Consider the following 67,300-nt stretch of genomic DNA (forward strand, 5'->3'; position numbering starts at 1 on the left):
TTAAAAATTACATGTCTCATAAAAGTGATACTACTTACATCGACTACTTCTTGTTCTTCCTCCGCAGTTACCACTTTTGATGACTTTGGGGTATCGAAACTACTGTTATTAACACTCAAGCTGGAGGTATTGTTATTTGGAAGTTCAGTAAAACATGCGGGACAGTTGTATTCAATATTTACTTGCCCTTGGAAGTCACTATTATTTTCCAAATACTCATCACTCCTTTTTTTGTGTTCAAATTTATTTAAGTCTTCCACTACATCGTTCTGAAAAATGTAGTTTTCTATTTGCTTTCGGGAATCACAATTGATTTCACTAAAATTCTCGGTATAAATTTCTCTGTCACACTCCAAATAATTTTCATCACTCATAAATTTTTTTTCCTCTATCTCGATTTTATTTTGTTCATTTGTAACTCCTATATACTCCTCCCAAGGGTCGGTAAAGTTATAATAATGCTCTTGTGGAGGTTCGCAATTTAAAGTTTCATTTACAGGAATATCGTAAAAAGAAGGAATATCATTAAAATGGTAAATGGTTGAGGATTGATGGGAGTAACAGCTACTGAGGCGACTTTCTATCTGTGTAAAAAGCAAAAAAAAAAAGTAAAACAAAACTGTGCTAGTTAATTGTGTAATTAGAATATCTTGAAAAAATAAACAGTGTTATTTAAACGTATAAAGAAGTCACTTATAGCGCATGCAAAAGCAATGTGACCAAAACAAGTGAAAGACAGAAGCCCCAGCAGCAGTTCTAAGGATGAGTGTATGTAGTCATAAAAACACAATAACCATGCATTAAAAACATAATAGCGTTAAATCACTTTACATACCATTGTGGCGATGAAATCTGACTTTTTTGCACTTGCACTTCAGGTAGCACAGCTTTAGGAAAAAATGTTAGTTAAAGCAAAATGTTGTTATGTTTACAATGAACGCGCTGTATTTTTTTGACCCAACATGAATTTTTTTGAACCTGTAATGATTGGTATCACATACCATTTGTGTTGAAAGCACAGGATGAACATGCTTACAAAACAAATCCCACCAAAACTGCAAAAGAGCTTGAAGTCCGGAACCTCCTGAAGTTGATGTAACAATTCTACTTCCGACATCAAATTTTTGAAGCCATGGTTTACTGGAGGCAATGAAATGAACAATTTTCATGTTTTGACCGAATCTGAAAAAATTAATTTAATATTTATTAACAGTAATAATTATAGCTAAAATTATTTAACTTACTGTTTTAATGCAGGCAAATAAGAGTACGTAGATGACCAAACAACGTTGTAAGTAAATGATAAATGTTTTGAGATATCTTTGTGAGCCCAGTCTTTGAAAAATAAATTTAACAATCCTTGATCGCCACCTAAAAAATAAAATAAAATATGATATAAAATAAAAAATATAATGTCCAGGAAATCAAAGAGATTACAGAATCTGATGTTTTACATATTGTAAATTTTATACAAGGTGAATTAAAGATATTGATCCACTTCAAAAATATAATTAATATTATAATATAACTAATAATTTTTTGATCATAAGCATATCTTATGATGAAGTAAATAATTATTCATTAATAAAATTTTATCAGTTCAACCCCGAGATATGTAGTTATATAGTTATCCCAAAACATACAAAATTCAGAAATTACAATTAATATTGGTCATTGTTGCTGCAATTAAACTTTTACTGGTTATCGCAGTTCTGTATATATTTAAAATAATAGCATTTTTATTTCAACGAAGAAAATAATGTACATTGTTACAAATCAGTTGCACAGCCAAAATATCTTAACGGATCTTATCTACAGTTATAATAGTCTGCTATAGACACATATTAAATTCATTTTTATAAAATTAATAACAATAATTATAAAAGTAATTTATTATGAAATATTATTCATATTTTTTTTTTTGTATTAATACATATATTGTATTATTATTTAAACTTGTAAAATAATACAATTTATTAAATTTTTAAAACTTAAGATTATTTAAGATATGAGTACCTATTTACCATCAAATGATCCTTTGGATTTAGCAAAATCTAGTAATTGTTTGAAAGTATCTAAAGAAGGTTTAAATACAAATACACCAGAATTAAAACAATCTGGCCAACCCGGATCAGGAGCTGCTGATAATTCTTCTCTGTCAAAAAGTTCATCACAATTTTGCAGAACCTTAACAAAAGTAAAAAAAATTATGTTAATAATGAATTACAATATTATTTATTGTTAAAAACATAATTATGTTCATAACATTTCCTTTATATATCATCAATGGTTATTAATTATGTACTCAAATAATAATAAGATATCCTTATATTATTAACTATTTTAATTTTGTTACTCAATCATATTTTAATGAAATCAAGTAGATGTTAGTGAAAATAATAACAAATGTCTCAATATAACATTATTTAATATTATAAATTATTTAATAAATATGTTTCTTAATTTTTTTGACTACTTGAAATAAATAATGTTTAAAAATTATAAAATAATATATCCCAAGACTAATAAAAAGTGAAGAGAATATTTAATAATAGCGTATTTATGGTACAGCACTATTAAGAATCAAGAATAGATTTTAAATGGAATAATTGATTTCGAGTATTTTAAATAATAATGCTATGCAACCGGTACAATGTTTGAATGCATTAAGAAATCTAAAATTTTCCGAAATGTTTGGAATACGTCCAGAATGAATACGTCTAATGCGGTCTAACTTTGCAACAAGTCTAAAAATATAAATAAAAACTGCGTTGTGTAGATATAATAGTATATTTTCTTATAACTACGCAAAATAATTGGGACAAGTTACTAAGTACATAAGCGAGTTTAGTGGATCAACTAAAATAAATTATAGACCAACATATTTTTGACATTTTCTCAAAGTAAGTTATTCAATATTAAACATCGAACATTTTTGAAAAAAGGAAAGTTTAGCCAGCAAAAATAAACAAGTTCCTAGATATTTTTAAAATTGTTAATATATATTTGTAAAACATTATTTTTTTGAACATTCCATTTTTGAACATAATAAGTCAGTAAATACTTGTTAAATACTTCCCATCACTAAAAAAATGGTTTTGTCCCTGATTACCAAAAGAGAAGATTAAATATATTTTTGTAGATTTTTTACTGATTTTTAGTTTTATTATTATTTGAAACAGAGAACACAACGAAATTATTCTTTAAGACAGCAAAGTTCACTAAGCCGTCTGATGTCATTTTAGGGGAATATGTTAACTTCCAGCTATATTTTTCGCGGTACCTAAATTAGGTACCTTCAAGACTGCCTTTAGCTCTATCAGCTCGTGCTACAAGAAATATTTTGACGCTCTATAGAAAAAATGGTCTTCGACTGATGACATACACAAGACAAAATTATTCTTACTAGTACGCAATTCTAATTTTGGCATCCTTTACTTTCGCAAGTGTTTATGATATCTAGAGCCACCTTCATCGAACTTATAAAATATCTGTCTTATTTTTATTTCCCTAATTATATGTGAAAATATTTTAAAATACAAAAAAACTAGAGCTTACCAATGTATCTGCATCAAGAAAAACACATTTTTCATAGTTAATTAACGTCCAACAATGCAATTTAGTAAAAGTTATACCCAGTTCTGGACGACTCATCAAAGCCAAATGAGCTTCGTCCTTTGAATCAAGGACATCAACAACTTTAACATCATTAAATACCTTGTGTATTTGTTCTCTATTTTAAAATAGATACATAATATTAAATATCAGAGAATATAATATTAACTTTGAATAGAATTACTTCATAGAAGCTGTAACACCAGGTGTAATTAATATTGTTAACTGATGCTTAGTGCCGACATTTTTTAATGAATGCGCCAAAACCAATGCACCCAAAGCATATGAATCATTTGTAGCTAATGTCACCCATGATTTAACTGTAAACAAAAATGTTAACATTTAATAACTAATGAAATGCATTTAGAACAAAAAAAAATTATAAACACCTATTTTACATAAAAAAAAACAATTGTAAGAACTAACAAAGTTATTTGCTAAAAATAATTTTTTTTCTTTATCTGCTGTTGGAAATTTCAAACAAACTTTAATTTGAAATTTCATATAGGCGTCGGATGGAGCAAACTTTGGTTACTATTCATATTAAGGAGTTGTATAATATTAAAGCCGATGGCTAAAAATAAAAAAACATAAATATTGTTTTAAAAGGTAAATTAGATTTGATCCCTCCACTTAAAAAAATTGAAAACCCTGGGCTTATACATTTATAAATATTAGGATTCGTCAACGATATCAAATCGAAATATCGATATCGCTTACTTTTTCCATATTTCCCATGATATCGATTATTTTAGAAATATCGCTATTATCGAAAAACATATTTTATAAAAAAACTGTTTAAATTTTGGTTACTTTATTATAAGATACATAGTGTTCAGTAAATAAGAAAACATATGAAAACATTAGAAACCCGATTCCTTACTTACTGAACATCTCATATATATATACATAATTATTTTTAATTATTTGAATAGATTTTGATCAGATTTAAAATAATAAACAGTAATTTTTTCTAAAATTTTATTCGTTATAATTCAAGAGAATAAGATGGAATAAATTCTAACAATTAAAAAAAACCATTATAAGCCAACACTATGTAATCTATAAAATGTAAATTTTGATAAAAATAATAAATCTCCTCGCATTCTATATTCATAAAAATATTATTATTTGCGTGTTTCATAACAACGCAGTTGTTTTAATTTTTTTCTTGTTTCCTCAATTTTTATAGCACATTTTAAAATAAAATTTAATACAAATTACTTCACATAAAAAATAATTATACATAAATATGGCAGATATTACTAATTTGATTACAATTGTTTTAACTATTATTTTACCAGCTTTTGCTACGTTCGAAGCTATATCTCATAACGATATAAATGAGCGGTCAAGATTGTTAATTTATTGGTCTGTATACGGTTTTTATACAATCATAGAATACTTCACAGATTGGTATGTTTTTAATTAATATTTATTTCAATCATTTAACTTCTGACTACGATTAAGTTGAATAAATTATGAATAAAAAGCATAATAATTCAATTTTTTAAAGATATAAGTTGTAAATAATAAAATTTGGAGATTTGATTAATTTTCAGTGTTTTTCAAAATGTAACACAATACTATTAATTATTATAAAAACTATTATTTCTACTATAAATATTATGTTATATATTATCTATATAAATATGCTTTTAAATTTTAAAGGAAATAATTGGTTCATTGTTTTCAGTTTAATAAAACGATTGCCATTTTTCTATGAGATAAAACTTGGAGTTTGCCTATGGATATACTACTTACTAGGATCAGAGTATCTTTATGCTATTGTTTTAAAACCAGTATTCAAAGAAAATTGTGAATTTCTTGATAAACTATCATTTTTATCAGATATATTGTTCACATATTTTGGAAAAATTGTTAAAAAATCCCAAAACATAATATTTAAATAAAAAAATGTTGACTTGAATAATATTTTAAAATTTAAAATATAAAATATAAATTTTAAAGTTTAAACAGAATTAATTTATATAATGATGAATTTGAAACAGGATTAATCATATATTTCTATCCATTTTCTGAAACAAATTTTCATCGAAAATCATTTTTTACACTGATTAATTATTTTTTTGATGAACTAACTTTTCAAGAGTTTATTTGAATTTTAGACAACCATAATAACGATTATGGATAACTCTTTTACAAGTGCAATAATATTACACCATTACTACTCATATATTAAAAACGATAAAAAATAACAGGTACTAAATAACTAAAATTGACAAATTGTTTTATAAATTAAATTTTACTACTAGTTTTTTATACAAAACGAATGAAATAGATAAATAACAAAATGTAGTTTTCTTTTTTATGAAAAAGATGAATCTAATTTTATTTGAGTACTGCAACATTAAAAACAAACGCCGTGGACATTTCAAATAAAGTTTTTAATATTATATGTAATTTTTAACAAAATTAATAATAAGTAAGTCGATAAATCATCATAATTACCAACCTTGACAACATGTCTTTATAATATTTTTTCATTTTATTATGGATGTTTTGATTTAAAAGGGTCACTTTTGATGTAAGTTTTACCTCTAACAGGGCAAAGTTTATCATTAATCCGATATGAAATGCGCAGCTAAAAATATTTTTAAAAGTATAGGATGAAATACTTGTATGAACTCAACTATCCATAAAATCTGAGCATTTAATATAACTTAATGATATAAAATACAATATAAAAACATTATTTATTTTTATTATTTTTTAAATGTTATTAAAACATTTTTAATGTTAATGTTATGTATTTAAATTATATTTACTGAATAGTTATAAATTTAAGGTTAAGAAAACTATTAATAAAACCTAAAGAGTCAAATTTTGTTTTAAATTAATTTCTTAATTTAACTAGTTAATTTTTTAATTAAACTATTAAGAAGAAGTTTAAAAATTAAACTGTTTAAATTAAAATGTTGATTTTAAAGCCGATATATATATATACATATATTAAATGACTTAGATTAATTTTAATAAAATAAAATTAATAATACCCTCATATTAATAATAACTCAAATATATCACCATAAAATACACAAATATTTTAAATCGGTTAAGTTTATATATTAAATTTCAATTAATTTGAAATTATAAAAATAAATAATTTTGTCAATAACTATAAAATTCTAAATAGATAATTTGTTACTTAATCTAGTCAGTAAAAAAATGTTAATTAGCATCTCTAATCGTCATATTTTGATATTTGATATATTTTAATTACTACAAAAAATAAACATTTTATTCATATATAAATAACTACATTTAAAAGCTCAACAACAACCCGGTATAAAATTAAAAACTAAATTTAGATTGAGAAATAATTTATCTAATCTATTAGAAAAACCATAAAATTGAAATTGTGTTCAAATAAATGTTATCGACAACTATATTAAATACATTCTTTCAACAATTAAATTTTTCATATAAAAATGTTTTATATAGAAATTAAATTTTATATTAAAACTTTTAAAATATCCGCAACTATTTTTTAAATTTTTAAGGATAAAATCTTTGATGAAATATTTGAAATTGAATCCAGTAGCTGTCAAATGATTTTGGAAGGGAATAAAAAATCTTATATCAAATACTATATCTGTATCATATATATACTTATATACAAAAAAAAAATTTTTTGAAGATGGTTTAAATGTGATTTCTTTTTTATTTAATTTTAACATAATAAAATATGGTTTTAAATTTTTATGCTAGTTAGAATGATTGAGTTTTAAAACTTAATTATTCAATTATAATTATAATGAAAAAAAAAAAAATTAATAAAATAAATGACATATATTACATGAAAAATAGACTTAATTTAATGAAACACCCTATGATCCAGTTAAAAGGGAATAAATTAAAAAATGTGCAATTTAGCAACCTTTTAAACAATTTTATCAACCATTTTTCTTCTATTCAAAAGTAGATATTTCGACATTTTTTACTAATTTTGTCCAGCTAAAATAGTGTTTTATAATACTATGTTATGGCCTCAATACATCCCCTCCCTTATGCCCACATAGCCTATTTAATTGTATTATTATATCAAAATGTGTTTATAGTCTATTTGATATTCGCCATTAGATTTTTCAAAGGGTATTACAAATATTTCATTTATTTTAGAATAGAATCCTGTTGAATTGAAATAAATAAAAACCATGATTTTAAATTTAATCTCGTAGGATTATCAATTTTTCATATTAATTACACTCAATAACTTTATATCATACATAAAGTTTCCAAAATATAACACTCAATATGTTTTATATTTATAAGATAATTAAGAAAACAATATATAATTATTAAAACAGTTTGAAAAAGTGAGAACTAAAATATTTTTTACTGGTTGCATGCGTATATTTAATATTTAAAATTGGTATGAATAATTTTTAAAAAAGTATTTAAATCACTCTCATAAAAAACGCTTCGTTTTGCAAAACTATAAATTTTATTTTATTTTTAGTAGAGATCATTAAATTATGCCAAAACAGCATAAATTCAAATTTAACAGAATCAAGTTAGTGTGTCAGAAAAATTTATGTAAATGTCAAGCCCAATTGCCTTGAGGAGAGGAAAGGAAATAATAAAGTGAAAAAAATTTAATATAAAGAGAAAAGTAAAGAAGGCAAACGTAATTTTTTTTTATGAGTAGATTTAAGTATAAGCTGTTGTAGGTTTTACGTTTATATTTAAACATTTCTTCGAATGACATAAAATAATGAATTACTCAAAATCAATTATTTGTCACAGAGCACGTTATTGAAGTATAATCCTCAAATATAAATATTATTTTTTTAATTTGTTTGAAATAATATTTAATAATTCAGTATTGTAGTTAATACAAACGTACCAAAGAAAAAAGTTCGATTACTCTAACCTATATTATTTAATTATAATTTCAGTTATGAAATTGTATTTTATCATAAGCCATTGTACATAGATTATATTTTAGGAAAGGATAATTTCCTTATTTTTAATATACTTTTACTTAATATATTGAAGGATAGCTGCAAAAATACTTCATTAAAATATTATAATAAACACTGACATGTGTATTTTCTATAATAGAGCGGGTGTTTAATTGGGGTACTTACCCACTTCTATATGACTATATTGTTCGACCCAAAGTATAGACAATAATAATTTGAAAACGAATTGAAGTAGAAAACTATAAAAATACAAAACCTATAACTTTTTACACCATAATAAAATTTTTTGTTTAATTTCATTTTTTAAATGTTTAAAGAATATTAAAATTTACAAATTTCCAAAGATTATAATTTTTTGGGTTTTCCCATTTACTGAGAACGAGTAATATTTTCAAATTTTAAAAGTTACATCTTAAATTAGATACTATTTGTAATCTTTTGAAGTATCATTAAGTAAAATCAGTCCAGTGAGAGCAGAAAAAAAGTTGAGAGACAACAAAAAAGTAAATTAAATAAATAAACACATCATAATAAAATTAATATATATGACAAATTATAATTCATCTCTAGAGAAAAAAAATAATATCTGATTATAAAAACAATATGTTAAAAAATAAAGTTATTATTATAATATATATTATTACAGTTAATTTTAGTGCCACATAAAAAACAAATTTATAAAACTATTATACATAAAAACCAAAGATATGTAGCATATTCCATTAGATGATGTTGGAGATATTAGCATAAATATACTTTAAGACTCCAGAATTTTTTTTTCTAATAATTTAAATTTTACAACTAGTATACATCAAAAAAGTCAATGAATAGATAGATTTTAAGATGAAATATCTGATTAAGCTAATTTACTAGAATGGTATATTGTGAAAAATTTTATAAATTTAAAATTAAATTCAAGAAGACTAAATCAAATAAAATATTGTTCAGTAATAAAACATGAAGAATTGTAACATTTGAATCATAAGAGTTGTGTATATGAAACTTTATTGAATTTATAATTTGTAATACGTTGCATGTAAAACCTTCACCAAAATAGATTGTCCTAGACAAAAATTAAAAATTAAAACTTAACTTTTTATTAATATATTAAGTAATTTTTATCTAAAATGTTGGATTAGCACAGGAAATAGAAGTGGCCTAATCCTTTTAACTCTTTAGCCGTTGATTAGTCTTTACATATTCTATTGAATAACATTAAGCTTTGATGCGAGGCTGACAAGGTATTACTTTTACTATGATGTGTTTTTTTTTCATCTGTTACCACTTTTTCTCAACTTTCACCGAACCCATTTCTTTCAAAGATACGTCAATCAAAAGATCACAAATTGTATCTAGTCAAAAAAATTACCCTCAAAAATTGAATAAATTTCCCTCGTTCCCGTAAATGAGGGAAAACTCCAAAAAAATTACCAATTTAAAAATCGCTAATTTTCAAATTTTTTCAATTTTTTTTTTTTTACTTAAAACTGCCATAACTATTTCAAAAAAGACCAAATCAATATAATTTTTTTTATAAATGCATAATGTTCTTACCTATCATTTGATATATATTTTTTTTATAAATTTGACCCTTTACCTGCCCACAGGGGGATTAAAAATGACAACTTTTTCACAAAAAATGAACTTTTTCAACTTAACTTTTGAAAGTGTTCCGGAAATACTGATACTTTTATATATATCTTAAATTAAAGCTTATGTAAATGCTTTATTATGGAAAAAAAAATTTCGGACTTTCGTTTGTTTTCATGATAAAAACTAACATCAAAGTTAATAAAGAAATAAGATTTTTGTAAAAAAATTCTTTTTTATATTTTTAATTTTATAATGCTATAAATTGTTGAAGAATATATGGATCAATGCAATATTTTTATGATAAATACTATTTAAAGCCTCTTTTATTTGACATACTTTTTTTTAAATAAAACCATTTTCCTTTATATATTTATATATTATAAATATATATATATTTATTCATATATTACACTTATAAATCATATAACTTTTAATCAGGATATAAATAAGGAAACAGAAGATCAAGTAGCTTTTGGAATAATCCATCAAATTTTAAAAATTAAACACTGTCTACAGTTTTGCATCTAAGCGTTTTTTATGATAGTGATTTTAACACTGTCAGATATAATTATACTTGTCCCAACTATGACACGTCACCACTGTGCCACAACCCTCCTGTGCTGGGTTTTTCATATATGTTATGACTAAATTTAAGGGGCCAATTAATCATGATCTAATAATTCTACAATATCCCTCAAAAATTTTACGACAAACTACTTAATTTTAAAATTTGGGTATTTTTATTTGAAGAAATAGTTTTAATGAATCAAATAATTAACTATTATTATAATGAAAAAAAATTTAATTGGCTTTTGTACGTAATGAAGAGCTAGTTCATAAGTCTTTATTTTCCGAATGATCTTTTATACGGTAAAATTTTATCTTATTGTTGGTTTAGATACAGATACGGTTTTTTGATTAAATGTTAGATTATTAATTATTATTGTTAATTTAAACATTCTAAAACATTTAATCCAAAAATTTAGTTATATTAATCCTAAAAATGATGTTTAGGTTATTCGATTAATTTAAGATAGAAATTATAATAATATTTTCTTTCCTGTACTAATATTATTAGCATACCATGTTGGGTATGTTATCGTTCTTTTTTTTTAATAATGCACATAAATTATTCTAATAAACATCAATTTTTGAAAAACGAAGTGAAAACAAAGTCAATATTATGATCATTAAAATTTTTATTTAGGTAATTTTATAATATTTCTTAATTAATTTAAATTTCATCCTATGACTGTTAAGAAACGAATTTTCTAGCTTTTTAGACTAGAATATCAAGAGGTTATCTCTAAGATGTATGTTATAAACTCAACAACTATTAATTCAACATGAAAATAGAACTAAAACATTTTTCGAAAACGAAATGGATGATTATTTTCATAAATTCATTGAAATTTAGAATTTACTAATAAATCAACCAAATGTTTATCATCTAAATAATAAAGGGACACGTTTTGAATAATACCTTAATCACGAAACCTAAATTTCCTAAAACTCATTAGCATCATATTATCAAGCAAGTTTCTATTTTAGACTGACATTATAAAGAAAATAAATCTCGTTTAAATTGGAATATATTAATTTTATTTTGCTTGAATTTAGGGTATTTCCGCAAATGATAATCGAAAATAGAAAATAAATCTCATAAAATGACAGTATTTAAATCATTAAAAATAGAGTATTTTTACTCACTCGTTGTCATATCGTATGTGTTGCTTTTCTCTGGCAGACGTGTTGTCGACGCTTTTCACTGGTTATCGGACACCCTAACCGGCGCAGACGACAGTCACGGCGTATCTGAATAGCGTGTGACTCGTGTGTATATCGTAAGCACTACTTTGTCGCTTCGTCACCTCGGCCAGCCGTTTACTCGAGCGCAACAGTGTTATATTATTTTTATATTCAACACCGCGTAATGTCTATATAAAAGCTGCGGGTATTGTGTCGTTAGCGGATCGTTTGGCGAGTGTTTAGTACTATCACGTGCGTACAAGTGATATGTGAATATCGTCGACCGGGGGAAAAAAAAAAAAAAAAAGAAAAAAGTGGTAATAGATCCGGCCGGAACGCTTGTAATGTTGCACGAGAATGAAAACAACGGCCGCGGACACTACGAGTAGGTCCACCGTAGTTGTTGGCTATTAGATTTTGCTGCACTCGGCTGTGGTCTAAATAGATTATCCGCGTGACGTACGCTACACACTTATAATAACTACTGGCTGCAATCGTCTGGTCCCACTGTTGGACTTGGCCGTAACATCCGATCATAAATTTACGGACCGTTTACGTAGGTCATGCTCTTGACTAATTCGTTATCTATTTTCTTCAAGATCGTATACCACAGCATTAACACGAAACCAATTAATGAAAATTAAAAAAAATAAATTATCGAATTGTTAAGTATGGATAGACATAAATCAATTAGGTCTTGATAAAAATTATGAATGAATTAGGGCTATTGATGTTATTGATTATTTAGCCATAGAACAATTACAAATAATTGCACATTTATACCTATAAAATATCAATATACTATACAATGTACATGATATATCTATGAAATATATCTAAATCTAGAACGATTTGTTATTTATTGTGAATTGTTGATTGATGGCTTTTTTTTTTATACGGCGATCAAACGTCATTTATTTATCTTCGATGCGTAACTAGAAACCTAAAAATTGGTTTAACTTTACTGTGTGTAGAGGTAAAATAGATAAAAATTCCTACTTTACATAACATTAAATTTTTATATTATACTTAGTATTAACTGAGAACCTATTGGTTTTACTTTGCCATGTTTTTTTTCTTTAGTACACATCTACTCCGCTTCTACTGCACCAAATTTACACAATGATATGTCAAAAATCAAAACGTACGCAGTTGAAAATATTAATGCCATCATTTTGAACAATTTTTTTCAATTCACATAATAAAAAAAATGTCCAAAAAAATTTTGATTGTCACAATACAACAGTCAATGTTGATATTTTTGGTTCTTATTTTATATTGAAATGACGCGTATAACTTATAAAAATGTCATTTCGAAATATTTATTGGCAAACATTTACATAACCAACGAGATTCTTTTTTTTTTGAAAATCCAATCATTAACCAAGGTAATGTGGGAGCTTATAAATCTCATCAAATTTTTTTTCTTTTCTCTTTCTGGTAATGTTCCATATATTTGTGTTTTTAAAACCTACATTACATTAAAGCTATAATATGTTGCCCGTTATCTAACTGCGGAACATCTACATCATTATAAACTAAATCAAATTATAGTTTTTTTAATGTACTATATAGTTTAAAAAGGAAGACTTCTTGATGGCTTATTTTCCATAAGTTATTAGCCTTTAAATTAAATAGTAATTTATCTGTACATGTAAATTTAAAATAAGACTAATCAAAACTTATTAGAATCGAATTTATAAATAATTATAACATTATTATCATATTATATGAATAATATTCATTATTATCAAAAAATAATTGTACAAACATGTGATTAACCAATTTATTTTTATTATTCACGATTGTTGAATACATCTTGTTTATTCATATACAACAAATTTTAAATAGGTTATAACATGTACAATAAAATAATTATATTAACTAAATAGAATACATGTTTACTTTGATATCAAATGTTCAACAAATTCATATGATCATAATTAAATTTATTGTATAAATAGACGGCGTATTAAAAATATAATTTAATAAAAATGGAGGTACTAAAATAAAAACACCGTTCAAATACATAATAATTAATAATAAATTACATAAAGTCAAGGTAGAGTTAAAATAGTTGATTCTGAAGACTTTTTAAGTTATGGATTAAGGATTATGAATACACGTGTTAAATAAATTTTTTTCGGAGCAAAATAATGAAAAATTTTAATGAATGAATATTTCAAATTAAAGGTAGTTCGAATTGTAAAGATTAAATAATATATTATGTTTTAAATGAAAATTCACTAATCACTTTATAAAAATATTACTTAATTTTTAATTAGAGATTCCTGTATGCGGATGACTAGACTAAAAATTATACTACGTAAAGTAGGTTTTGATTTATTTAAAAATTAAAAATATTGAATACCTGTAATAAAGTTAAGCAATTTTTTGTTAACATAAGTATTGAAGTAAATATAAATAATAAAGTATCCGATAAAAATATTAAAATATGAAACAAAAGTAACAATTAAAGTATATATAAAATTATTGCAATCAAAAAATAAAAAACGAAATAAATACTGCATTGTTAAATAACAGTTTTTTTAAGTTAACTTAAATACTCTTGATTTATAATTATAATCATTAAAAAAATATATATAAAATGATCAACTAGACTTTACTACAATTAAATAAGAATTGGTACAAAATCGATACCTTTAAATTATTGCACATTAGCTGCCTTAACTTAAAAATTCAAAATCAAATCATAAAGTAGAAATAATCAATTTAAAAGAAATGATTCTTGAGATTCAAAATCAAAATTATTAACAATTTGAACCATTACCAGAAAAGCATTTAAATCTTTACTAAATATAAATGAAACATATGCATATAAAAAAATTAAGTTTTTCTAAATTTTTAAAATTGCATAATAATTAAATTGATTAAAAAAAATTTATGTCAACCTAAATAAAAAAATAAAAGTTCTCTTTTAACGAGTTATCTTTTAAAAGTTATCTTATTTTTTCAAATAATTTAAATAACAAATTTTCAATTTCTAAAACCATGAAATTGATTTAAAGTTACAAATAGTTATTTTCGGAATGTTTTGAATGAAAAATTTTTTTAATTTTTGTTATTTATTTTATTTTCATTATATAGAAAAAGTTAAGTGATTATAATTTTCTAGAATTAGAAATGGCTGTTTTATATTTTGATTTATTTGTAGTATAAATATTTTATAAGGCACTCAATTTGATTTACTTTGTAATTATACACTTAAATTATAAAATGGGCTTTAACACGCTAAAGTTTAGTTGAAATGTTATGTTAATTTTATTAAGTTAGGTAACTTATTACAATTTTGGTGGATTTAACTTTTAATTTAACTAGTTACTTTTTTAAACTTAATACCGTAGGTATTAAATTAAAATGTATTATAACAATATAAAAATAAAGTTAATTTTTTTTTAGATACTTTTAACATAACAAAGTTAACTTAACTTTAACGAGTTAAAAACAGTATTAACTTTCCCAGTTTTAATAAAATATACCTAATAGGAATTTAATTTATTTTTAATTACAATAATGTAGTTAAAACACCACCTTCCCTTAGTGTTGTACCAGGACTTCTGGGTGAGTAATCATCAGTATGTCTCATAAAATCAATATTTGTGTTGTCCTCAGAAAATTGTAAATCTGAAGGTCTTCTCTTTGGCGGCTTTCTTGTTGGAATGGAAACACGTCCCTCAAATCCAGGTGGTGTTAATGGACTTAAAGGGCTTGACACAGAACTTATAATAGATTTTTTCATAGCGTCATTTCCTCCATATGGCTGTAAGTGCTTTGATAGTAAACAAACACACGAATAAAGTGCTGCAGCAGTCATGAGTATACCTAATACCATTCAAAATTATTATTTAACCACACAATATACAAACTAAAATTATTTAATAATTAATTTTGACTCACTAATATTTGATAGACTTAAATATGTTGAGAATGTGGCAGAACCATTTAAACGACATTGATCATTGTCATCATACAAAATACAAGTTAAACCTAAAAATGCAATCCAGCGTCAAAAAAAAAATATCAAATTACAATAAGCTGCATTTTTGCTATTTAGTGAAACTTACGTGCCACACAAATATAAATAAATTTTCCAGGTACATGACCAATTAAACAGGTAATAGTTACGGTAAATCCCAAAAGTGTGGTTCGATCATCTGGTTCTGTACTCCTATATACATACGTATTTGGTAAAATTAAAATGAGGTTTAGTTTGTAATAATGATAATTATAAATAAAACGCCATTAAATAAAACTACATCCTTAATTATCATAATTAAATTTTGATGTTGATATTGCTTAATATTAATTTGAAAAAAATGTAATTTGTATAATTTTTAAACGTTTTAAGTAAATTTTCAAAAGGTAGTAGACACGGGTATTTTCTTACTGAGGGAGTTGTAAACATAAATAAGTTGCATTTATATACAATTAAATAACTAATTAAAACAGACTTTTTGATTAGCAAAAAATTTAAAAAAACAGCACATCAGGGCCATGGCATAGTTGGAAAAAGAATAATTGATATTTGACAATGATTAACATTACTATAATAAAAAATGCTTTGATGCGAATCTACTAGATTTCATAATTGGTATATTTTTTATTTTAAAATTTCAATAATTTAAAAGTTCACTCGAATATAAAATACTTGTTCAATTATTTGCTTTGACGTCTGATTTCACATAGTGCAACAATCGTCGTGAAATTTTTTTTTTCTATATTGTAGTACACTTCAAAAGCTTTAATTTGATATAGGTTAAAAATTGACAAATGCTCCCAAACATTTTGAAAAGTCGAATTGAAAAAAATATTTTTACATGTGTAGTTTACCTCTTTTCAACAATTCCTGTAATTAGGTTTTTCATCACACTTTTATATAAAGTATACTAAAAGAGAGTTCATTGTTTCTAGTACATTCTATTAAAATTTCATTGAATTTCATTGAACAATTTTTAAAAAAATTGTATTTAAATGCAGAGAAAATTTGTTGGAAATGCCATTTTTTACGGTAGCGTAATTTTGAAATATATTTTTAAATTGATAAAATCGAGCGTTTTTTTTTAATTTTTGGTGCTGATTGATTCACCTAGATTATAATAGGGTTCTTTTTAAGCATAAGCCAACATAATCAATCCAGTAAGAGCTAAAAATTTTCATGGAAAATTTAAAAAACGCACATTAAGGTAAAATCAATACCTTCTCAGTTTAGCATTGAACAAACTTGCTAATACAGAACTTAATTTTACTAACCATTAAAAAAATCAGGATAAGTAACTAACTCCTAAGGGTGCATAAACTAGTACGATTTTACTATCTGATAGCAACGTAAGTTTTTATGTCTTCATATTTTTTAGTTTACCAGGTTCCAATTAATTAAAATTCCTTTTAATGCAAAATAAGAAAGAACCAGCCAAAAGGACATAATATACTTTTTCTTTTCTTTCAGATATGAAAAAAATGAAATAATACGTTAATGCTCAAATACAAACTATCCAGGTATAGATGTGTGCGAAGTAAACTACCCTCAAGGTCCCAAAAACACAGTTAATGATAAAAAAAAAATTGTTTTTACGTAAATACTCGCGATTTCTAGCGCCATCCTTGCAACCAATTCATTATTTATTGATTGATAATTATATAGAATTATTAAAATTATAATTAGCAATTTTTCAGCGAGAATTACTATAGTATAAAAAATATTTATTATTCTTGAAAATGATTAACTATTATGTTAATTACCTTAAAAGAAGAATAACAGTACCCACAATGCATGTTCCTAAAAGTGATAATATTAGAACAGATATTGATTGATAACCGACATTCATCTGTTGGCAGTTCTGATCATAACAGGCTCTTTTACTCGCCGATTCAGTACCCATACATTTACAATTCACATACTCCTAAAACAAATATAAATACTTTTTTATCTTGATGTTTACCAAAAAAAAATAAAGAAAAATTTTTTTCTAATCAGCATCTAGGGCTTAAAATAGCTTTTGTGAACACTATGACTTTTTTGTTTAAAAAAACTTATAGTAAATGAAAAATTGAGACATTAATAATTTGTATAAAATATAAAAGTGTACTTAGATCTTTTATATAAGCTGTCTCAAAGGTAATAACAGAATTATAGTTGAGAAAGCTTAAAAAAGATATTCTTGGACGCACTTTTGAACACGAGATAGAGGAATTCCAGTTTTAAATGAAGATTTTTCATTTAGGCACTTTATACCAATAAAACAAAAATAATAATTTAATACTGAGGGGAAAATATTTTTTTTTGTATTTTATTATGGCAGTGTGAATATTTTTTAATGATAAAATCGAAATTTCACATACTTGTCTAGAGTACAAATCTTGAGTTCTGCATCCTGCGTGACATGGAGAATAATACACTATATGACCATTAGACGAGCATACAGGATCGAATGCTATATTTTGGGGACAATTACAATCTCGATTACAATGATCATTTAGTACTTGCCTGTTAAAACATAACTCTCATTAAAAATAATTTCAATTCATATATTCTAAATTATTATTATTATACTTGTGAACTAATTGATTGTGTACTTGTATTTTAGAACAGCGTAAGAACATACTAGAGAATGCTAAAATAGTCACTACACATATAATTCCAATATTCCAGGCAGCCAGTAATGTTGGTCTAGGTTGAGCTACGCATATTAGTACTCCAGATAAGAAAATACATAATGCCGCAAGAGGATATCTCAGTAAATCTTAAAATAAAAACGTTATTATACAGATACATATGGAAAGATAGACAAGTTAATGGAAATAGTTAACTCAAGTTCAGTTAAGCTAATGAGGAACAATGTTAATAAGTATACAGTTAAGAGTTAACAAATTATAAATTTAAGCAAGTTAAATTAAAGATTGTTTTCAACTTAAGCCAGTCTGAAAAAATTCTATTTAATCTTTTGGTCCTTATATATTGTTTTTAGTCGAATTGTATATTATTCTTTTAATAACTATATTATTATTAATCAAAAATCGATTTTTTATTGGTTGGTGATGCTGAGAAGGCTAAAAAATGATTTTCAACTTTTAAAACGGAATAAGAAGAAAAATATTAGTAGTAACAAAAATTATTTTTATTTGTTTTGCAGCCTAACTAATTATTTATTAGTATAAATAATTTTTTTAATTTAAATTACGTACGCAGAGTATTAAGACAAAAACTTTTTATTAAATTTTGAATTTAGCTTGATTATTATTATCTAATTAACTGAAAAAACTAAGTTATTTCATCAATTAATTAAATTAGTCGAGCTTAAATATTAATTAAAAAAATAATTTAATAGTAAAATTGAAAAATTTAAAAGAAATTAACTTTAAATTTTTAACTAAGTTAAACTATTTTTGCGTGGATGGGAATGCTAGTTCTATCATTTTAATTTATGAGAAAATATTATGCACTATTTAAGTTGAAATTAATAATAAATATTTACCAATAATAACAGTGTTTTGGTCAGTCATATCAAATGTATGTTTTTGTACAAAAAATACTGATTCCATATAATTTGGCTCTTCATAAATTGTATTTATTAGCACTGTATAAACACATGCTATAGCAATTATATTAGTCATGATCAACTTGCTTTCAAAAATTCTACCAAGGGTACTTCTGAAATCTATATTATTGAATGTAATTTATAATTTTTTCTGTAAGCAAAAATATATTATAATACATACCATATCTATTGTTTCTGTAAATTAAACTATTACGTATCAATGATGCCGATCTACTAGTAATCAATCTACTTGGAAATAAAGCAATAATAATGGATACAACGATTAAACACAAACCAATAGCTTAAAAAAATGTAATTTGATTAAAATTAGATATTATTAATTTTTTAATTTAATTTAATTTGTTTAATTATCTTACATATCCAAGCAATATCTCCAGCAAGATTAGATACAGCGCTTACGTGGATGGCATACTTGCTAATCATTAAACCCGCCTGAAATCCCATAAGAGATGATCCAATAACAACTCCAATACAAGCAGGACTTTTTGTGGGAGAAACTGATTCATCAAGCAAACCTAAACCAAGTGCTAATAAGGCAGTACTCCCAAGAGACATACTGGCTTGAAGAATAAATAAGACTATGATTTTGACCCAATGAAATTGAACATAATGTTCTTTATTTCTTGGAATGAAAATTTCATCACAAAGCGGTGTGTCTAAATTAACCAAGAAAGATGGTTATATTTTATATTTTTTAATTTTATTTTAAAATGTTCGTGACAAAAAAGCTTTACAATAACTTACCTGATGTTGCTAAAACTAAAGCCGATGGACGTTGCATTTCATAATGTTCAGAAGCACTAATTATAGCAAGTAAAACTGCTAAAACTCCTTGTAATATTCCAAAAAATGCAATCCATTTACATTTATTGCGTTTACCTCCTCGGTAACCGATAAATGTTGATAAAAGTAAATGGACAATTCCACTGAAAAGCCACAACCAATCTACGGAAATATATAAATTCATTAAAAAATATATTTAATATCCATAATCTATACAGTGCTAACATTTTTGCTTATGCGTAAATACTTACTTGAAATATCTTTAGGTATATTATAATTTTTAGATTCTAAAGTCGACAAAAAAAATTTCTGAGATGCCATTTGCAAAAATACGAACACACTTATGGTAAGTAAAAATTTTCCAACAGTAGCACATCTTATCCAAGAGCGACACAAAGAAAATCCTAACCATTGTAATCTGTAATAAATAAAATACTAAATAAATAAATTATTTTTAAAGTAAAATTGTATTCATCAAGCTTTTTATTTATCTGATTCTTCATACCAAACATGGTTAGATTCTAACAAATTAATTGTATTTTTTATTTTTATTACTTTGAAAAGATAATAGGCTCATTGGACAAATTTGTGTGGGGACCATGGATTCAATTTTACATTTAAATTAATATAATGATAGCACAATATTAAAATATTACTTAGCGTATCCTAATTAAGAGTCGCAATATATTCTCAAATTATATACTTTTGTATAATCAAAAGAATAGAAACTAAATAATATACTAAATATTTGATTCTTTTTATTATTATTACCTATTTACACATAAGTTTTACAAGAAAAACTATATAGTTGAGCCAATCCAAACTATTGTTAATATATAATAAAAATTGATCACTTGTGGCTATTAATTAAGTAAAATTAAAACTATATTAAAAATATTATTAATTTAAAAAAAACTAAAAAATATTAAAAATATTAAACTCAAAAGCCACAAAAAAATTAATGAAAAGTCGCGGATACGTATTTCGGAAACAATGTATGTGAGTATGTGTTTAGCGTTGATAATGGTAACATTGTTTCCGAAATACGTATCCGCGACTTTTCATTAATTTTTTTGTGGCTTTTGAGTTTAATATTTTTAATATTTTTTAGTTTTTTTTAAATTAATAATATTTTTAATATAGTTTTAATTTTACTTTATTGTTAATATATTTATAACTTAGTTATATAGTTATAAGAGCTATCTTATATAGTTCAACCAACATTAAACTAAATATATTCAGTAATTCTAATTATGTACGATAGTTTTTCAAACTATTTACGATAATTCTTTATGTTGTCTATATGTTAACTATAACGATAAAATATATTATTCCGTGTATGTATTTATACTTTTTGATTCAATTGAATTAATTAGATAATTAAATCTAACATTTTAAAGTATTATTGTATTAAAAATAAATAATATTTTATTTTACTTATATAATAATACACAGTAACATATTTTAATTCATCTTTTTAAATTATTAAAAATCTAATACTAAAAATATGTATAATTAAAAAGAAAAGGAAATGATCGGTTGTAATAAAGTTACTATATCATCAATGTTTTATAGGTAGGATTTATTTTTAAGGGATTTAAAGACTTTTTTGTATATCTATATATTTGTGCTAACACCAGAGTCATAAGGGACTATTGCCTCTCTAGCCTTCCTCGACTAGGTCTAGTTTGTCTTTAAAATATGTTTTATTTTTTTAGATTAAATTTATTTAATATATAATATGTGCGTGTGAAGTTTGAGGAACTGTACCCCCAAAAAAAACTGAATAAATTTGACTATTTAAAACTATGTAGTAGTAGTTTACCATGTCACAAAAAAAACCCAACATAGTGATTAATTCACATTACAAAATGATGAATTGTATTTTGATCTCTCATTTCAGAAGAATCGGAAATGTTAATGAATAAAAATGAAGGTCATTCAGTGTCTGGTAAAATTTGTTTATTGCAACTTCCGTTTACTATCAAAACAAAGCAGATTTACACTCGATGTTATATGTGACTTGAATTTGGTATATCATAGTTGGTTGTAACGCTAACATAATATACGTCTACGCGCATATGCAACCATATGAGTGTGAGTACATAAATACAGCCTGATGAATGGTTTTTAATGAACTGCATGTTTTATGGAATTATCGTTTAAAATTTAACTAAAACAACCACTATTATACTGTTTGTTTACTGTAAGCGTTCTTTGTAAATTTATGCAGCGTAGACTCATTTTAGATTTGTTTAACCAAAGATATAAAATATTTTTAAAAACCTCATTTATTTCCTTCCCTTAGAAAAAAATATTAATTTATTTTACATCATCGTTAATTTTAATGGATATACCTGATGACGTTTTAACAAATTATACAATTCGACAATACTTTTTTAATTTGAAAATATATTTATATTTGATAGTTACGCAATGGTCATTATTATTTTACAACCGTCTGTTAGTTTTACAAATAAGCATAGTTCAAATTATTTTCAACCACCACTGACATTTGTATGAACAAATATCAAATATGGTAAAAAAAGAGTGCCATTGTCTGGGTAATACGATATACGTGTGAAATNCATTTATTTCCTTCCCTTAGAAAAAAATATTAATTTATTTTACATCATCGTTAATTTTAATGGATATACCTGATGACGTTTTAACAAATTATACAATTCGACAATACTTTTTTAATTTGAAAATATATTTATATTTGATAGTTACGCAATGGTCATTATTATTTTACAACCGTCTGTTAGTTTTACAAATAAGCATAGTTCAAATTATTTTCAACCACCACTGACATTTGTATGACAAAATATCAAATATGGTAAAAAAAGAGTGCCATTGTCTGGGTAATACGATATACGTGTGAAACAATTTAGTTAATACAAATCTTGATCATTTTGAAAAGGTTAAAATAGATTTTGACACCTTGCATACAACAAATATAGAGAAATTTTTTCATTCAGACACACAATTAATATTGTAAAAAACAATTTGGACCTTTAAACAAGATATATAGCAAGACAGGTGTAACGTTAGTTACACCTATTAAAATTTACTGACAGTAACTTAATAAGTCGACATTGTATAATGAGGGACGGATCAGTTGGACAAATCAAAGTAGACTCCAGTCCAAGATAATTTTCAATGTAATTTACAATCAAGCCGAGAAAGTCGTAGTGGGTTCATCTTATTAGGGTAATTAAATAAGTTATAAACCCGACTTATGTAAGTGAATATAAAGATTTTTTTATTCTCACTAAAGTTATATTAAAACGGTTAACCTGCTTATTGTAAACTTAATCTTTGTAGGCATTTTTGTTCAATTAATACATTTTTTTTTCTTGTAAAAATAATGCTTAAGATTGCATAATATCATTTTAAAAATACGTTAATATACGCTTTAATATTTAATTAATAAGGGGTATTATATTAATAAAAACATGATAATCTTTATAGAAAATACACTTTCCAGTATCAAATTGATATAAAAAATGATTTAAACATATTTCCAAGAATTGGATTTCAGATTGGATTTTGAACGTACTTCAATAGTTCTTTGAGGTACTAACAAATATCTATAAAACCCAAAAATACATAATATGAAGAAAAATAAAAAGTATATTCTTAGTTCATTTCAATAGAAAAATTAGAGGGAAAATTCTCAATATTGCTAAACAAAAGCAAGAATTTTCATTTTTTATTATACAAAGTACTTATATCTAATTACTTAATTGACTTTACTATAACTACATTATTAAGCGACATATTTAGTGGGAGATGGGAGTCTTGTCTTCAACAAGAAAAAAAAAAAATTAATGTACTTGAGTAAAATTCTTGTTATACTCCTTAGCGTAAATTTATGATGTTTACGAGGGCTTAAGTCACCATAAACGTTCAAAGTTCCTACAAAAGTACTGTAATTTAAAAAGAAAAGACAGAAGACAAAGAAATATGACAGAGGACTTCCCATTATATCTATTTTATTTATGAAAAAGATTATGGGACTATAGTCCCCATAAAAAAATTTTAAGCTACACAAGGCGGAAAATACTAATAAAGACAGTCAAGCAGACCAAATTTAATTCAACTTGAATTTTTTTTTTACTTTTAGCTACGATGCGAAGCTTAGAAGGTATTTATTTTACTATGATGTGTTTTATTTTCGTCTGTTACCACTTTTTCTCAACTTTCACCAGACCGATTTCTTTCAACGATACGTCAAAAGATCACAAATCATATCTAGATGAAGATATTGCCCTTAAAAATTGAAAAAATTTCCCTCGTTCTTTAAAAACGGAGGAAATCCCCAAAACATTACAATTTTTAAAATCGGTAAATTTTGACATTTTTTTATCTTAAAACTACTATAAATTTTTCAAAAATGAATAAATCAAAATAATTTTTTTTTACATAAACATCTAAAATATTATTCTTTCATTTTTTACTAATTTGTAATAATATCAAAAATTAGAAGTGATAGAAGTGTCTATCATTATCTACAGATTTGCATCGAAACGTTTCTTACGATAGTGATTTTGATCACTGTCAGATATTATCTATACTAGTCCCCAACTATTCCACGTTCATACTGTGTCGTGACCCCAATGTTCTAAAGTTTTCTTTTTATAAAAATATGATATTTTTACAATTATTGTTTTCCAAAAACAAAAAATCCTTGCAAAATTTCAGAGTTGTATGTTTAAATAATTCTGTACCATTACAATGACAACTTTTTAGCATGAAATTTTATATTTTACTGTATATAAATATAAAATAACGGTAGCATAGTATGGACGTGGCATAGTTGGGACAATTATAGATGATATCTGACAGTGATCAAAATCACTATCATAAGAAGCGCATCAATATATATCTGTAGATAGCGTTTAATTTTAAGAAATTGATGAATTATTTCAAAAGCAAAATGAACTCCTATTTTCTTGTTTTTATCCTAAATACAAGTTTTATGATATATAAGTATAACATATATGAATAAATATTTAATAAAATTAAATTTATTTATAAAATATTTAATAAATTTCTTCAACTTCGACGGCCATTTGCACATAGAAGATAGGTCATCGGGACAAATTTTTTTTTAATTTATAGTATGTAACATAAGCTTTAAATTAACATATATTTAAAGAACGCAGTATTTCCGGAGTATTTTCAAAAGTTAAGTTGAAAAATTGACTTTGGTAAAAAATTGGCTATATTTAATCCACCCTTGTAGACAGGTTAAAAGGTCAGGTTTTCAAAAAAAATTATAGCAAATGAAAGAGTAATATTTAAGGTATTTGTGTAAAAAAAAATTATTTTGATTTATTAATTTTTGAAAAAGTAATGGCAGTTTTAAGATATAAAAATGTCAAAATTTATCGATTATAAAAATTGCAATTTTTGGGGGATTTTTAAAGAACGAAGGAATTTTTTTCAATTTTTAAAGGCAATGTCTTCAACTATATACGATTTGTGATCTTTTGGCGTATCGTTGAAAGAAATCGGTCCGGTAATTGATATAATGTTTTTAATAAATTTTATTAAAAATGTGGATACTATATTGTAAGCCTGGGCAAATATTTATTATGGTAACAGTTTTACTTTGTCAAATACTACAATTGAAGTTTACATTATATTAAATCAGATTAATGATAAGTAAAGTACAATAAACTAAATTTGATATAAATGAAATATAGTTATTGTGTTATTATTTATAAATAATATTGAATGACCACTCCTTTAAAGCTAACCATGTATAGCTAAGTGCAGTTAGGTGTGTATTAATGAATAGTAATGGTACATTGGTCGATGTTTTTGAGAAATAAGTCTATTTAACTCAAGCCAAAGAACATTATTTAAGACTTTTTTAAAAGACTAATGATTATTATCTTATAATGTCTAATCATTTTAATGATAGCGCCATTTAGATCTTTTGATAATAAATAATATATATATATATATGACGAAATTTAATGAACTTTCGCCATAAAGCTATTTTAAAACTTTACTCACCCACAGTCAGATGGTAGGTCTTCTATATGCGGTTGCACTGTTGGTCGCGCATACGGGTTGTTCATCATATTCTTTTTTTTAGTAACTTTTGATACACTACGACACTAATACAAGACAATCGCACATTTACAAGAGCAGACTTAAGTTTTCACAACACAGACAATATAACGATTATTCTTTTTAACGTCCTCTTCATGACTGTATCAACACAACACGCGCACTCCAAAAATTATCTGTTCTGACGACCAAAGACTACGCGTGCATATCACCGTCAGGTATGCATAGTTTACATAATACTACGGTAGTATATAATAAAGCAATTGTGTATCGTCCACACAGCGTAGGTATATGCTCACAACCGCAGTCCCATTTATGCTTCACATTCTGTGGAATATAAAATTCTAGGTGCGTGGACGGGCGGGACACAAACATACATCAGGACCAAGCACAACGGTTTTTTTTGGAGGGGCACGCACCTGCTGTAGATTGGTCAGGTGAAAGTGTATAGTCGGTTTCTATGGTGATATAATAAAAACAACATTTAACCATTAGCTTAAGCTACTACTTCAACATTCAGTTATACTAAGAGTTTTACTAGAATCAATCTTGACAGTATCGAGACAAAATTCGTCTAAACGTTTAACGAAGATTTACTTATTCATTTTGATAATCTTAAAAAAAAAATTTTATCTTTATTATCCTAATTATATATTAGTATAACGATTATTAAGTTAAATCAGGAATCATCAAATGTTCTATCCAATTCTTAAAATAACTAACTCCAAACATTTATCAATAGGTAATTCAAAAATTAATAAAATATAAATATCAAAAATATTCATATGCAAATCTTACATCAGCTGTAACTAAGGGAATTGAATTATGGTATACGTTTTTCCAATTTTTATTTACATACTTATATAATATTTATTTTTAATTATTTATGCTGTAGGTACTTGAATTGAGTACGATAGATAGAAATATATACATAGATTAGTATTTATTTATTTAAAATTAATTAACTTTAGAATTGTGCATAAGAAATATAGTATACATATAGATATTTAATAAAGTTAAATTGATATAAACACGCTATTGTTTTTGTTTTTAAATATATATATATATATATACTTTAGGAAACCCTAGATATTTCAAGGTTTTTTAACGTTATAACAAAATGCATTAGTTCCCTTTTATAAAATATTTCATATTTTACAAAAAAATGAACTAAACTATTGGGGAATTATTTGATCATTTATTAAAATTATCTAACCTATATTGCGATTAAAAAATAACAAACATTATGGTAATATTAGATTCTCTCAGTGAAAAATCCTAGTTACATGACTACTAGCATTAATTTAAATTTTATTAGTTTATATTTCTATATAATGTCCCTGAACACTATTGTTTATTCATGTAATTTTTAGTAAAATAATATTATTTTATTCAAAATATTATACAATATTATGTATGACAACATATAACTATATGACTATATATTATAAATGTTTTTACAAAAATGTATTAATTCGAAAACACACAACAAATATATTGTTAAAAATATTTTTATAATGCTTATAAATCATAGTTGTATTTATTTATTTTATAGTGTATTATTTACTTTTATAATTTCATATAACTCTGGAAATAATATTTAATAATTAACTTGTTTTATTTTATATATACTAATTATGAATCGAGTGGTAAAAATTTCATTAAAATTTTTAGCAAAGTCACTAAAATATGAATAAATCCCTATATTCGAAAGCTAAAATAATTATTACCCTATTAAGATGTTTGTCAGCTATTGTCCTAATATTGATAAATTTTCATACAGTTAACATGAAGAAGCAACTTGTTTACCCAATTCGAAAATGGATAGGATACATAACGTTTTATTCAAATTTTATTCCTCTTTTAGTTTTATCAGTATCAATTTTAAATTATATAATTCCTTTAAAGGATAACGATATGCGGTAAGTATTTATTTTCATCTATATATGCAGGTTTTAACTGACTTTAAATGCAATCAATTCAAGTTTTAGTATTAAAAGGCCCATTAAATTATATTAAAAACGTTTTAAATAATATTTTTAACATCTTGCGTTGAAATTTGTTTTTATAGCATAGGAACACCTACTTAACTAAATTTAATAACATCATAAAATGATATTAAAATATTGAATTTCATTTTTTGAATATGTGAATTTTAGCCAAATTAACTATGCCAATATATGTAATAGACTGGGGTGTAGTCCTCCAAAAATAAATAAAAATTTTATACCTTTATCTGAAATAAATTTTAAAAAGGCAAAAATCAGTCTGTGCAATACATTTAATTTCCTTACGTCTAATGACGTCATTTGTAATGGCATAGTGGCCATTTCGCCCCTTCGAAAATAGCGTGCCATCAAATTATTCGTCACTAAACAATTGTATGTATGAGTTAAAAATATAGATTTTGATATATAGAGACTTAAACTTAATGAATTTTTTTTATTGAGCACAACAAGTAATTTTTTTATATTCCTAAAAAATTGTTATTACAATGTTTAAAAATTATTAGTGTGAATTTTTAAAATTTTTTATTTTATTCTACATGCAAATATTTTTACACCGTCTAAGATTGTCTCAGATACCCATAATTTATATACTGTAAAAATACTAACTGAAGCAAGTTAGGAAAATATAATACAATTATTTAATTTTTATAAAATTTATATCACTAAAAAATTTTATCTAAGATCATATATAGTATAGTTTAAAAAAAGTTACCTTATATTATTTTAAGAATATCATAACACATTTATTATAATTTTTCAGTAGGTAAAATTTTAAATTTATTTACAATTAATAATGAAAAGATATTAAGTACTATGATCTTTCAGTAAAACCATATTAATTTATAACCATACAATCACATCACTAACTTTTAGGAATATACCTAGGCATTATTATTACAAACTATTAAAGGTTTCTTATATATTTTAACTATAAACAAATATTTACACAAATCAATTTTTAAAAAAATATACAAGAAAAACCAACACTGTTTATAAATATATATATATATATATAAAGCATAAAACAAAACAAAGAGGAAAATACACATATATATTACATCTACGTATATTTTTCAAATTATTTTGATATGCTTACTATAATTATAAATTGTGTATAAAGAAAATATTTAAGCAATATAATTATATTGATTCGGATTATCTTTATCTCTTTCCATATAATCTCGATCAATTAAAGACTCAATACGTTTTTTCAAGTCTGCTGGTTTGGCAGGAAACTTTAATTGATTAAACAGCTCACTAATTAATAAATTATGCATAAGAGATTTACGCATTTTCATAATTCTCACAATAGCTGCGTCCATTTGATACTGACGATCTTGATAAACTCTCTCTTCAGTGGACTTTTGTTCTTCATTAGTTTCCTTCATTTGAACCTGATTAATTTTTATTCTATAAAGTTTATTTGTAAAATCATTATTGACCAAAAATTGATCTGCATCATCTACATCACGTCCTTTAGGTAACTTTGATAATACTCTAGCTTTTCCACAAGCTAATGATTGCAATGTTCGTCTTAATTCTGAATCTTCCATATTAGTCATTGTTTTTATTTCCTTGAAATAAAGTGTTTGATACTCATTAAAAAGTAAAAGTACCATTGCTTGAAATAAGCTAACTTGTAATTCTTTATTACCCTGTTTGAAGTGTGAACGTAAAACACAGTGACCCAATGTTGGTTGCCATTGTAACTTTCTACCATTATGTTTAGCTAAATAAAATTTATTAAAGCAGTCTTGATATTGAATTATTTCATTAGGCATGGATACTTCCATGACTGAGTATGTTGGCCAATGACCCATAGTAAGTATATTAACTGTCATATCAATACCAGACAATTGAACATCTTTGACATGTGCTAAATATTGTTTATATGCAATATTAATATCTTTACTTAACTCCATATCTTTGAACATACCTTCTAATTTAGATGTAAATCCACCACCACATTCTTGTTTTAATTTAGACAACATACTTTTTTCAGCATCTACACTAGCAGACTTACCAAGAAGTAATCTTTTAGCTAAATCTTTCTTATAAAATGCTTCAAAAACATCTTTACCATGAATAAACCTAAACAAAACCATTATTTTATCCAAAAGTTTTTCTAGTTCTTCTTCGGTAGCTTCTTTATTACCAACTTTAAGCTTTGAATCAACAAACTTTGCTATAAGCTCAGCAGGTTTATTAGTTCGTTGATTAACAAAATGTTCAAATGCTTCTTTGAGACTATTTCCAAACTTTTCATTTGCTTGAAAACATTTTTTAACAATTATATCCATTTTATCTTTGAAATCTAGCAATTCTTGCACCATTGTTTTATCTTTTTCAGGATCTATGACTATAGTTCTTCCATATTTTTTAATGTAAGCATTGAAATTTAAACACAGTTCTGTAAGACCTTTTTTTACACGAGTCAACAATCCATACATTAACTTCAAATCATCAAGTTTATTTTCATTAAGTAAATGTTCTAAGCCTTTTTGCAATATGGTACTGACATGTTCACTAATAAGCTGCTTTTCAACAGTATGTATTAAAGACCATTTTGTAGATGAATCAAGGTAATGTAAAAGCCTCTCATTTTCTTCATTCAGTCTTTTTTCAACATGATATAAATACTCAGACACTTCAAGTTCAAGCATCAAACGTAATCCTTCAGTTGCATACAAACGTTCAGTAGCCTGAAGGAACTTACCTTCAAAAGCATCTTGATATATTTTCAAGTCCGAAAGCATACGTAGTAATGATTTTAGTAAAGTTTTATCTACCATATCTCCTTGCCGTTCTTTTTCAATTAATAATAGTAAACCATCAACTGTTCGATTCTGTACATTTGTGTTTAACATAATATGATGACGAAACAAATTTAAACCCATATCCCAAATAGAATTGACATTAGGATTTTGAAGTACATAAGTTCGATCTAAGTATAAGAATATACTACGAATCATTAACATTTGGTTGCAATGAGAAGACCAATGATGATTAACTTTTTTCAAAAATATTATTTTATCATTAGTAACCTCAGTGAAATTTTGCAAAAGTTTTTTTACATGACTTTCACTAAGTTCTACCAGATTATTATATAAGGCTGCTGCTAAATTATTGTTACACATATTTTCAACAGCTTGATATAATTCTTCCATGCTGTAACGTATAGCAGTAGATGTTTGAATTGCGATAACGGCTTCTCTTAGTTTTTTCCATGTCTGTTCTTGATAATTATCAGGTAGCATAGGTTTTTGCCTCAGATTTTTTACAACAAGTTTTTTAGCTGGATTTGATTTTAATGCTGAATTTAGAGACAAGCCATTTAGTGCTGTTAAATTTGGTCTTTTGGTATCAGCCATATTATAATTCTATTGATTTTTTTCTACAATCAATAGAATTATTTTTACCTGTAAATGAAAGCAGGTAATTTAGTAAAAAAATATTTTAGAAAAATGTACTTTAAATGCATTTAAGATAGATCAGTTACATTTTTATAATTGAAAAATTATTTTCAAAACCTTTTATTATTTTTGAAGTGAGTAAAAGTAATTACTTCAAGAGTAAAGATAACCCCGAGATGGTGTAACAAAACAGAAGATTTTTCGTAATGGAGTTGTGGCATAATAGGAAGAGTATGTAAGTAAAGTACGTAAATGTTTAAAAATAAAAAACACTGGGTGCAGCAAGTAAAACTAAGTTTAAGAAGTATGATGAATTGTGTTTTGTGTTAAATTACATATAAGGAAGATTAAAAAGAAATTTATAGGTTTGTGAAGGTTAGAGAAAGACGGTTAAATGATTTTCAAAATGTATAGTTATAAAATGTAATGATAAGATGATCTTAACAAATGATGAGGATATGAAAAAAGGATGAAAAGAGTATTTTGAAAATTTACTAAATGAGGAGTACTTAAGAAAGGTTTTAACGAATATTACGTGGAAATAAGGACTGAGGTAGGTTTAATTAGCGAAGAAGAGATATGGGAGCCTGTGATATATATAAAAAATTAAAAAACAGTAGTATAATATATTAAATATTTATAAATACTAAAAAATAAAAAATAGTCAGTTCAGCTGGTAAGCTATAAAGTATTAAACAAATAATAAAATAATAGAATGGCCTTGAAAAAACTTGTATTAATTTAAAAAAATGTTTGATAAGTATTTTGTTTAATGAGTATATTTTCAATTAATCTTTAAATATACATTATTTATCTATTGGTTATTTTTTTAATAATATAAACAAGTAATATAGTTGAACTAAATTGCAAAAATAAATTTTTTATTACAAATAGGCCAATAAATTCAATATTACTACAATAAGTAAAATAAAATTCTTAAACATGTATTTCCTATTTTAATTTAATTTATTATAAAACTAAAACATTCATAGTACATGGATATTTACTTTCTACAAAAATGCATCAATCAATGAAGTATTCCAGATGTAACAAAGTTAAAACCCAAAATGATAGTAAACTATAAATATAAATATATATATATTATACCATCTATCAAAAAACTGTCTAGTCGATAATAAAATTAATTTATAACATCATCTTAAGAATCAATCTAAATTTATTTATTTTTATGAGTGAAAAAATTGTGATTTGCTATGATATCTCATTAACACTGTGTGAATTGTAAAGGTAATTCATTGTGATAACCGCAGCGCTTATGCAAATTGGTAAACAATGGGTTTACAGTGGTACCAACTAATAAATGATTCACGTGGTTTTCTATGTACCATCATACACTTAACAATTCAGGTTTAATTGATTGCTATCTTACCCTTCAGAAATAATACATAATTTTTAAGGTGAATAAAGCCCCAATTTTGATAAGTTTTAATTATAGCCCATTAAAAAATTAAGGCCTACTTATTTTTTTTCACAAGTCCTCTAGGAAAGCCTCAAGAAAAAAATGAAATAATTATCCAAATCATATTTGAAATTTTTTTTGGTTATAAAATTAATTCAGGGCACTTACATTAATGAATTTAGACCTGATTATATCTCAACTATTATTTCATTCTAATATAATTAGAATAAGAATTATATGACTTACAGGCCTGTATTTACTAAAATTGATGCAACGTAGAATTTGCCACTACAACATTGCCAAAAAATGGAAGGTAGCTAAGGGAAGTTTAAGACCTAACATAAAGTAATTTATTTAGTAACCCTGGTATTTTAAATTTTGTACGGCCTTTTTTTTTGCTAATTTAAGTACATTTGACGCAAGGAAAAATATTTTTAATTTATCTGAGAAATAAAATGTTTTTAGCTCTATTCTCTGTATTGTACAAAATAATTTTTTATTTTTTTAATCATCTTTTCCTTAATTAAGAAAAGTAGCTTTGTGAGAGTATATAATTTTATTTATTTTTTATACTTTGTCCAAGATTAAAGCTAAAGATTAATTTTAAGGAATTACAAATTTTAACTATTTAAGTATTTTAACTATGAAGTACGAATATACATTATAACAGTTAATTATTATTAATGAAAAAATCATTAATGATTATTATAAAAAATCTCATGATTTTTTAAAACTTTATTTCTGTTAGGGTGTTTTTATATTTTTCTAGAAAAATATTCATGTATATTATTTTTTATTACTCATTGGGAAAATGTTTTCTGATAAATTTTTACATTACTAATTATCAAAAATAAAATTATTAATTTTAAAATATCAGTTGTTATTAAACAATATATTTTAACATTTCAGTAACAACAAAGGAGCGAAGTTAACTTATTTTGTATATGATATCAGAGATTATTTTTATATTTTTGTTACAACATTAGAGCTGTTGCTTTTAACTAGATATAGTTTTGGTTTGTGTGATGTTGTCGAAACAATTACAAAAGATTTAAACGAAACATTACATACTGGTTTAAATAGATACTATTCAAATTCCGACTGGAAAATATTTTGGGATGATTTCCAACAACAAAACAGTTGTTGTGGTGTTACAAAAAGTACAAATTGGTTCCAGGTTGCATGGGTTTCACCCACTACTGTACCATCATTAACTATTTTAAAAAAGTAAAAGTTGGTGTAAAAATTTAAAAATTGAAGCTCTAACAAAGGATTAATTAGGTATACTCAAAGTAATGGGATGTTTATTCTTCCAAGTGCACCAATATCTTGTTGTCGACCAACATTTATTTGTAGAACTTTTATTGATTGTCATGAACCTAATATTGATAAATACTACCATAAGGGTTGTCATTCTATAATACATGATATGCTGACATCATTGTTATATTTTAGATTTGTATGCTATTTTATAATTATTATACAGGTAAGAATAGTAAAGTTAACAAATATATAGGTAATTTTAAGGTTTAGACTCATTAAAGTAAAATAGAAATGTATATTTTGTATGTAGAGGTGTTCTTAGAGATAATTTGTAGGGGGATGTGGAGTGAATTTTTAGATTTGCTAGTGATAAAATTGCCGACTATATTAACTGGATGAGTAAAAAAAGTCCACAATATATTCTAAAAATATCTACCACAAATGAATATAATAAACATTTGGGGGTATGACACCCTTATGAAATCACCCTGGTCTATATGAAGTTATACATCACTTGTTTGAAAGTACAAAACTGAAATAAAAAATAATTTTTTTGATAGGAGTATTCATTATGTTTTTGGATGTAAAATAGTAGCAGAAGTGAACCATCCCTTTAGGGAATCTTACCTAATTTCAAATTATCTATTAATTAAGTTCTAGTTACGAGCAAACTACTGCGATTTATACCACATATGTTCTTAAAAATAGGTGTATATTAAGGTAAAATCATGGATTTTCTACAAAATCTATAAATGCCGATTATCAAGACATGATTCAAAATCTTTTCTGCTTATCCCTTTAAAACAATATAAAAAACTGGGGTTGTTGAGCACTATTAAATACCTACATATGTGACAATTGGTTCTGTTTTATCAGACAATTTTATACGATTTGTGTTATTAAATCTTATATATTAATAAATATCAAAATATATATGATTTATATTATATTAATTTGTCATAATCATCGCAATAGTCTCATCCTAACTGCCTAGGAGTATGCTCTGCCTTCACGATGTGATGGAATTTTACACCAGTTGTGGTGTTAACTAGATGCAATCTTATCATAACTAAGGAAACCAGTACGGTGACAAGATGTGTATCGTCTTGGTTGTCTTATTCTGCTTTCTATGGATATCTCAGTTATTTTTCTTTCCATTTTTTTATGTGATGGACCAAACAAGAAGAAATGCATGAAATTACATATTTTATTGATTATCATAATTTTCTAATCGTATTTTCCAGTGCTGTCTCGAACCTTCCATCATGGGATTCTTATACAATAGCAATACAAATTAATTTTTATTTCAAGGGACTATTCAAATTTCTTAAGGGATTAGATCCCATTAGTCTCTAAATATACCGTGTATTTTGTATTAAGAAGGGATAACATTTTATTTCTTTACATGAATTTTTTCTTAGGTTATTTTTATGGTTATGGTTTTTAAAACATACCAAGATAATAAGAAAACATTATGCAATTAATTAAAACAAGAATTTCAACAATTGAAGTTTTATCAGATATATTTTCTTAATAATTTATTTAACAATATGTTTTAATAAAATGATTTAAATATTATTGCTATTTTATTTAAAATAATAATTATTTTAACTATTTTTACATATATTATTATATGTAAAAATAGTAAAAAAATAGGCTATAGAATTAACTAGATTTTTTAAGGCTCCCATAACAAATTCTGTTATTGTCACCTTTTAGAGGTTTCTGTAGTAGTCTACTACAAAAAATAAAATCATGTACATGGTTAATAATTTTTCTTTTTTAAAACATTTTAAAAGAGAAATTTCTAGAAAAAGTCATATTTAATTTTAAAGTTATGCTTATGATAAATCCACTTTTATATTAATAAATTGTTATGCATCTTTACTGTAGCCTAATTGGATTCCCAATTTTTAAAGATATCGAAAATGATGACAGATGATGACGATCACTTCTTAGCTATTTCTATTAAACCAAGTTATAAAAATTTTATTTAGTTGTTATGGAAACATTAAAACAACTAAATAAAATTTAATGGTTGCTTTCAATAGAGTTTAAGATTCTAAGCGAATATCTTTTAAGTTATTATCATAGGAAGTTGCTTAGGATATTATCACTTGATAACAATATAAGAAATATAATTACGAATTTAATTTAAGAATCATAATTGACTGGAAACATTTAATTGTTAAGTCAAAATTTGACGAATAAAAGATTAATAATTATATAATTGAACATTTTTTATACATATAGATTACATTTGAACTAAATTATAATGTATTGATTAAACATTAAACATTTGATTTAGTAAATATATTAATAAATTGTTATTTAATCTTTTTAATTATTATTTTCTAATATCATTTATTATTAAATTTCGTACCTGAAAAAAAATGTTTGAAATACAAAATATATATTTTAACAAATTTAATTTAAAAATATGTTTTTTGATAAAAAAATAAATTCTTAAGAAATATGGCTGAATTCACACAAAAACTTAAAAATTTTCTGGAAACCAAAGTATGTATTTTCTTAATACTTAATAATTTATACATATTTCAACATAGATTATATTTTATATTATGCTTGGATGAAACTCTTTAATGTTTTAATAATTGTTTTATTGTATAACTTAGTAAGCATCAATTTAGATAGGGTATAATTAAATATATACACTTTATAGTTTTCTATTGTTACAATACATAATTACATTTTTTAGAGTACAGTTAAAGTTCCTATTATTGGATCACAAGATTTTTGGGACAATTCCAATAAAAATACAAGTATTTCTAGTCTGAAAATTTTGGATGATGTACCTGATAAGTGTGATGCTGATATAATTGCTAATATAGATCAAGTTTATTTTAATAATGATGATTTTGATTATGCAAGATTTGAACTAGAAGTAATAATAAAACTTAAATTTGATTATTTAATAGTTTAAAATATATTATTCAAACAGTCCTAATTATAAAAACATTAAAATTAATTGAGATGAAATAGAATTTAAAAAGTAAACTATAATAGGGAACCAGAAAAGTAGAGTTTTGGAATTTCTAGATGAAAATTATTGAATATCTGACAGTGATTAAAATCACTGTTAAAATATGCTTTAATGCATATTTGAAAAAAATTAAAATTAAGTTCAACATGTCTATCAAAAATTACATGGTTATTATTTTTATAAGTCGACATCTCATAAAATATATGTCATAGAAAGTTTTTTTCTCTTAATCATATAGTTTATTAAATAAGTTATAATTTGATATAGTTCTTTATTTAGTTATTCATCGTAAATTTTTCAAAAGCGAATGACTTCCATCGCTTTTTTATTTGTCTGCATTACACAAATACTTCCGTTCATAAGTTGGAGTTCCTTGGATATAACCACACTAATAGGTGTTCTATTGTCTGTTCTTGGCCGCATCTGCATTTTGTGTCAAAGTCGTTAAGGTAACCCCATCTAAACATGTTATCTCTTGATCTATCTACGCCTACTCTCATTCTGTTGAGGGTTCTCCATGTCTGCCATTCTAACTGATGACCTAGTGGTAGCTGTTCGGCTGGTTCCATTCCCCAAATAGTATCTGTGATTTGATCTCTCCACATGGTTTTTCTTCTCAATGATGGATCTTCTGTTAGTATCTCTGTCACCTTTAAGAAGCTTTTCCTTGACCTAAGGCGAAAATTGGGCATATCTGATCCAAACATTAGGTCTTTCTTATCATTTGTTTGTTTACATTTTTCTAGGTTCGTTACTACACGTCTACGTATGTTGTGGGTGCAACACCTGCTAATAAGTATACTTTCTCCATGGTTGCGGATTAAGCAGTTTCGAGTGTTTATCTTTTTGGCAGTTTTCTCACAGTGAGATTTAAATATTAGTGTCCTATCAAGGGTTACTCTTAGATATGTTGGCGTTTTGCAGTGTGTAAGTAATTCTCCTTCCCGGGTAACTTAAAGGTTAAGATTTGCCTCTTTGTTTTTAAAGTGAAAAGTACACACAAGAGTCTTGCTATTGTTTGGCTTAAGATAGTTATCATTGTAGTAATAACTTATTGTTTCCAGTGTTTTGGTGAGTTTTTCTTTTATTAGAAATCTTTATTAGAAGTCTTGTACCAGTACAAGACTTACCCAGTCTGAATCCTACTTGCTCTTTAATTAATTTATTATCTACTACTGGCCCTAGTCTGTTTAGGAGTATTCTTTCATAAAGTTTATATGTATGACACAGAAGAGAAACTTGTCGATAGTTAGATGGAGAGTTGGGATCTTTCCCCGGTTTAAGTAATGCTACTACTTTGGATTTCCTCCATATTTTCAGAAGTCTTAATGTAGATCTAACATTATTGAAAAATTTCAATAGCCACTACTTAGCTATAGGGACAAAATATTAAATTTGTTCTATATACATGTTATTCAGTCCAGCACATTTTCCATTTTTTACGACTTCATAGAGATATAAAGTTTTTCATACAGGAAAGGATCTCCCAACTCAGTAATTTCCTCGTTTATTATTCGCTTTACTCTTGGCCTAGGTGATCTTTTATTGTGTTTATTTTTATTACACTTGCCATTTATTAGGAGATGATGGGCGATTTGATTTGGAGTCAAGATTAGAATAGTTGGCTTATTTTTAGGATCGAAATCCAGACATTTAATGAGATTCCAGACTGTTTTACTGCTTTGCTTCATCTCTACACTGGTTAATGGATCGCACCACTTCGTTCTCTTCTCTGTACCAATGAATTCATTAGTACTTTACCTGCTTCTATTGTATTCTCTTCAAACGGGTTGGCCTCATACAATTCTGTGTATTTATGTAGGGAGTCTTCTAGTTCAGGTGTTAGGTCTGGAATGTAATGCATGGATCAGATTATAGGGATATTTTGCCTTGATGTGAGTTTGACTTGGTCTGTGAAGTTATCGTAGTTCTCATTTGTTGGTACTATATAATTTATCAGCCTGTCCAGGTCTTTTGTGAAATTATTCTAGTTGGCTTTTTTAAAGTTGTATCTTCTAATGTAAGGGATTTCGTTAGTTTTTGTAACTGCCATGATCTTACAAACAACGGGTTGGTGTTGAGTGTATGGGATTGGTCTCTACACTTCCTTAACGCATTGTGATGCTACATTGTCACTTGCAAAGATGATGTCTGGGTTATAGTTTTTACTCCACCTACCACTATTAAAAGATGTTGGAAGCTTTACGTCATGGATTAATGTCACCCCATTTGACTCTGCCCATAATTCCACTTTGTGGCCATTGTCATCAATTACATCATAGCCCCAACTTGTATGGTGACTATTGAAGTCTCCTATAATGAAATTAGTTGATTGATCTTTAAAATTAAGTGGTTTCTTGAATTCGAAAATAGCATTTGGAGGCTTATATACAGAAGTTACTGTGCAGTTACTAAGTTCTATAGTAAGGAGCTTATATCTTTTTCTTCTGTGATTTGGGCTAAGTTTACTTCTAGTGAGTTTCTCACAAATATTATGATTTCATATTGCCTATGTGGTTTTAAAGCAGCAAATTTCATGTCTTCGATCTTAGGCGTATTCATCTCCTTGCTTCTATGTGTTTCCTGAATGCACAAAACATCAGACTTAATCTTTTTACATAACTCTGAAAGGAGTTGTTCTTTGTTTGAATTTATGCCTTCAATATTATAAGAGTCAATTGTCAGAGTTGGCCCTGAAAAGGGCCTTTTTGTATGATTCATATTTATTAATTAAAGAGTATAGTGGGCCTGGGGTTAGAAGGATTAACCAATGGTATGCTTAGGGGTGGTACTGTTGTTTCCAGGGGGCGACAAGAATGTACTTAATGTTCTGTTGCTAGACCAAAATGTTCATTTAATGAAGAGGCTCCTTCTATGCCCCCCATGTTATGAATAATAAAATAAAAAATGAAGGATAATAAAATAAAGGATATGACATAATAGATTAGTATTGCATAAAATATATCTCTTTTTTTACAAATAATACTAAGACATGTTGCCAAAATTCATTATTGTTCATGTAAAAAACATTTTGATAAAGTTGAATAATTTTTGGAGATAAATAAAAAATGATTTGACTAGTCACTAAAATTGTTTATATTATAAATTCAAAAAATTAATTCAATTAATTTTTGAAGAATTCGCCTAAATAGAGCTCAAGAGTATTTAAATTTAATAATTTACAAAATATTAAGTTCTTTGTAAAATTGTTTAACTAATGTCTTTTATAAAAATTTACTACATTACATTATTATTTCAATATTTTCTTAAATTAATGAAAATTTAAAAAAAAAAAATAATTATTAGATAATCTTTATAACGATATAAATTAGTAATTACAGTAATAGAGTTTTGATAATTACTCTAATATTTTATGTGTATTCTAATAAAGACTATAATTTTCATTTTTAGTTGAATGCTATAACAACATTGCAAAATGTAATACTATTTTATACTTTTTAAAATTTTTAAATACTGTTTAAATCTTGATTTTTTTATTTTGTTCATTATCTATTTTTACACAAAATTTTTTATTATGAAAATTTATTATAATGTAAATGCAGCAAAATTGTAAAAATATATTGAACTGAAATATAGTATACCATTATGTTTCTCTTACTTGTTCACATACTTATATTAACAAGTATGTCTATTTAATATTTCAGAAACTACCTGAGGTTATAGATAAAAAATTAACTTCTTATGATATAAAAAAATTGAAAGCGCAACATGAGATAGTAGAAAAACAATTATTACAGTTAATTTTAGAGAATCAAGCTGCATGTGATGAAGAATTAGATAAGTAAGAGTAAACTTATTATTATTTATAAATTTACTTTAAATAAAAAATCTGAAATTATTATTCAAGAATTGAAAAAATGCAAAATAATTTAAAATCAAGTCTAGAAAACTGTGAACATGCTAAAAACTGTTTGAAGCTAGCTAAGCGGCAAATTACAACTGCAAGTTTAGGACTTTTAGGAAATTGTCAAAAAAAATCTGTCATTATTGACTTGTTAAACACATTAAATAGTATTAAAATTTTGGTAAGTATTTCAATATGTGAAATATGCAAAACTGAAGAAAATCCTCATTTACTTTTTTCCAGGAAAGATCTTTTCTATTAAGCTTTCCTTGATCATTCTCAAATTTAAAGTTTCTAAAATGATTTGGTTTAAAAAAAATTGAGCAAGTAATACTGAGTTGTGATTTAATTAAGTGTTTTTTGTTTTCCCATGTGCAATAATAAACTACCATAAAATAATCTATTATTTTTTAGTATGCCTATTATTTGAAGAGTAAACAGTTATATTTTCTCCCTGATATTTATTTATTAGACAGCAAATTAATTCCTTTTTGTAGGTGTTAGAAACATAGATATTGATGGATAAGTAATTTTAATATTTATTGTAGTTTCAGGCTGAAAAAAAACTAGAGGATTTAGTTTCAAAAGCTAATTATGCACAAGGGATAACATTAATACTAGAATGTATACAAGGAGCATCAACTTATAAACAATTTACTTGTATAGCAGCTTTATCTATAAAACTCCAAGATGCATTAATCATGACTGAAGAACAATTGGATATTGTGTTATCAAATGTAAATTACTAAAAATGTTTAATTTATAAAATGGTAGTCAAGTAACATACTTGCAATATATTATAACCTATTCTGGCTTGAGCTTCTCCAATTTTTATGTATGAAAACAAATTACTTACACTATCATATATGAGATATTGCCACATGGTTAATTATATGGTATTATTCTTTAACAATTTTTTTGAGACCCACTACAATATTAAACTATTATTCATAATTTAATGTGCATTCATTTTTATGAAAAAAAATTCTAAATTATTAATTTATAAAAAATTGATTGTAAATGAATTTTATGATGTATAAATTTCACAGATGTGTTTTAACTTTGATCACGAGAAGTATTCTGCAATTCAAGAAGCTTATAAACGGTTAGGCAAAACAAGAATTGCAATTGATCAACTTCACATGCATTATATTTCAGCAGTATATTCGGCTTCATTTGATACAATCAACTTATATGTTGATGTTGAACAAGTTGAAAATTCTAAAAATACTTTTGTACAATTATGTCAGGTATAATATTTTTATAATATCAATTTTTATATTGAAAAAATTATATTTGTAATTATTTTTTATAAATATTCATTTATAGTGTATTCCTGATGAACAGTTAATTCCTTGTTTAGTTGCATTGAGTAAAATATTTTGGAATATATTGCAAAGTTATAAAAAGGCATCTGATTGGCATAAAGATTTAAGAGATGTTCATTGCTTAAATGAAGGTAAATAATATTTTTGTATATTGGTTTCAACATTTTTATTAATAATATTAGTAATAATCTTTATTTAAGCCAAGTAACATAACATCAAATAAAAAATAAATACATAAAACATGTAAGCAATGGTGAGTAATAATAACTCAATGAGTTTTAAATAATATTAAATTTTCATATTTATGCATGTGCAGGGTAATTTTTTTTATCATAATCCATTCAATTACACACTGACACATAAATAATTTTGAAAATTTTGTTTTTTGTTACTTTTGGTAACATATTAATCTTGAGTTATTTGGTATGTAATACTAAAAAAGTTTTATATTTAATAAACAAATGAAATTATTTTCAAAATATAAACACCATCTACTATTAAAAAAAAATGTTGGGTAATATTAGATTTAATATTATCAGATATTGTACCTCCAACATTAGCGAAAATAAGTTTATTAAGTTCATTACTTATGACATTTATTATCAATTATATTAGTCTGAGTAATTAAACATTCAATTAGATGATCAGATGATAATTAACAGTAGTAATATACAGATAATTGGAAGCAATGTTAATATTTATATCTCTAAATACAATTTGCATACAATCATTATTAAATAAGTCATTAAGACCTCTATAAATACCTAAAATATAAAAAATACAATTATTTCTGTTTAATTTAAGTTTTTTGGTTTTACTATTGACAATAACCATTTTACTAAAATTATTACTAATAATATAACACATAACATCAGCTTTATTTAATAAAATGAACTTGTTTTTAGTAGAAAAATTAAGTGATAAATCATAAACGTAGTATAAACTGTAGTAAATGATAAATTTAATCTTTTATCTCCACGTCGTTTACCTATTCTATGTTTTTTAATGTTTATAATTTATAGAGTACTTACCCTAAACTTACTAATGACTAGCTAACATTATTTGAGGATAGAAAATGAATATTTTTGGTTAGCAGGAAAATATCACAAAATATGCTTTGAATTCAGTCTAAAAATGAATAATAGTAAAAAAAAAAAATTTAAATGTTGAGTCAATCAAAAAAAATTATAAGTCATTAATTAAATCTGTCCCATCTTTTTTTAATTAAACAATGTACAATTAAATTTTACATAATCTTTTCATTAACATACTCAAAAGTTACAAAAAAGAACTTGTTATTAAAAAATGCTGAGAGTTTCACATACTCTTTAATTTAAATAGCAATTGTTGGATTTTAATTGTTTAAACAATATAAAAGTAATATTTTTGAAATTCATATGACATTATCAATTAACTAGGAAGGGAAAAGTTCAGGTTTTTTTTTTTATCCAACATCAGAGTTTTGTGTTAATCTTACTAAATTAATCACAAATTTTCACAACTAATTTTAACATTATAAAAAATTCAGAGGTACAAGTCGTGGAATTATAAAAATAATTTTTAGGATCATTTTACTACATAATTAATATTTGTATAATTGTATAGTAATTTAAATGTTTTTTTTAGATGACATAGAAGAATATGTAAATCAAGAATATATAAACAAGAAATTTGAAGTTGGTCCAGTAAGATTATGGGGGGAAATTATTACTAAAGTATCTAACCTAGTATTTAATTCAAACATAACTCAATTCAAGTTTGATGATTTCTTACAAGTTTTATCTATATTAAACAAGTAATTAAAAGAATAATTTTTTTTTTTTAATCTATATTATTTTAAATTTTTGTGTTGATTTATTTAGATTTTCATATATTAGCAATAAGTTTGTTGTATACCACACTCAATTATTAGTAAACCTTATTTCTTTAAATTATAGGCATATTCAAATTGGTGAAGATTTTTGTAGTAGTAAATCTGAGCAGCTACAAAATGATACAAAAAAATTATGCACTGTTTATTTTCAAACATATCATAAAAAGAGTTTAGATGAACTAACTCTATTTTTTGAAAATGAAAGTTGGACTTTATGTCCAGTAAAGCAAGATTTCAACTTACTGCAATTAAAAGTATTAATATATTGAATTTAATTTATTTTTTCCAAAATTTTATTATTTTTAACTACTTTATTATATTATAGGAATTTAAATCAATCAAAAATCGTGTCCAAAATATTGGAAATTTATCTCATAATAGAAATTCATCACAAGATAGTAGCTTAATAAGCTCATATGATTTGTTTCTTAGACCAGATAAATCACCATTTGATGATGACTTGAATACGACTTACAGCGAAGATATTTTAGATACTGAAGTAATAAATTAGTTACAATTATACAAAAATTTAAATGAGGAACAGTTATAATACTAATAACTATATATATGTCCTGTCATCAATTAAATAAAAAAAAAACATTTTTTAATTATTAGACTATTAAATAATAAATTCAATATCATTTCATTTTTTATTTTTCACATCATAATTTTATTTCTTTCAGATGGATGTTAATAGTGTTTGTAGTGATGATTCTAATAATAGCTATGAAGAAGTAGACAACTGTAGTATACCTACTGGAAATAAAAAACAGAGCCCTTTGCTTACTAACACAACATTAACAGTAATGAGGCACTGTGGAAAATATTTAAAAATGTGTTATTTGTTAAAATCAATATCTGAAAATGTTGTAACTTGTTTATGTCAACTATTTGAGTATTATTTATATTCAATTCACTTATTGTTCACATCTGATGTAATAGTAAGTAATAATAAGTTGATTGAACCAAGAAATTTGTCAATTTTTTATTTTATTGTTATTTTATAATTATCATATCTGACTTATTTTATTTTCTTATTTGTTGAAAAACTTTTTTGATCAATAATCTCAGTTTAAGAATGAACACTTATTTCAATATAAAGGCGTTTTGTCTAAGCTGAGTTTTATTTTATACGAATCTAAAATCGAATTTAATTTTAATAATGTATAATTATTAGAATAACTTTGTTCTCATAGTGAAATCTGAGATTTTAGTAAAAATCCATACTAAAAAAATGTAATTTAAATGTCTATAGAGTTATTTTATTATTAAACATTGTAAATATCTAGTAAAACATGATCATTTTTTGTTTGTAGCCTACAATTTTTAGAAATGAGAGTAGCATAAAACTTCAATCAGTGATTACTAGAATACGTAACACTCTAGTGCAATGTAACCTTGAAAATGAAAACGATGAATATTCATATGTAAGTAATTAAGTTGTCCTTAAATTGACAAAATTTATTTATTTATGTGGATCTCAGGTTCGTGAACCAGATGCTTTACATATGCTAAGTCTTGAAGATGCAAATAATATGTATGGTGTTTCTGAACGAATTGTGGCTGTAGAATCTTTGGTATTTTTAGCTGAACAATTCAACTTGCTACATGATTATCTTCATTCATTGATAGTTACTGATTCTGGTGTATATTCTTTACAACAATTTTATAACCAGGTGAAATTATTGTAAATTATATTATTTTAGTTTTATTGACACTATTGTTTTTAATAATATTATTAACTATATTTAAGTTATCTGAGTTTGAGAAAGTTTTTATTAATTAATCTCAATAAAAATAAATTTAGAAAAATTTAGTGAGAAGCAAATCCATAGCAGCACATTATCAAACATATTAAAAGTTATTATTTTTTTATTAAAATAGGGCGAAAGAAATTTACTTTAAATTAGTATTTTTGTAAATTAATTTGTAAATATAAGATAGAAATAATAATATCATATGCATTATTACTTAGATTATTACTATCTCTAACTGGGGAATCAATATTTCTTCTCTTTAGATAATGTCTTTGAATAATTGTAATTTATACATATTATTTAGACTGTATCAGTATCTATGGATTTAAGAAAACCAATTTATGGGCGTGTGATTTGCAAAGCAATTGACTTCAATCAAGTATTAAATATGATGGTTAAAGTAAATTGGGAATTAAAAGATATTATGTGTGAACATAGCAGATATGTAGATTATTTTCTTCAAGTAAGTAAAATATAATTAAAATTTAATAAATGATTTACAAATATATAATACTTTATTTTGCAATAAATGAAATTACATAATTTAAAATGTTAACAATTAAATATATGTTTTGTCAATGTTACAATTTAATATATGTATAAAAATAATTTTGGTTAGGAATTATAGGTGCAAAAGTATCAGAATTTAATTTTATTGAAAATAGATTTACAATTTTTTTCATTTCTTTAATACAAGTATTAAATAACTTACTTGACAGGACATTAAATTTAAATCTTAATTACAAAATAAACAACTAATTTTCGAAAATATTTTTGGATTTAATTTAAACATCGCTATTTGTTTTAATTTATTTAAGTTTAAATTAATTTTTTTATTTATTTATATGAAAAAATGTCCAATTTAACATACATTAATAAATAACAATAGTGTTTAAACAGATTAGTAAATGCAATAAAGATTAATTAGTAAATGGTTGACAGTATGACAGCAATAATATTAAGAAAAGAAAATATATATATATATAATAATATACCAATATAGGTAGAATAAAGATAGCAAAAATATTTACAATTAAATACATATAATAATTTATTATAAGATGAAAAGTAGTTTATTTAAATAGAAAATGAACATTATGATTATTGACATTAGTTGATATTATTCGATATCATTATAGACTGTTTGAAACATAGTGTTAGGTAATCCGGTTGTCAATTTAAGTTTTTTAATGTAATACCACAACTTGTTAGGTTGAGATTTCATATTATTTAGGTAACGAGAGTAATCAAATTTACTTAAGGTTTTACTTTGTGAATGAATAGAAGAAAATTTTAAATAATCACTGTTAAAGTTAGACATTTTATATATATTATGATATATCTACTTTTAGCTTCGATGCGAAGCTGAAAAGATATTGGTTTTACTATTTTTTTTTTTGTGTGTCTGTTACCATTTTTTCTCAGCTCTCACCAAACCGATTTCTTTCAATGAAACATCAAAAGATCACAAATTGTATCTAGTCGAAGACATTACCCTCAAAAATTAAAAAAATTTCCCTCGTTCCCCGTAAATGGGGGAAACCTCCAAAAAAATTACAAATTTAAAAATCGCTAATTTTCAAAATTTTTTTAATTTTTTTTACTTAAAACTGACATAACTTTTTCAAAAATGAACAGATCAATATAATTTTTTTTATAAATTTAACCTTTTACCATCCCACAGGGGGGATTCAAAATGACAACTTTTTCACGAAAAATTAACTTTTGAAAGTGTTCCGGAAATACTGAGACTTCTATATATATCTTAGATTAAAGCTAATCTAATATACATTATGGAAAAAAAAAATTTTATTTTTTATTTTGTCTTCAAGGTGAAAATAGTTACCGAATCCTACTTTTGTGTGAAAATTCTCGATTTTAATTTTTTAATTTTTAACTTTATAATGCTATAACTTATTGTAAAGTGTATGAATCAACACAATTTTTTTATGAGAAATAATATTTTTTAATAATCCCTTTTTCATTCAACATACTTTATCTTAATCAGGATATTTATAAGGAACTAGCAGATCATGTAACTTTTGGAATAATCCACCAATTTTTTAAAATTAAACACTATCTAAAGATTTGCATCAAAGCATTTTCGTTTTTTTTTGATAGTGATTTTAATCACTGTCAGATATCATTATACTTGATCCAACTATGCCACATCACCACTGTGCCGCGACCCCCTAGTACTAGGTTTTTTGTTTTGTTAATTTTATTTGGAACTTGGAAAACCAAGGCGGAAATTTAGATTTGGTAATACTTTTTATAGCTATATAAGACTATAGTAAAATGTAGAAAATAATTAAATTCATCAATTAGAACAGATATTTTTTAGTAAATTAAAAAATTTTCATCGAATAGTTGATCCAAGGAATGTTACAATTGTATTATATTTGCTCTTTAGATCAGTCATATGAAATTTCAGAATATGAAAGAGAGGCAGAGATAGAACTATGGTTAGACACAGACTTTTAATGGTGGATGGTAATTGTTAGTAGGAATGATAGAATCATTGTTTAAAGATATTGAGTAGAAGGGTTAGATAATATTAGGTCAGGCATATAACCAGTATGATTAGGAATTGTATTAATTTGGAAAAGATTAAGAAAAGCTAGATTTTCAAGGAAAACTGATTCAGAAGAAGATAGGTTTATTTTTGCATTGAATGAAGTATTGTTTAAATTGAGAAGATTAAAATTACCGAAAAGTAAATGTCATCATTTGGACATTTGGTTGGTTTGGGTTTTTAGTTTTCTAAGTTAAAAATAAGATTAATAAAAAATAATTAGATGTTGTTTAACTCTGAATTTATACAATTAATATTATGAAAAATATATACAATATTTGTTTAATATAATATGTTAAACTTATATTTTTAAAAATGTTTTATTTTTTAGGAAATAAGAGCATTTTTCAAAAGCTTTAAAACATCAACTTCAAATATTTTTATAAATGAACATATTTTAAATTCATTTTGGGAATCAATAGGAGTTCTTGTTTCATTTGTTTTTATTGAAGGGTAACAAAAATATATAATAAGTGATTTATTTATTGTTGATCACTATAATTCTTCTAATATAAGACAGTGAAACATTCTTTCAACAGAAAAATGAGTCCAAATTTTTTTTTATTTAAAAGATTTTTCTGTCTAATAAACTGTTTAGGTCCATTGAATGTTGGTTTCACTATAATAATTTCAAATACATAGTTTCAGTGGTATTTGTTTTTGATTTATAAGTAATTAAACACTTTTTATTTCTATCCCTTGTCCCTTATAAGGGTATTAACTTAATTTTTTTAAATGGGAACTTACCTTTTTAATGGATAGTGGTTTAATTAAACTGTTTGAAAACAACTTTTGGAAGTTACTAACTGTTTTATATCTAAGCAGGAGGAAGAGTGTGGCCCAAAAATGTGTGGTCATAAAAATAACATCTGCACTTTATCTCTAATCTACATTTAAAAATATTAATAACTTAAAAAATACTGGTTAAAAAGTTGTTATCAATTAGTCATTTTCTTAGTTGAATCATTTTCCATAATTAAATTTATTAAAGTATGTATTAAAAATTTTTAAAAATTATAGTTGACACCATTATAAGTAAGGTGTGATGCAGTGATTCGTTCAGTGTTGCCGTAGCACTGATGTTCAGTTTTGTTGTTTTCTATTGATTACTAGATAGGCGACCATATGGAAACTTTAAAATTAACACGCACCTTGACCCCTTATTAGTTTCCTTGGCCATAATGAGGTTATGTCTTTTAAACAACTTGTAAAATCCTGTTAAATCATTGTAAGGTAGAGCTGACACCAATTAGTTAGGATAGAGACTAAAAGATGATATAGCATTTATAAATAAGTGACGAATTTATACATTTTGTTTTAGCCACTTTGAAAAAACCCTAGTTATAGAAATATATAGACTGTCCCACCAAGTTTTGAAATCTTTAAAAATTTTGATCAAGCAAAATATTTTGCATTACTTCTTTTTTAAATTATTTTTACAGTTATTGATTATGTTATAAGAGTATTTTTTATTACTTGTCTATAATAATAAAAAAAAAATCTTTTATTTTTACATTTTTAATTTTTTACACTTTTAACATAGTCCAAAACTGTAAAAATTATTTTAAAAAAATGTAACACAAAACATTTGTTGAATAAAAAGTTATTAAAAATTTTAAATGCTGATGAAATTCTCTGTATAGTAGCATAGAAATTTTTTTTGTTTTAGAGGGGAATAAACCCTCTTAATCCACTACAAAATTATATCCCCAATTAAAGCACATTACTGTTTTTAAGTCAATTAACAAAAATTTAGACTGACAATTAATGTTTTTGAAATAACTTTACAACATTTATAAATGCATATAAATCTGTCCTTAATTAAAATGTATAAGGATTAATCCAAAAATACACTTTATAATTGAAAAATTGAGAACATAAATAAGTAAACAAAATAAAATATTCAAAATTATTATTATTTTAGGGAAATTTTAGTGGTCAACAATAAATCAAATTGTGTGTGTATATACATTATCTTATTATGAAATATATATATATATTTTTAAATATTCTTTAAATTAAATTTTAGATTTTCATTACCAAAAAAATGTTCTAATGCAGGACGAGCCTTGATGCAACTTGATTACACACAATTTATGTCTCAAATAAAATTAATATGTCCAATTAGCCCTATGCCTTATAGTAATCTTATTGAAGTATATATAAAAGCCTATTATTTACCAGAAACTTCATTGGAATCATGGACTAGAGATCATCAGGTTAATTGTTGTAGAGAAAAATTATACAATTAAATGCTTATTTATTTATTTAAGATAAAAAACAGTTTTTAAAATATTTTATAATTTTTATTTACAAATTAATTAATTTTATATATCAAAATATTAAGACTATGTTGATGTTAAATAAAAATTAACTCTTTCTTTATAATCAATTTACAATGTTTAAAAACTCTTTATGTTCATTTTTAATTTAAAATTTTATATATATATATATATTTTTTTTAGGAATATTCTCATAAACAATTATTATCAATTATTAATTGTGTTTGTCAAAATAATAAAAGGCTGCGACAAAAATTGACTGCTTTATTAGAAGAGTTTGTTCAAAGATGAGACAGAATTTTTTTTAACACCTTCAATATGTTTTATAACCAAGTATAATAATGAAATATATATATATTTTTTTACTCAATTGATTTGGAATAATTAATTAAATTAAATTATTGTTATTATGTTTACTTAGTACTTAATATTTATTGTTATTCATGCCAATGATTTAGTTAAATTGTTTTAAGTTATACTAATAAGAAATTTTAGATCTGAAAATCTCGAAAATATTGTTATAGTTTAATTTCATTAATTTTAATTGTCAATTAAAAAAAATCTTTTTTTCATTTTGAAGTAAAATTTCTTTACAGGGGATCTGAATAAGGAAATTATAACGTTTGTTATCAGGTTTGGCTATCACAAGATATCTCTTTTGCATCAAACAGATTTTATTGTTTTATTAGTCTTTTATACTATCATCAATTAATAAAATTTTGCCCGTATACCGAATAAAACAATAGAATCTATTTGTTGCAAAAAGGTCAGTCTATGTAGGCCACACGTAATGGCCAACCATGATGTACAATAATTGCGTCAATCGAATTCTAGTGTTCTATTAGGTATACAGTCAAAATTTTATTATTCTATGAATGTATAAGTTTAGTAAACATGTATGTTTGATAAATGTGTGCATTTGATAAACATTTATGTTTGACGATTGTTTACTATTTATTGTAATGATATAAAAATATTTTGAATTTTGAATTCATACAAATTAATTTTTAATATTAAAATATTTATTTTTTATTTACATCAACAATTTATTGCTAATTTAATAATTTATTAAATTTAATTCACTTGATGTAAATTTACAAAAATGCATTTTTTATTTTAAACAATTTGTCAAAATTATATAAATAATTTAATTACTCAATTCTAAAAAAAAAAATGCACAACTGTATACATTTTAAATTTGATCCACTTAAATAAAGCGCTAAATATATTTTATATTATAATTTAATTAAATCTATTTTTATAATTATTCTTATTAATGAAAATAAAATTATATAATATTTATTATTTATATTATTCTTTTTTATTTTTTATTTGTTATTTATTTTCATTAATGAAATAAGTAAATTGTTAATAATAAATAATTAATAAAAATAATGATCAAGTATAATCTATTATACTTACATTAAATAAATAATTAAATATATATTTGATAAATAAATGTAATAGCTATAAATCTATTTAATAATACATATTAATGTAAATAAAAATAAATATTATCGATATATACTTTTTTTAATAAAAATAATAGAAAGTAATAAAGTATATTTTATATTATAATTTAGCACTGCACTTCTGAAAATTAAAATAATGTTATTTAAAATGCATTCAATAATTTTAAATAATTTTGATTGAGCAAAAAAAATTAAAAAAAAAGGCACTATCAATGCAATTTTTTCACATCTTCATAATGTCTAATCAAAAACTTACAATAACTTAAAGTTATTTTTATCATTAGCCCATTATATTTTTTGTGACAATAGAATAAGAAAGTTAATAGTAAAAGATTAAATTAATTTCAATTAAAAATGAAATGTTTAGGTATATTTTTTTATTTTATTCCAATTCAAACTTTATTCTATCAGTTGATTGACTAAAAGATGTTTCACTAAGTCAGCACGTAATCGCAACACATAAATTGGTTTAATTTTAATGTTAAAATAATTTTTGCACAGTGATTTAAGGTTTTAAGCAGTAATTAAATATTACTTCAATAACAAGTGACCATTTTCAGAATTTGTATGTGTTTTTTCATCTTAAACATAACACATAAAAAGTTAGCTGTTTAAATTGATTTTATATAATATCCTGGAAATATTGATTTTAGGTTGTATCAAATTAAAATTAATCACTTTTGGTTTAAAAAATTGAATTATATTGGCAGATCATTTTTACTGAAAAAGTAGGTATTTTACTTAAAACACAGTTCATTCAAACAGTGTTTTAAGTACTCCTTTTTACATGTAAACATTAGGCAATATTTAAAATCATACAATTTTTATCTAAAAATATGCGTGTTAAATGCTTTAATGAAATATGATTTATTTCCATCTAAAATATAAATTTAGTGCCTAATAACATGCATCTGTTTTTGAATTCAATAACTACAATCATACTTAATATGAATATTATAAACATATTATTAATAGCACAAAAAATTATTATTTTTTTCATTGCCATTTATCATCTTACATAAAATCGTATCCAAAACATAAATAATTAATTAAACAATCTTTTAAAAAAAGTATAAATAAGTTTCTAGTTGTTTATATTTTTAATTGAAAATAAATTTAAAGCGTCTTCGACTCACCTATCCATCCGTTCTTATAACTCTTACTTTGAATCCTCATCTGATCTCAGATTATATGAAAACTACAAAATTTCATTAAATTTATGGTAAAATTAAAAATATTTTTAAAAGTGAATTACTAAATAGTACCCTGAAAACTACAGTTTTGCATACACTACTGTATAATACAATAATTTAGTGGTTATGGTATCACTGTATTAAACCTGCCATTTTCATGATCACATGTTCTAACAGAAAAATGGTCTTATGCTCATGTTAAATTCATGGTCTTGACGTCATAGTACAACGCCATCTTTGTTGTTTACACTGGCATTTATTCAGTAATAACCAATGACTAACTTCAAAATTCAACTTCGCAATTAAAGATATTAGACATATGTTGCTTATCCTAATTTTGCATATTGTTAAGTAATTTTATTCTATTCTGTGGAAACTGTAATGTGCATTATGGAAACAATGTCGGACGTAAATGATCGCCATACATTAAAACAGACTACCAAAGTGTTGTTAACGTTAAGTAACGTATTATTACCTAAAGAAAAGTTAACATCTACACCTTCAATGACAGATGGGTTAGATTTTGAAACTGAAGTCGACTTAAGAATTGTTGGGTGTGAATGGATTCAAACCGCTGGTATATTACTTAAACTGCCTCAGGTATGATATTTTAGTAAATTAAATTATCTACGAAAAATATTATTTTATTAATAAATCTTAGTTTTTTTAAATTAAATTTTCAAAGAATATTATAAATTGATTTTTAAGTTATAATTTAAATAAAAGAGTATAGATATTTCAATGTCTTCTTTGTTGTCTTTCACTATTATTTGTTTTTAATATGCAAATTATTTTATTTTAACCAATGAAAAATGATGTTTTTTAAGGTTGCAATGGCTACTGGGCAAGTATTATTTCAACGATTTTACTATACTAAATCATTTGTTCGCCATCCAATGGAAATTACAGCCATGGCTTGTACTTGCTTGGCTTCTAAAGTTGAAGAATCGCCTAGACGTATTAGAGATGTTATTAATGTTTTTCATCATATTCGTCAAGTTCTAAATCAGAAGTAAGTTGTAGTGATTTAATTTTTTAATCATCTTTAAAATCACAACTGACTAATTTTGATTAGATCTGTTTCTTATTAACTTCAAAATATTTACTATTCAGGCTTACAATTAAAATACAAAAATATTATACATTTTAATTTTGTACTTTAACTACTTAAATCAATGACTAAGATTTTTAGTTTAAAAAGTCAATTTAATTGGCTTAATAAATTAACAAAATTTCATTTATATATTTATGTAGATTAGATTATTATTTTACATATTTATATACAAACAGTTAAGAAATTTTGATTTAAAAATTTCAATCCAAGGTAAGTTATTCATGCTCAAATAGAAAATTTAAAAAGCACCCATATTTAAAAGATTAAACTATAAATAAAAATATTTCTTTAATTTCCAACTTATGCTTTTAGTAAAAATAAGTAGAAGTTTCAAAATTTTGTGCATAATACTGAAGATTATTTGTTTATATAGATGATAAATTACATATTTGTTGACAGGGTGTCTCGTAATGTACACTATTTTTAATTAATAAATTATGAGATTAATGTATCAAAGTATTCATAGTCATGCTTGACATTATTATTTTATTTGTAAATATTATTGATTAGTTTAACGAAAAAAGTGCTATATTTTCAAAAATTAATTTGGATTACTTTCGTGAATTTTTATAGTAAAACCTCAAAGTTAATACAATTATCTTATTTAAGTAAGAAAATATAACAAGATATATGATACAACAAATTTGAATAAGCCAGGTGTATGTAATTTCAAGATTTCTATTAAATTATTAATCATTTTTGGCAATATCTTATACTATTTGTATGCATAACTTTTTTATTTAATTTAACGGTACACCCTGTTTCTACATTGTTTTACTCATCTATTTGTAGGCTATCTACTGAAATTTACCACTTGCATTTTTCTCTGTACCATTTTGATATATCTATTATATTTTATTTATTTCAATTTTGTTATAGACAAATATTTGTATTAGGATTAATATCTTATTTATCTAGGTGTGCAATTTAAACTTTCAGATATCCTACAGTAGTTGCAAAGTACAAATTTAATTCTCTATGCCTCATTTATAACATTTATAGAGATCATTCCGTCTTCTTAATTTTTTTTAAATCATCTTCAATTTTACAATGTTATATTTATTTTATTTATTTTTAATATTTTTGAGAGTAGTATTATTTTTTAATTAAATTTGGTAAAATTACATATTGCTTTTAAATTAACTTTTACAATTTTTTGAGTATTTATGATGTTTTTTAATGGCAAATGAAATACATTTAATTAAACAAATAAAAATTTTCATGATTAATTAAGTGATAATTATATATCATTATTTTGATCAAAAGTGTATTCATGCAAAAACTGTAGGGTGCACAGAAGTACATTGTTTTTGTTGCTATTTATAGTGTGAATAGGATATGTTTATAATTATATATACAAACTATTTTAACTATAAATATCTATATTGCAACAAATTCAGTGACAATTATTGTTAACTCAAATTAAGTGCACAAATTTATTTTATAACTTGCGTTTTCGCAGATACTTTCCACAGCTGACCGCCGGGTGAGTTGCCCTCGGTTTGAATTGTGGGAAGGAAAGCGAACGTGGTGGAATCACGTTGAAATTGATGGTCGTCACGTCAAGAACACTGTTGGACCCCTAAAAATATAAATATGTTAAATAAATTGTTACATGATAAATTCAAATAAGCTGAGTATAAAAGCTTCCCCTCCAAAAAGAGTTAGGGTCTGTGAAAAAAAAAAAAAAAAAAACTATAAAAACTAAAAATAGTATGTCAAATTAAGAGGTATAGTATAAATCAATGTGAATAGAATAATATGAATTCTAATATAGTGATTGTACTTAACCTTAAAAGTTTTGTATCAAATGATCACAGAATTTACAGAGAAATGGTTTCTGATTTTGCAAATGTCAAATCTACTGGATTCAAGATAACTCCAAATCCTTTGGACAAATTGTTTGCAACATTATTTATAATCTTCATTATTAAGGTATCTACATATGAAATTTTGGTGCTTTATTGGAAATGGATAAATTGCAAATGCCAAAACAAATTAAATTTAATGTGTTTGAATATCAATATTTAGTGTTAAAAAATTGTTGTATACATATATATACATTTTCAAAGTACTAAAATTTCTTAAATTTAAATGCACATGTGTTAAAAATATTAACACATTCATATACATTGGTATAGTTTTTTTATTGTTCTACATAAGAAATATTTTGGACTAGAGATTTGTAAAGTATAAAATAGGTTGATAATGTTAATGTATTATATTGAAAATCTTAAATATGCTAATTTTTGTTAATTAACATGATTGAGATAAAATGTGACTAAGTATTAAATAGATTGATTATTTTTCTTATGATATTATCTAAACTGTAAAAAANTGTTAATTAACATGATTGAGATAAAATGTGACTAAGTATTAAATAGATTGATTATTTTTCTTATGATATTATCTAAACTGTAATAGAATGCGAATTTACTTTAATAGGATTCTGTTTACTATTATAAACTATAAGTCAGTTGTGGTTAGGAATCATTATTACTCGAAGAGTAAACATAATCTCTAGTCCAAAATAGCCCCCAAAAATGCCCCGCCCATGTTGCAGATTAATTACACCATTAGTACTTGATCAGAATTATGTACAGAAGAAGACACAGGTAATAAAAGCAGAACGACGTGTGCTCAAGGAGCTCGGTTTTTGTGTTCATGTTAAACACCCTCATAAACTCATTGTCATGTATCTGCAGGCTCTTGGATTTGAAAAACATCAATCACTCATGCAGATGTCCTGGAACTATATGAATGATTCTTTGCAAACAGATGTATTTGTTCAATATGATCCTGAAACAATTGCATGTGCTTGCATCTATTTATCTGCTAGAAAATTACAAATTCCATTACCAAAGAACCCTGCATGGTATTCTCTTTTCAAGGCAACTGAGCAAGACATCCAGGACATCTGTCGCAAAATACTCAAATTATACTTAAGACCCAAAGTAAGAATAAGTTGAACTTAAAGTGTATTATACATTTAATTTATAATCATTAATATTTTTTATTTTTTATAAGGTTGTCACAGAAGATTTAGAAAAAAAAGTTGAAGAATTAAAAAAAGAGTATGATTTAGCTAAAGAGAAAGAAAAAGAAAAGGCTAGAGCTGCAATGGCAGCTATTGCACTTACTACAATGGTTCAACCAGAAGTTGTTTTACCACCGTCGAGTAATGGTGTAGCTAGTGCTATTTCAGAAAATAATGGTTCGACCACACCAAATAACAAGTACCATATTTTTTTTGTTATAAACAATTAGTTGTTTACATATAATTACTTTAAATTAAAATTATTTTGTACAAGTTTATTGGGTTGCACTTCATTATGCTAAACTTAAAGTTAAAGTAACACTGTTTTAAATATAATACATGTGCATCATTTTTTTTATATATTATATATATATAGATATGGATTTTTAAAAAATTTTGTAATCAATTAAACTTCAATTTTATTGTTAATTAAGGTTTATAGAAGTCTTAACAGAAGAATTTAATTATAGTGATTTGTAATATTTATTATTGTTACCTTAGAAAACAAGTAACAAAAAGAAGTAGAAGTCGAACACCTTCAAAGTCTAAATCGAGAAGTAGAAGTCCAAGGAATTCTAAAAAAACCAAAAAAAGAAAGTGAGTAAATATTTTTGATTTAAGATTTTTTTTTTTTTGTTAAATTAATATATACCTTAGTATTTCTATATGAATCAATGATGTTCAAGTTAGTGATACCATTTTTTCTTTTTCTTATCTGTTCATTATTTTTAAAACTTGAGTAAAATCACATTAAGACTAATGTGTATGGGTTAAGTAAATAATCAAATGATGTTTAATTATTAATATTTTTATATTCATCATAATATTTTTAATTAAATTATTTTAATAGTTATACATAAAAAAGATTAATTCTATGGAAAAAAAAACCTTTTACAGTCATGATCGATCTCGGTCCAAATCAATATCAGAAAGACGTTCTAAAAATCAGAAAAAATCTCAAAAGAACCGAAAACATTACAGTAGTTCCTCATCGCCATCATCAAGTTCCTCTGGAGGATACCGGCGTCATAAGTCTTCAAATAACAAGTTTGTAAAATAGTTAATTGTTAAAATTATCAACATAATAAAAGAAAAAAAACATATATTTAGTTAAATATCATTTACATCAAGAGTTAGGAGTTTGATAAGATTTTCTATTCACGCATATTTGTGAAAATACATTAAAAATGTCATTCTTTCTAAGTTTAATATGTTTTGAGTTTTACTCTGTTACATTTTAGAAACTAATTCATAACACATTATTCCCTCTTACTAGTTTTCAATTACCATAAAAAAATAAAAGAAATATTCAATAAATTACTATTCCTAATACTTAGCTTTGATGTTGAGCTGAAAAAGTATTTATAATTTTTTGTGTGTGTGTATAAAAAAATTCTGAGCTCTCATTGAACTGATTTTGTTTGTTTATGTGTATAAAAAACCCCATTTTAATTCTCAAAAATTTGAAAAAGAAAAAAAAGACAACAAAATTTAAGAAATTAAAAAAAAGTTTCCCAAAATCCTGTGCTGGAATTTTTTTTAAATTTGTTAGAATATTTTAAGTTTTGATTTAATTTAAATAATAATAAATCATAATTAAACATATTTTATGGCTGCTATTGAGTATAAAAATTCTATTGTCTTATTTAAAAAAATAACAGCACAGTGGGGTCGTGGCATAGTTGGGTCCAGCATAGATGATATCTGACAGTGATTAAAATCACTATCATAAAAAACCCTTAAAACGCAAATGCAAATCTGTAGATAGTGTTTAATTAAAAAAAAAAAAATTTGTTAAAATAGCATATTTTTGAATATGGTAGCCATTTGCGCATAGAAGATAGGTCGTTGGGACAAATTTTTTTTTTTATTTTATAGTACACAAAATAAGCTTTAATTTTAAATCCCCCCCAATGAGCAGGTTAAGTGTTAGATTTTCAAAATAAATTATATAAAATGAAAGGGAAATATCTAAGGTTTTAGTATAAAAAAAAAATTATGTTGATTTATTAATTTTTGAAAAAGTTATGGCAGTTTTAAGAAAAAAAAAGTGAAAAAAATGACAAAATTTACTGATTTTTAAACTTGTAATTTTTTTGGATATTTCCCCCATTTTCGGGGAACGAGAGAATTTTTTTAAATTTTAATGGTAATGTCTCCAACTAGATACGATTTGTGATCTTTTGATGTATTTTTGAAAGAAATCAGTCCAGTGAGAGCTGAGGAAAAGTGGCAACGGACATAAAAAAAAAAAACACATCATAGTAAAATTAATATCTTCTCAGCTTCGCATTGAAGCTAAAACTCAAGTTTCATTTAAAACTTGCAAAAAATTTAAATAAATTATGTATTATTTTTATAGATTAGTACCCACTTATCGTGATTATAAAGATTATAAAGAATATAGGGATTATCGAGGTGATGAAAACTATAAATCAAAATCTAGAAGTTACAACTATTGGAAAAAATATTACAGTCATGAATAATTTTATCTTTTTTTATTTATGTATAGTACAATAATATAAACTCAAGTTTATTTTGTTGTGTAAAAATATTCAGCTTTGTACATATTTTTCTTAAATATTATATAATTACTATTTACTGACAGGGTACATAATTATGTATTACTTGTACATAAAATTATTATAGTGTTAATGAACACATGCAAACTTAATTCAAAATTTTGCTGTTTTAGTTGTAAAAATTTAGTACCAATTTATTAATTTAATTGTAATGACTTCAAAATTATATCTGTTTAAAGAACTGTAAATCAGCTGTGATATTCAATTTCTAGATGGATAAATATATAGATTTAAGTTCAAGTCGTGTATTTTTATAATAAGTATTGGCTTATGAATTATTGTGTATTATTGTAAATAAAAAAGAAATGAATAACTTTGATATATCATATTCAATTTAATTTTTGATTTTTTTACTCCTAGGTGCATCAAATTTGGAAATAATTTTAATTTTAGTTTCCTTTAAATTTAGACGAATCTGAATCTGAAGTTAAAATAAATCATACTATTTGTTTAACTAATAACTTATATTTATTCTTATCTTTTTATAATAAATTAAAAATTACTCATAGGAGTTAACTTAGGTAAAACATACAGGTGATTTTTTTATCATAACCCACTCAATTACTTACAGAGTAAATATAATTTTAACATTGTTTTTGGTTACCTTGAATTACACATTATTCTTGGTAGCTAATTGGTTTTTTATTACGTCAGTCACTATTGTCAATTATGACTATCAATAGATATACTTTCTGTATTGCTAGTTCGTGTATTTATAAGCTCACAACAATGTGCGCCTTACTACGATTAATAATAAATACTGTGTACCTGCAAATATCAATGTCATAAAAAACCAAATAGCTATTTGTATTTGGAATCCCCTCGTATATTATATATTTATACATATATATATGTATATTATATATATATACATATATTTATATACATGTATATTTGAAACTTAAAAGTTTTATTAATAATTCAAAATATGTGTTCCCATTTGAAAAAAACAAAGTTGACACAATTACAAAGCATAAGGGATGAACTTAAAAAGTATTACATAGTTAATAATTCAAGAATAATGTGTAGTTTTAGTTATTTTTGAGGTGGACATAATGCCCATGCACTCAGACCTGTTGGTCCATTGTGCGCACCTCATACCGAATTGTCTTGATTCGGTTTACCCACCTAAGTGTTATCACCAAAGTGTTAATACATTACCAACCATAAAGTCACCTCTAAAGATGACCAAAGAGTCCTGTCTTTCTGGCGAAATTAAGTATCTCTCTGGGTTTTAGGTTTTTAATATCCTCTTTTTCAGGAAATGGTTTATTCAAGTAGTTTGATCTTAGTGTGGACAAGGCTTCACATTCGCACATGATGTGAAATGAGTCTTCCTCTTCTACTCCACACTTCCTGCACAATGGTGATTCCGATACCCCCATTGCGTTAAGATGCTTAAGCAGGTGACCATGTCCTGTCATTAGACCAGTCAGGGTGCTTATTTGATGTCTAGTCATGCTATTAAGATCACCCAGCAATAAACCAGGGGTCTTGATAAACATTTTAGATTGTCTAGGTACTACCAAGTACTTCCAGATTTTCCTGTGTTGTTCTCTGCACCAATTCTTGGGTAACGCTTTGAGCGATTGCTCAGTGAGCCCTACCACTGGTTCTGGTCCAACATAGGTGTTCTCTGCTCCTTTCCTGGCTAGAAAGTCAGCATTCTCATTTCCAGTGACACCGTTGTGTCCTGGTACCCACGCTAGTGTAACTTTGTTGAACCTCGATAGTGATTCTAAAGTTTCCCTGCATTCGAGGACCAGCTTTGAATTCACCTGATCGTTACAGAGTGCTTTCAAAGCCGCTTGACTATCACTTAAGATAGTTATCTTCCTATTTTTGTATACCAGCAGGTTCTGAGCCCCTACCAGTATCGCCATCACCTCTGCTTGGAAAACAGAGGGTGTTGTGTCCAATGACATACTGACATTTATTCGTGGCTTTAAGCCCCAAATTCCAGCACCTACCTTTCCTGATTTTTTGGATCTTAATTATGGGAATACAAATCCTCCTTTGTCAGTCAGGTGGTTAATATTCCATTCTATACGTGTAGTGATCTCCACTTTGTAGGGAATGTTATTCTTAAGAACCGGTTTGATATAGTCCAAGGGGTATTCTAAAAAGCCCTTGTCTATCTCTTTTAGTATTTTACCATGTTCTGTTGTATCACTCTCCAAAGTCCACATACCTAAGTTGTGGAATCTTAGTGCTGTAGCTTTGGCGTGAGCTTTCACCTCTAGATGCAGAGGAGGCAATCCAATTAGTGCCTCTAATGCGACCGTTGGTGTAGTTCTTAATGCTCCAGTGATGGCAATAGCAGCCATTCTCTGTATGCGACTAAGTTCTTTCCTAGCTGTAATGAGTGCTGTTCTGGTCCACCAGACCAGGGCACCGTACAATATCATAGGTTTAATCACTGACGTGTACAACCAATACATAACTCTTGGTTTAAGACCCCATGTCTTTCCCAAGGCTCTGCTGCAAGTCCACAATGTGGTCATTGCTTTTTTGATTCTTGACTCAACATGTGATTTCCATTTTAGCTTACTATCCAAGATAATACCTAAGTATTTTACTTCTGATTTTAAGCTAATTTCTTGTCCATTCAGAGTAAGAGTGTCCAGGTTGTCTAGTCCTATTCTCTTTCTAGTGAACATAACAACCTCTGCTTTATTTGGATTAACAGATAGACCGTACTTACTACACCATATCTGTATAGTGTTAAGTCTCTGTTGTGCTAAGTCAATAATAGTGTCTGGGAATTTACCCACCACTGTTATAACCAAGTCATCCGCATAGGCTTGTGTATAACAATATTTGTTTAACTCTCTAATAAGCGAGTCCAATACTAGACACCATAGCAAGGGGGATAGAACCCCGCCTTGTGGGCATCCCTGTTTGACACTCTTGATTACTTTGGTCTCATTGAGCTGTCCCAAAATGGAGCGTTCCTTAAGCATGGATTCTATCCACTTAATAATAAGTGGTTCTATTCCATGCTGTTGTGCAAATTCACACATAGCATCGAAGGGAGTATTGTCAAAAGCCCCTTCGATGTCCAGGAATATACCTACTGCATACATTTTATTCTCTACAGCTTTCCCTAGCTTAGTAGTTAAGCAGTGTAGAGCTGTATCAGTAGATTTCCCCGTTTGATACGCATGTTGGTTTTCATGTAAAGGGTTCTCCTTAAGAGGCCCCTCCTTGATGTACCTATCAATAAGTTTCTCCATAGTCTTAAGAAGAAAAGAAGTAAGACTTATTGGTCTGTAGGATTTTGCTTCATAATAGTTAGTGCGGTTAGGTTTAGGTATAAACACTACCCTAACCTTACGCCAGCTTTCTGGTTGATAACCATAAGCAAGGCATGCCCTAAATATTTTGCAGAGATGGGGGACGATTATCTCTAACCCTTCTTGCAGAAGTGCAGGGAAAATTTCGTCACAGCCTGCAGCTTTAAAACTGCCAAAGGCTTTTATTGCCCATCTTATTCCACTTGGGGTTATCACTTTCCTGGTTAGTCTCCAATCAGCACAGGTCACACGTTTGTCCTGTGCATCATGTTCCTGTTCTCTGTTGTTAATTGTAGAGTCAGGAAAATGTGTGTTCATCAAATGTGATAATGTTTCATTATCATTATTGGTGAACATTCCGTCTGGCAGTAGTATTGCCTCGACAGTTTTGTTTGGTCCATTCCTTAGTGATCGCAGAAGTCTAGTTGCTATAGGGAGTTGTTGTATATCCCCACAGAACTTCTTCCAGCTTTCTCTTTTGGACTTTTTCAATGCAGATTTGTAGTTCCTTTGGGCGTCCTTATAGGATTCCCAGTGTTGTTCCAAACCTGATTTCATTGCTTTATTTAAGAGCTTACGTGAACTCTTTCTTAATTTAGACAGGTTAGCATTCCACCAAGCTACACCCTGCCCTGTACCTTTTCTTTCTATTAAAGGACAGTTTTCTTTGTAAGCTGAGACAATGGAGTCCTGTAGCATATTTACAGCCTTTTCAGTACTCTGTCTCGATNGCCCTTTCAGTACTCTGTCTCGACCCCAATCTAAACTGTAGGTTAATCAGGTCACGAGAGAGATCTGCCCTGTATTTGTCCCAGTTTGTTCTTTTCGGGTTCCTATAGTACTCCGTCTCAACTTTGTTAATTTCCAAAGTGAATCGTAAGTGCCTATGATCAGAAAGAGAAGGTTCGTAGGACACTTTCCACCCTTTTATCTTTTGAAGTAACCCTTTTGAACAAACTGTCAGATCAATGACCTCCTGCCTGTTCCTGATAACAAAAGTAGGTTCACTACCTCTGTTCAGTATACTTAGGTCTGTAGTCAGCAATAGATCCATTATAACCTCTCCTCTTTGGTTGATGTTACTGCTCCCCCAAATAGTGTGGTGTGCATTAGCATCCATACCTAGGATTAGTTCTAATTTTTCATTTTTGCAATAATTAAAGAGCATAGTTAGGTCCCTACCTGGGTCTGTGACCTCATATGGTAAGTATCCTGAAGCTACTATAATGTTTTTACCATCATTTAGTGTTACTCTAATAATAGTCAAGTCTGCACTTAATAGATTAAGTATCAGGCTGGCTGTAACTTTATTATTAACCGNAGTATCAGGCTGGCTTTAACTTTATTATTAACCAAAATGCAAGTTCTTGGTTTATCTGCTTGTTTATGAAACAGTTTAAAATCCCTTAGATTTAGCCCCTTAATCTGGTCCCCATTTATCCATGGTTCCTGAATAAGTGCTATTTGTAAGGGTATTGTATGCCTCTCAGTTAGGGTCCTTAGTAATACACTGCTGGCCCCTTTACTGTGATGCAGGTTTATTTGCGTGAATTGAATTCTATTGTCAGCCGTTCAGAAAAACTGATGTTGACGCTTAAGAAAACACGCTGTACTGGGTGTAATACAGGTGTCTGAAACAGTCCCTGTGTCCCACCGCCGTCCACAGGTGGCAACCGTGCCTTGGGTTCGCTCTCCACATTTCCTTTTGGATCCGTGGAGAGGTTCCCCTCAGCTGTGGCCGTTATTGAGGGTGGCGGTTTCCTGGGTCCCTTTCCTTTACGTAACACACTTCCTCCCTTCCCTTTCGAGACAGGAGTAAAGTGTGTCCGTTTGTTCCTTACCTGTGCCTTACCTCCTTTCCCGAGTGGCACTGGTGATTCCTCAGCCTTCCTCTTCCCAGATTTTTGAGGTGTGGGTTTTTTCACATCCTTCCGGGCTGGTGGCTGCTTGGCAACATAATCTGTGAAGCAAACTCTGCCCATTCCAAAATATGGACTGCGCTTCAGTTCCTCCAGTTTGACCATGCTGTTTTCGTCCACACATAGGAACAAAGTTTGTCCTTTCGGGCCAACCTCTGTCTCATGGTGGACTTTCCAGATCACTGTGTTCAGCCCTGGGTTTTGTTTTGCCAAAATTTCCAAGATCTTCTTGGACTCTTTTGGCAGCCCTGGTATGTGAGTGACCATCCGTTTATACTTGATCGGGTTGTAGGCTTCCAAATGGAGTTCTGCACCGTCCCAAGGTTTTATCAAGTTGACATGGTCAGTGAGCCACTTAAGAGAGCTCTCTTGGGCTGCACTGATCACAAGTGCTCCATCAGTGAGTCTGGTGTCTTCAAACCTTGGTACGTCGGTTCCATCAGTACCCGACAGTATCAAGTCTCCAACACAAGACTCAATGAGTAGCCCCTGCTCTGTGGTCAACTTGTTAGTGGGGTAGCCTGCGAGGACCAGAGCCACTTTTTTATCATCGGATACCACGTCCCTGTAGGTCGGTACCCAATGAGTTTTCTTACATGGAGGTTCTTGCCCCTTGTCCTCAGGTTTTTGAGCTTCGGTTCCCTTTGACTTTTTCAAGTCATCGGTTCCCTTGTCTCCCTCCTTTGGTAGGTTCTTCTGCCCCTCCATGTTTGCTCGGCTCCTCTTCAGCTTGCGCCTCTGACTGCCGCTCAGTTTCTCAGGTCTAAGTTTTAGACCCTCGATTTTGTCAGCTACTGCTCCCAGTTGATCTTGCGATTCCTGGTCTACATTTGCTGACGTTGCTGTCTCTTTGCTAGTAGACGGTTCACCAAGTGTCCCGTTGTTGGCATTGAGACCTTCAAGTTCGGCGATTCTTCTGCGAAGAGTCGCCAGTTCACGATCTTGTTCCGACAGGTTGTCCGTAAGATCTCTGATCGTCACAAGTTCGATGTTTTGTGGTTTTTCTATGTTTTTATCCATATAGTTCCCACGAGAAGTCGAGAAATAAAGTTCCGTCACAGCAGAGCTCGATAATGTGATAAGGCTGTATACTCTATGGTGCGCCAGGTGCCATAGAGGATCCCAATGATCACTTTACCTTTCGGCTAACTACCCTGTGATAAGTTAGCAACCCTTTCACTTGGTATGGCTGGGTTAGGGGGAAGAATAATGTGTAACTAAAGATAACCAAAAGAGAAAAATATTTAAATTACATTTACTCTGTAAGTAATTTGAGTGGGTTATAATAAAAAAATCACCCGTATATATATTTATTAATTTTTTCCTCGTGTTATAATATTAGCCTTATAATTATTTAAAGACTTTTAAACTAGTAGTTGACAATATTTTCAACAAAAATAAATAATTTTTATATTTTAAGTATTATAATAATTATTATATTAGTAACTACAAATAATTGTTACTCAATCAAAATACATTTTTTAGCTTCGATGCGAAGCTGAAAAGGTATAGGTTTTACTATTTTTTTTTTTTTTTTTTTTTTTT

At 26.0% G+C, this 67,300-nt stretch overlaps 5 protein-coding genes across 8 annotated transcripts in view; 2 read left to right on the forward strand and 3 right to left on the reverse strand.

The window, feature by feature from the left end:
- Positions 1 to 12,385, reverse strand: part of LOC126904226 (glycogenin-1) — a 14,120-nt gene extending 1,735 nt beyond the window's left edge. Inside the window, exons 1-7 of one of the 2 annotated variants that reach the window (XM_050683033.1) lie at positions 11,868 to 12,385; positions 3,800 to 3,935; positions 3,559 to 3,733; positions 2,025 to 2,187; positions 1,245 to 1,371; positions 1,002 to 1,182; positions 39 to 269 (exon numbers count right to left, since the gene is read on the reverse strand). In XM_050683033.1, coding sequence (XP_050538990.1) covers positions 39 to 269; positions 1,002 to 1,182; positions 1,245 to 1,371; positions 2,025 to 2,187; positions 3,559 to 3,733; positions 3,800 to 3,935; positions 11,868 to 11,877 — 1,023 coding nt within the window. In that variant the 5' untranslated portion in view covers positions 11,878 to 12,385. The remainder of the gene's footprint in view (positions 1 to 38; positions 270 to 1,001; positions 1,183 to 1,244; positions 1,372 to 2,024; positions 2,188 to 3,558; positions 3,734 to 3,799; positions 3,936 to 11,867) is intronic. The other variant, XM_050683042.1, reaches the window with a different exon arrangement.
- Positions 12,386 to 14,998: 2,613 nt separating this feature from the next.
- On the reverse strand, positions 14,999 to 26,694 carry LOC126893689 (solute carrier organic anion transporter family member 4C1-like). The gene is made up of 12 exons (XM_050664106.1): positions 26,297 to 26,694; positions 20,518 to 20,684; positions 20,228 to 20,428; positions 19,840 to 20,139; positions 19,644 to 19,763; positions 19,400 to 19,582; positions 18,478 to 18,667; positions 18,267 to 18,411; positions 17,667 to 17,827; positions 15,992 to 16,095; positions 15,825 to 15,914; positions 14,999 to 15,749 (listed from the first exon to the last, which is right to left on the reverse strand). The coding sequence occupies exons 1-12, from the start codon at positions 26,362 to 26,364 to the stop codon at positions 15,433 to 15,435; spliced, it is 2,046 nt and encodes a 681-aa protein (XP_050520063.1). The 5' UTR covers positions 26,365 to 26,694; the 3' UTR covers positions 14,999 to 15,432.
- A 2,381-nt stretch (positions 26,695 to 29,075) lies between these two features.
- Positions 29,076 to 32,936, reverse strand: LOC126893484 (cullin-4B). 2 transcript variants are annotated; one of them, XM_050663749.1, is made up of 2 exons: positions 32,783 to 32,936; positions 29,076 to 31,781 (listed from the first exon to the last, which is right to left on the reverse strand). In XM_050663749.1, exon 2 carries the CDS (start codon positions 31,731 to 31,733, stop codon positions 29,490 to 29,492), a length of 2,244 nt encoding a protein of 747 aa, XP_050519706.1. In that variant the 5' UTR covers positions 31,734 to 31,781; positions 32,783 to 32,936; the 3' UTR covers positions 29,076 to 29,489. The 2 variants fall into 2 exon arrangements, with proteins under 2 accessions (XP_050519706.1, XP_050519707.1); XM_050663750.1 differs by having other exon boundaries at positions 32,883 to 32,901.
- Positions 32,937 to 36,770: 3,834 nt separating this feature from the next.
- LOC126896897 (syndetin) lies at positions 36,771 to 52,192 on the forward strand. 2 transcript variants are annotated; one of them, XM_050670052.1, is made up of 18 exons: positions 36,771 to 36,978; positions 37,178 to 37,363; positions 41,128 to 41,264; positions 41,331 to 41,508; positions 41,876 to 42,064; positions 42,377 to 42,577; positions 42,657 to 42,786; positions 44,282 to 44,450; positions 44,593 to 44,782; positions 44,854 to 45,027; positions 45,212 to 45,469; positions 45,845 to 45,955; positions 46,013 to 46,204; positions 46,590 to 46,748; positions 49,192 to 49,313; positions 50,890 to 51,079; positions 51,326 to 51,475; positions 51,739 to 52,190. In XM_050670052.1, the coding sequence occupies exons 1-17, from the start codon at positions 36,934 to 36,936 to the stop codon at positions 51,431 to 51,433; spliced, it is 2,739 nt and encodes a 912-aa protein (XP_050526009.1). In that variant the 5' UTR covers positions 36,771 to 36,933; the 3' UTR covers positions 51,434 to 51,475; positions 51,739 to 52,190. The 2 variants fall into 2 exon arrangements, with proteins under 2 accessions (XP_050526009.1, XP_050526008.1); XM_050670051.1 differs by having other exon boundaries at positions 51,326 to 52,192.
- Positions 52,193 to 54,028: 1,836 nt separating this feature from the next.
- On the forward strand, positions 54,029 to 60,531 carry LOC126896898 (cyclin-L1). The gene is made up of 7 exons (XM_050670053.1): positions 54,029 to 54,407; positions 54,635 to 54,819; positions 57,485 to 57,875; positions 57,949 to 58,157; positions 58,460 to 58,555; positions 58,856 to 59,005; positions 60,321 to 60,531. Exons 1-7 carry the CDS (start codon positions 54,189 to 54,191, stop codon positions 60,442 to 60,444), a joined length of 1,374 nt encoding a protein of 457 aa, XP_050526010.1. The 5' UTR covers positions 54,029 to 54,188; the 3' UTR covers positions 60,445 to 60,531.
- Positions 60,532 to 67,300: the final 6,769 nt, after the last annotated feature.

The sequence above is a fragment of the Daktulosphaira vitifoliae genome, unplaced genomic scaffold (genome assembly GCF_025091365.1).
Source record: "Daktulosphaira vitifoliae isolate Bord-2020 unplaced genomic scaffold, ASM2509136v1 Scaffold_1, whole genome shotgun sequence".
NCBI lineage: Eukaryota > Metazoa > Arthropoda > Insecta > Hemiptera > Phylloxeridae > Daktulosphaira > Daktulosphaira vitifoliae.

What these genes read in the sequence shown, in the direction of transcription:
- LOC126896898 (XM_050670053.1), top strand. Translation starts at nt 54,189, where the DNA reads ATGTGCATTATGGAAACAATGTCGGACGTAAATGATCGCCATACATTA. An exon ending in CGTCAAGTTCTAAATCAGAA is followed by an intron (nt 54,820 to 57,484) that starts GTAAGTTGTAGT and finishes CCCATGTTGCAG; the next exon opens with ATTAATTACACCATTAGTAC. An exon ending in TCGACCACACCAAATAACAA is followed by an intron (nt 58,158 to 58,459) that starts GTACCATATTTT and finishes TTGTTACCTTAG; the next exon opens with AAAACAAGTAACAAAAAGAA.
- LOC126893689 (XM_050664106.1), bottom strand. Translation starts at nt 26,364, where the DNA reads ATGATGAACAACCCGTATGCGCGACCAACAGTGCAACCGCATATAGAA. An exon ending in TGGAGATATTGCTTGGATAT is followed by an intron (nt 19,764 to 19,839) that starts GTAAGATAATTA and finishes CATTTTTTTAAG; the next exon opens with CTATTGGTTTGTGTTTAATC. An exon ending in AAGATTTGTACTCTAGACAA is followed by an intron (nt 17,828 to 18,266) that starts GTATGTGAAATT and finishes TATTTGTTTTAG; the next exon opens with GAGTATGTGAATTGTAAATG.
- LOC126896897 (XM_050670051.1), top strand. Translation starts at nt 36,934, where the DNA reads ATGGCTGAATTCACACAAAAACTTAAAAATTTTCTGGAAACCAAA. An exon ending in TCAACTTACTGCAATTAAAA is followed by an intron (nt 44,783 to 44,853) that starts GTATTAATATAT and finishes ATTATATTATAG; the next exon opens with GAATTTAAATCAATCAAAAA. An exon ending in TGTTCACATCTGATGTAATA is followed by an intron (nt 45,470 to 45,844) that starts GTAAGTAATAAT and finishes TTTTGTTTGTAG; the next exon opens with CCTACAATTTTTAGAAATGA.
- LOC126893484 (XM_050663749.1), bottom strand. Translation starts at nt 31,733, where the DNA reads ATGGCTGATACCAAAAGACCAAATTTAACAGCACTAAATGGCTTGTCT.